Source organism: Chenopodium album, chromosome 10 (genome assembly GCF_948465745.1).
Source record: "Chenopodium album chromosome 10, dcCheAlbu1.1, whole genome shotgun sequence".
Classification (NCBI taxonomy): domain Eukaryota; kingdom Viridiplantae; phylum Streptophyta; class Magnoliopsida; order Caryophyllales; family Amaranthaceae; genus Chenopodium; species Chenopodium album.
This window is the reverse complement of record NC_137843.1, coordinates 63175626-63247714: the sequence shown is the minus strand read 5'-3', so window position 1 is coordinate 63247714 and position 72089 is coordinate 63175626. Positions and strand designations below refer to the sequence as shown.

The following is a 72089-nucleotide window of genomic DNA, read 5'->3' as shown; positions in this document are numbered from 1 at the left end:
CTTGGGGTTCTTTATCTCCCTTTGTTCTTGCTCGATCGCACGTGGAATCACGCTTCAAAGGTACAATTATGTGTTCTTTATGTGTTATGCAATGATCCTTGGATTAGGTACTGTATGAATATGATTCATGTTTATTTCCGCTGCGTAGTACCTATAAACCCCTACTGTGGTATCAGTTAGCCTATTGCATTTACGCATATTGCCAATAATTCTTTGATAATCCACAATTTTAATTCAATTAGGAGGGAGAATAATTTAATTATGGGTCAATTATTATATTAAATGTGATTTAACTCTTGGAATTGATTAAATGTGATTTAATAATGCTCAAAATAGCCATGAAGAGATCCGAATTTTTGCCCTAGTTTATTCGAATTTTTTCGAACCCTAACCCTAATTTTTCGAAAATTTTCGAACCTAATTAGCCCTAAAATCTGATTTTTTTGTGCTTGATTTTGTTCGATTTTGATTGTTTCATACTTCATGATTTTAATCTAGTTGATTTCATGCATAAATTATGAATTTTGCATGATCAATGATTTGATTTAAAAGTTAAATTAAATTAGGGATTATTTTCATGAAGAACCCTAGATTTTAAAATTAGATTGTGAATTTAATTTTAATAGGATGAATTAGCATAAAATTTATGTTTTAATTTATCATGGACCATACTAATTTTATTTAACAAAAGTTGTTAATTAAAATTGAAAATAAATAAATAAATAAATAAAGGATTTTAGCAGCGGCAACCGCGGCTGGGTGGCGCAGCCACAGCGGCTGCCGCTGCAGGTGGTCCGGAGGGAGGGGTAGGGTGGGGCAGGTCATCGGATCAGTAAGGGCAGCGACAGCAGCACCGTGCTAGGGCTGCGCGGCACTGCTGCCGCTGCTGCTGCACCGCTGCTTCAGCAGTGTACACCGCAAGGTGTACGGCCACCGTGGCCGGCTTAGGCTGGCCACACCACGGTGGATGGTGCACGGTTTTTCAAAAAAAAAAAAAATAAATAAATAAAAATCAGTTTTTTAAAATTTATTTCAAGATAATTATGAATTATTTTGGGATAAAATCAGTTTTATTTTGGATAAGTTAAAATATTTTGAAAATATGATCTTTTATTTTAAAAGATAAAATTGGTTTTATTTGGATAAAATCTTTTATTTTAGGATAAAATCAAATATTCAAAATTTGTTATATTTGATATTATCCATATTGAAGTTGTTAAATTGGTAATTATCCTAAATTAAAGTGGTTAATCATGGATAAGATTTGTTAGGATATTCTGAGCATATTCCAAAAGGATAATAATTGATTTAAATAATGTGATTATCCCATAATTATTTTTGGATATAATTGATTTAAAATTTTGTGATTGGGTAGTAATTAGGATAGAATTTCCTAACTTTGTTAGGATAATCTTTGAGGATAAATATGATTTATCTTTTAAGATTAAAAATTAAGATTTAATTCTATCTCATGACTAATTTAGAATATATGATATTTTATTGATGATCATGAATAATATATGATATTATCTAATTGCGGTAATTAAAATATGAGATATTTAGATGCCATGTTTCCTTAATTGTGAACATTCGATGTTGTAGTTTAGGAAAGCATGATGAGTGATTTATTATGTGGCAATTTTATAATATATGATGTTGTTTATTGTTATATAATGACTAGTATGGCCCAGTAGATTGCTAAATACGATCTGCGCATCGTGATTTATTTTTGTAATCTAAGTACGGTCTACGAACCGATAAAGTATTTTGTAATTTTATTTTATTTTATTTAAGTAGTAGATAGAATAGAGTAGAATTACAGGTTGCAGTTAATCCAAGAATCCCATGAAGTGAAGGCCCAAAGGAGCAAGGTGGATGCTATCCATGATGATTCAAGTGGGAGCATTTACTTTATTAGTTTTCTTAGGATTAGGGGCCATGCTATGTCTTATTTATGCATTCAGTATTTTATGCATGTTAGATTTTATTGATGTTTTGTGATGATGCGCTAGAGTTCACTATTTAATCACAACATAATAAATCTAGATCCCAGTAATATTGAGGCAGCTTTTCCAATTAAAAACCCGACGAAACCTTCGATCGTTTATGATGGGTCGGCCTCAGCAGAGCGTCATAATATATCTTGGGGAAGTGGGGGTAGATCACGTTCTACACTTTTAATTGGTTATACTCAACAAGGTTACCTAAAGATCAGTTTAGAACCTTGAAGCTAAGGGTAATAATTAAACATGTGATGGTTAATTATTCAACCAAGAGTTACAAGAGTTGTAATCAGTAAAGAGTTTACTCACCTTGAAAATGTAATGATTGATGGCAGGGCCTCAGTCCGGTCAATTATTGCACGAATAAAGGATCTTGGAATCACTTAATTCAAGTTGGGATCACTTAAATTGAATAGAGTGTTTTAAAGTTACCAATTAAATTCGCTTTTGACACTTTAAATTTAATAAACATAATTGAATTTTGCGTTTACTTATAAGTAACATGTCGTTCTAATTTTATTGTTATCTCCTCGATTGAAAATAAAGTTGAGAAACGTTCTCAAAAGTTTAAAAGATAATCCATAAACCTATATTCCAATTTTGCTATAATGGTTCTAAAAGGCAAGTTTTAGAAATCCATGTCACGTGTCTAAGGTTGGTTTTATTCAAAATGTTTGAGTAAAATGCCAACACCATCTTCATTTTGAAAAATGTTTCAAGGGATATAATGAGATGGGAGGTACAAACCCTCTTAAAGAAATATAAAGAAATCCAATAAAATCTCTTATTATCAATATGATTGAATATAAGAAAGTGATTGGAAATATCTATGATCAAAAGTTGATCAAATGACACTATTTTTCATCCATTTCATATAGAGCTTAATATTTGATTAAACTCAAATATGAAAAATGATTGAATAGACTTAGCAAAATCATGAAAAGTGCTTAAAGAAGTTAAGCAAAGTATCATTTTGAACCTAAGAGAAGTGTTCTAAGTGTTTCAAATGGAAAAGGTTTAGGAATGTATGAGGATTGCAATAAGAAGTTATAGGCCAAGAAATGCAAACAAGTTGCTAGTTCTCAAACCTAGAACTACTTACATGCTAAAAGTTGTTATGAACAACAAATGTTTCAAATTAAATGGACCAATTCCAATTGATTAGAAACCACCTCATACAGTTGGAAGGTAAAAGAATGGAAATGTTCCAATTTAAGCAGTATATTATAGAAATTGATTTAGCATATTGCTACTTCTTGGACATATGATGTCTTGTTTAGATCACTCATTGCACAATCTGGTTGAACTAAAGGAAGAATTTAGCTAAAGGAGGAATAAATCTACAAGTTTAGAAGCAAATGTTGCTACTTCGCAAGTAGAATCTACAAGTCTGGAAGCAAAAGTTGCAACCTTACAAGTAGAACCTATATTTCACCTTACCTTGTTAATGGCTAGAATTAAATAAATGTTGTTCATTCTTGCCATTATCAAAACACCATTCAATGTTAGTAATGACTAAGCATCGAAGATTCAAAAACGTGGAATAAATGTTATTCTATGCTTCATTGAGTCATAATGTGTTTTGAATCGCTAAATAGGTTTAAAATTCTATATGATAGAAATAATTAGACCATTTCTATATATATATATATAAGTTGTCTCTAATATGTCAATTAATACGAATGAAAATGAAAATTGCATGCGGAAGATCCAAAGGGATGGACTTTCAATATCATTAGATTATGAATCTATTGATATATGTAAATATCATTCTAATTTGAAATTTTGACTAAGTCTCCATTCAGAGAAATGATGATGTGAGCTGGAGGTCGAATACATATTGATGTAAGAAAACCAAAGGTTCAAAGACTAGAGATGGACAATGAAACTTCATTTGTGATACGATCACTACTTGTGCTTGGTTGAAGCATAAGAGTGAAGATTTTGAAAAGTTCAAAATTTTCAATATGAAGTTCAGTATCAACTTGACAAGATAATGATTACATTACAATATGATTGTAATTGTGAAAATTTAAGTCGAGAAATGAACTTGGTAACACATTCAAAGTATTGCGATATGATTGTAATAATGAGAATTTAAGCCAAGACCTTGATAAACATCCAAGAGTTGTGAAAATGTTTTACAACAAACTCCGAAAGAAAACCTTGTGAAGTGTTTATGAAGGAAGCCATCAATCTATATGAGATATATTTTGATAATGGATGTAAATTACCTATCTTCCAACCATGGTTCAAGGGATATATACTTTTAAGATAAGCTACAAAACTAAACAGAAACTACATACGTCAAATCAAAAGTAGCAAAGGCTTCATATGTGATATGGATAAGAAAAGTTCTTATAAAGTCTTTCTACAAAGTAAGGAATAAAATTTGTATTAAAACGTTTAATGCACATTCGATTCCTATATAGAGCAAGGGGTACTACTACACAAACCATACTTAGCACAAAATGTTTGTTGCTTAAGTAGGTGCCCTTATGGAAAATTGTTCCAAAAGGTCAAGTGGGAGTAGTGTAAATCTCAAAAGAGTTTGAGAAAAGCAACAAACAAACATGGTTCAAAACCATGGTTGGTTCACCCTATGCTAAATATGCCTCCTCAAAAGGTAAGTGGGAGTATAAGAACCTCGAAAAGTTCGAGAGCCTTGAAAAAGTTCAAGAAAAGTGATTTCGAAAATCTCGAAGAAATTTGAGAAGTTATCGAATAAAAGCAACAATATGAGCATGATTCACCTCATGTTACAAATGACAACGCGTGGTCTCATTATGTGTAATGGGATTAATAACCATGTGTCGAAGGTAGTACATTCCAAGTGCACATCCTCAATTGTCGTTTCTCATTGAAAGCTAAACAAAGTTGTTGTATGAGTTTCAATTGTTGCATCAAACCCATAATGATGACTAGCATATGTAAAACTTAGCCAAAGAAATATGATTTCATATTGACTAAGAGTTCTAAAACATTTATTTTGGAACATTATGATTATGCAAGTAATAAAGATTATTTGACAAGTTATGACTCCAAGTGGTTTAAAACCATGAAATCTGAAATAGATTCTAAGTCTGTAAGCAAGCGTATAACACTTGATTAATTTGCCTAAATTGGGTGAAACCCATTGTAAGCAAAGCAGACAAGAAAGAAAAATGTTTTCTAACTAAAGCAAAGACTTGTTAAGGGATTCAACAAATTCTTAGTATGACTATGACTACGATGAAACCTTTACATTAGTCATGTTGCAAAGATCTATTAAAGATACTTTAGTGATTTCTACCTTATAAGATTCGGTAGATGGATTTCAAAACACTTTCTTGAAATTGTTCATGAAATAAGATTTGTATATGATACAATCAAAAGTTTGAAGATCCAATAATCCTAGGGATGCATAAAAGATCCATATTGGATTGAAGTTGGCATCAGGGAGTTAATGTTCCTAATTTTGTGAGTTAATCAAATCGTTTGATATTCTCGTAAAATGAAGAAAAGGTCTTGTATGTATAAGATGTTTAGTGGGAGCTATGAAGTCTTCTTGGTCTAGTATAAAGAGCAATTATTCATTGCTTGAAGAGTCAAGTGGTGGGTAATGCATTTTGTATGAAAATCTTGAAGAAGAAGATGAGTACATTTGGGATTCAAGATCTATATAGATAGGTCTCGAAGGATGTTTGAGTTTTGGTTAAGAAGCTTATATTGATAAGATTCTTATAAGGTTCAACATTATATTGAAAAGAGTTTCAATCCCATGTGACATGGCACGTTGCTTAATGATTCAATACCTTGAGAAAGGTTGATGAAATTAAGACTTTGAGTGATGATCCTTATGCAATTCGCAAAGGATGCATCATGCATTCCATGGACTATACTCGTCTATTTGATTCACGTGTTTTAAAGAACAAGTGATGATAGATTTCAATCGAAATCCAATGTAACGTTGGAATATAAATTAGAAATTCCTAAATTCATTGCGAAAGGGCGAAGGAAAATTCTTAGTGTATGGAGATAAAAATGATTATAAGATTTAGAAATTGCAAAGTTCATATTTATGAGAATGTCTCATGAACTCTACTTACTGAACCCCTTCCATGACCAAGGTATGAGAGTCATACTAAGGTTTTTGGATTGAAGCAAGTTATGTAATTTTAGTTGTGTATGTTTTGAGAAAGCATATTACAAAAGTAAATACATTAGCTTGCAGAATTATGTTTATCAATTGAAACAAAGTTTCACTCTTATTTAATCGTGGTTTCAAGATTAAATAAAATGTCCAAAATAATTATGAATTGATGGGCTCACTAGGTTGATGACCTTTTGAATGAAACCCCACAGGTGAACTAAATTCATACATTATTTAAGTTCCTAGTTCGGAATCATTAAACTGGACATAAATGATTTCCAATAATGGACTAGCATGTTAAGATTGATTGGATAGCGCAGTTTCATGGGCTATAGGAGCGTAGTGATGCTCGGTCAATCACATGGATATGCATGAATGATGCATGATCGAACTATAGACCTACTTTTGAAGTTCAAGTATAGAGCTTCCGGATATATTAGTGGATTCCTTTGACATGAGTGGAACATTGATCTCATTCAATGGATGTTATAACTGTGGTACATTCAAACGTCTGCCCGTAACTGGAGATTATAAAGGGTGTTTCCCGGTTATTTCAGAAGTTGAGTGGGAGCTTTGGTTGCCACAAGATTGGATAGAGTCTACCTATTTAATTAGGAATGTGTCTTGGCCCCTTGAAGAGGGAGAATTCAGAAAATGCATGGCCGTGCTCAAATGGATTACATTGTAACCATTTGTTTTGTAATTCTAACTCAGATTTCAAGAAAGATTTGTAGATTAATATGATCACGACATGAGATGCAATCATATTATCAAATTGACACACATTAACTTAAGGAATTTGAATATTGTGCACTTGTCTCAGACAAGTGGGAGATTGAAGGAATTATGTCTTCGATAAGTGCAATTACTAGATATATCAAGGATCACTATTATGGAGATAATAAGTTCATTCTATAAGGTCGTCAATATCTGGTGCTAGATATGATAATTGATCTTTGGGTTAGTTAAATAGCCCAAAGCCTTATAGAATGGATCCTATGAGGTCACACAACAAGGGTATTGAGTTAAACAAGTAAGAGGCCCATTAATGGGCCTCATGAGATTATGACATACCATGTAGAGTGTTGGGCTAGAGTAGTGTGTTTAGGATAAGGGTTTTGGGCTTTTGACATGGGCTCTTATTTAGAGATGTGATCTATAAATAAGATCCATGCCTAGGGTTGCTTGTAAGTAGTAACAATCAACATACAGTAGATTTTGAAAGAAGCAACCAAGCCCCAAAAACCCTAAACACTCTCCTCACTCACGGCCCTCTTCTCTCCCCTTCACGTCCGTACGTGCGGCGCCCCTCATGGTGGCTCGTGGTGTTCGTCGTGGTGGTTCATGGTTAGCTCATGTCTCTCTTCTCCGTTGAAGGTTGATTGAAGCGTTCAATCACAACTAACTAGCATTAGTGGAGGTTTAACTTGTGCCCGTGGACCAAGTAGAGGAATCACGCTTGGGGTTCTTTATCTCCCTTTGTTCTTGCTCGATCGCACGTGGAATCACGCTTCAAAGGTACAATTATGTGTTCTTTATGTGTTATGCAATGATCCTTGGATTAGGTACTGCATGAATATGATTCATGTTTATTTCCGCTGCGTAGTACCTATAAACCCCTACAATTTGAGCATAATTAAATCGTATTTAATCGATTCCAAAAGTTTAATCACATTAAATATAATAATCGAACCATAATTAAATTAATTTCTCCCTCTTAATTGATTATAAAATTAACGTGGACATCAAATAATCGTATTATTATGATCTAGCGCGTTCATGCAAGAGGCTAACTGATACCACTGTAGGAGTTTATAGGTACTACGCAGCGGAAATAACATGAATCATATTCAATAAAGTACCTAATCCCAAGAATCACATGCATAACACACAAGACACATAATCATACCTTTGAAGCGTGAATTCCACGTAGCTATTCGACAGGAAAATCAGGGAGAGAATAGAGCCCCAAGTGTTGCTCCTCTACTTAGTCCACGAGATTCGAACGAGCCGTCCACCAATACTAGATTGGTCGAGTGGTTGAGGAAAACCGCGATCACCACCTTTTCGGACAATCAACCACCGCACGAACCACCACCACCACAAGACACCACCGGCGCCTAGGAGGAGGAGAGAGCCGTGAGAGAGGGGAGTATGAGAGGGGTTGGGTTTCGTGTTTGCTAATTCGGGTTTGATCTAAATGATCAGTAAATTTCTTACTTGCAAACCTAGGCACCTAGTCTATTTATAATCTCATTATAATTAGACTAGGGCACGAAGCCCAATAGCCTCTCAAAGCCCCTATATGGCCAGCCACCTAGAGTGATGAGGCCCATAATGGGCCTCGTCCTCTAATGCTCGATCTAGCCCCTTTGTACGACCTTATAGGATCCGTCCAATTGGGCTTTGGCCTATTTTACTAGTCCAAAGATCGTAAGTACCTCTAGCTATGGCAAAACGACGACCCAAATGTCCGGACTTAATTATCTCCATAATTTGATCCAATTATATATCTAGTAATTGCACACGACGAAGACATAACTCCTTCAAGCAACAACCTTTTCCAAAATAGGTTGAAAAGGAACACAGACTCTGTTCGATCGTCTAGCCATAACTTGTAATGGAAAAATCAATGTTCAGGACAAAAACCATGAAGAGCAAAACACTCATTCTTCTTCCAAGGAAGACAACTGGACCCTATCCAAAAGACGAACCAAAAGGCAGATAAAATTCGTTCCGTATTTATACTAACCTAAAAGAAATCCTAAATAAAAACACAAAAATCCTATACATAATACCCTATAATTTCACTATAGAACTCAACAACCGCACAAATAGCAAGCTACAATATGAAGCAGCCACTTTTCTCTGAAGACCCATGTACAACCTAGATTTTCCAGGTCTACATCAATAGAGTAACTTACCTACAAACTACTTCAATATCCCTTCACAAGGAATGAGAAAAGAACAAACAATCAATCACCAAGACCATTTCTTTTACCAATTCCATGAATACTATAATGAGCTGAAAGCATATAAAATTACACACCAAATACCATACACGCTGTACAAAAGCAGCATCACAGGTAAAAAAGATGCATAAAACAATGTAATGATTGCGTCTAACCAAGACCAAGAAAATCAGAACAAAACAACATAGCATAAAAAAGAAACTCCAAAGCCACAGAACAACTTCTAAGGAACGGGAATTACCTTGAAAAGTCTTCCAAACACACCAGAACAGACCAAGGTCCAGCAACAGAAGCACAAACAATTCTATCAATGACAGGCTAAAGTCGTATCACCTAATCAAAAGTAATTACCTAAGTCCTCTAATTAAAGTAGATAGGGAAGTAGGGTCGAATCCACAGGGAAACTAGTCTTTCTATTCCTAATTAATTAATAGCAATCTAAATTATTAGTAACAATTTGTTGTGATTTAAAGATTATACTACGAAGAATATAAGTAGGGAGAATAAAATAAGAGGAATCAATGAATTAAAGACCTAGGGCATAGGTTCACCAATAAATAATATTCCAGGGTAAAACATAATAACCAATCATTAATGCATCAATTAACCAGATAATAAAGGGCTTTCGCTACGTATTACAATCACAGAATTAATCTACCGGTATTAAATCTCATCTCTCGAATCTCGACTTAACCATTTATAGATTAACCTGCCTATTGAAACTAGACCTAAACATCAATTCTCATCTCTCGAATCTCGAATCAATATTGTCAAACTCATGCATAAAAGATCAGGCCTAATCTAGTCACAGAGCATTAAATCAATCAATAGGAAATTAATATAGCATTGATAATTAACAACAATAAATTACCCCTTCATATTATTTATGGATCCCCATAAACCCTAGAAAAAGAACTACTCACACATAATTAAATCTAAACTAATCAAAGCAATAAAATAAAACATGATAGAAGGAATAAAATAAATAACTGAGATTAAGAGAAAAGAAATCGTTACCAAAGTAATCAGAATAAAGAGTTGAGTAAAGAACAAAGTATAAAGTGTAGAGACAAAATAAGCTTAAGTAGAGAGAGAAAGTCTAAGAGAAAGAATTACAAAAGTAAAGAGAGAAATAAGGAAGTGTCAAAAAAAGAATCCTAAACTTGCTTAACGAAAACATATTTATAATAAGCAAGAATCCTAAACTAAAACAAACTAAACGATGCTTAAAAGATCTATCAGAGACACGCGCCCGACCGGGCGCCACACCGCCCGACCGGGCGCGCCTTTTTGATCGGGCGAAGGGCTGCTGCGATATAAGTCTTCTTTGCCCGATCGGGCGCGCCATCGGGCGGACCATCGGGCGGACACCCTTGGGCCGCTTGGACTCCTCGTTTAGGCTCGTAACTTGGCCCAAACCAAATATCCTCTTTGGGGCTTTAATCATTCGGTCCAAATGTCTCGTCTTCACACAAATCGAGCCCTTATTCACCGGTTTGGTTACTCTAACCAATCTTGGGCTACGAAAGATGGTCGTGCTCCTCCAATGCTCGTAGTTGCTCCATAAAATCCCGGGAAAGTACTCCAAAGGTGAAATTCCCTACAAAACTCAACCAAAACTACAAAAACACTAGAAAACACATATTAGTAATAAAAGTGGCTCTAAAGAGCCAAAAACACTACTAATAATGACCAAGGGACGGGGGTAAAATACTACATACACTAGACATATCAAAATCCCCCAAGCCAAACCTTTGCTTGTCCCTAAGCAAAGAGCTCATCAATGAACATATAAAACATGCCTCACCCCAATAATCAAATCAAGCACATACGATTCAAGGCAAATCTAATGAGCATGCTTCAATATCAATCAATCTCATTCATCCAATCACTCTTCCTCCCCAACAATTGTCAAATAGAGCAAACCACACGAGCATATAGAATTCAAGACTAGTGCTCACACACTCAACTCTCATTTATGTGGCGAGTAAAAGATGTACTCGATCGCTCTCCAACCACCCTTTTATGTGAACAATGCCCTTCCAAACTCACACACTCGTGTGTTTAAAAAGATAAGCACTCAACCTAATAGTCGACTCGGAATATGTCAATTCATAATTTGCATTGATAAACAACACTTTCACATCTACACAACTCTATGCACAAGGTCAGAAGGTCTTTAAAGCTTGTAATGTAAGGCTAGGGTAAAGGGTAGGAAATATTTGGGAACATGTGAGAGAAAAGCCATGCTTAAAGGGAGCCAAATCCTAATAAAACCAATGATCAAAATAAATAATGATCAACATCTCCAACATAACTAACTCCAACAAGAATCCACCAAATACTACTCCAAACAACATAAACAATCCCAACACTTACAATTTCACTCATAAAAATATGACAATGTAGAACTTGAGTGAACAAACAAACTTTGAACTCATTCTTTTTTTCAAACTTGATACTTTTTTTCTTTGAATTTTTCTTGGGCAACTTTCATATAGATAATTTGAACATATAACAATTTTTACTTTTGCTTTTTTTTTTTTTCTTTTTATTCGACATTGGAAATTTCAACTTTGAAACACAAATTCTTATTTTTTTCCAATCACAAAAATCAAAGAACAAATTACTCTTCTTATACCTCCACATTATGCAAATAATGTGCACACTACAACTCCCTCACCTCACTAACTATAGCTCCCCCAAGCCAAGCTTGGGACTAGTAACCAATGGGGCTAAAAAGGCTTGTAATGTGGCTAAATAAACAATAAAAGGGCACAAGCAACAACATGGGTAGCAAGAAGGGAACAAATGTATCAAATATCGTCTGAAGGCTACCTAAAAGAATGAACGCCTTCGTCCTCCTCATGTGCATAATAGGTGAGTCATGAAATACTACTCATAGTTGCAAACCAATACTCAAATTCATTGACATACCAGGAACTAAACACACATTCCTAACCAAATCAACTAGTCAAGCACTATATTCACAAGTAGTTGGACAAAATTGACGCATGTTTAGGCATCCAAGCAATTAAACTTCAAATCATGACCAACAAGTCCACAATGCTTATCATCAATAACCAAGAATCAAAACAAATTTTCTCAAGTATGGGGCATAGAGAAGCATGATTTACAATTCATTGGAACGTATTTTTGGATTTTTTAATTTTTCAATTTTTTTGTATTTTTCTTACAGGAAAGCAATAAAACTACACTAGGAAAGCAGTAAAACTACACTAAGCATACCAAGAGAGAGAGTGAAAGATATACCATATGAACACGAGAACCTCCCCCCAAGCTAAATCAGACAATGTCCTCATTGTCTTAAGGGGAAGCAAGTATTCAAGGTGACTACTCTTCATCATCACCACATCAATGTCACCAAAGCCTCAGGATTGAAATGTATCTCTTTGGAACAAAATTGGGCAAGAAAGAAATAAAGTGTTAGTGGAAAAAAGATAAAAATTGAGTCAGGTGCACTAATCTGATCATAACTTTTGATATATAGATGATAATGCAATGATTCTAATTGCATTGGAAATTAGACTTAAAGAGATTTCCAACGATAGGTCACACGCCCAAATCCGATAAGAAACGCAAAAGTTATGGCCTGTCGAAGTTGAGCAGTTTTGCTGATCCGCTCTCGCGCCCGGTCGGCCGCCACACCGCCCGGTAGGGCGGTATAAACCCTTTAAATTCTCTACGTTCTTGCGCCCGGCCGGGCGCCATACCGCCCGGTCGGGCAGTCGAAATGTCCGTACTCGTCAACTCTCGCGCCCGGTCGGGCGGTCCTTCGCCCGGTCGGGCAAAAATTGTCAATTTTTCACCCTTGCTCTCACGCCCGGTCGGGCCCGGGGCAATGTTTGGTACGAGAGACTCCTTCTCTTTTTCCAAATTTGACTAACTCTTTTCCTTCTAACCTGTACAACTCAATAAACTCATTAAACTCTCTCCTCTCTCCTCTCACAAGAAATAGAAAGAAGACTAAAAAAAACAAGAAAAATACGGGTTGCCTCCCGCAAAGCGCTGGTTTATTTAGGTCCCGCACGACCCTCTTACCACATGTCGGGAAGTTAAGCCCCTTGGCCTATCGCCTGGTCGGGTGGTTCTTCACCCGGTTGAGCGATTTTTAAACTACGACTCGGCTTCCTAACACACCCTGTAAGGCGCCAATTCACCCTATTGGGTGGATCCTCATTGGCTTGAACTGGTGGGTCTTTACTTTTGTTCGATTGAGAACCCTTTTTGACCGTTGGTTGCCTCGATTTATCACTTTGTTGAGCTATTACAACACGATCTGGTGGAACTCTCACTATAGGCTTAGTTTCCGCAACTTGTGTACTTATTTCCACCTTCTCATCTTCAAAACCAAGACCTTCACAGTATAAGGCTCTCTCTATTGCGTCCACTTCCTCTATCCATCGGTTAGTTGTACCTGTAGAAGATGCAACACACGATACCGCCTCCAAGGGATCTTTAACAAAAGTCTGGGGCTTATTAGAACAATTACCAACCACATCAATTTTATAACACTTCTCCTCTAGCATGGGGCTTTTAGGGGTATTATTCAAATTAAAAACAATTTTATCATCCCCTACTGATAGTGTCAATTTACCACATTTTACATCAATAATTGCTCCTGCAGTATTAAGGAAGGGTCTACCCAAAATGATTGGGGTTTGCAAATCCTCAGACATATCAAGAACAACAAAATCCACAGGTATATAAAATTTACCTACTCTAACAGGGACGTCTTCTAATATGCCTATGGGGTATTTAGAAGAACGATCGGCCATTTGCAGAGTAATATTAGTAGACTTTAATTTACCCATTTTTAGCTTTAAACACACATATAATGGCATGACACTAACACTAGCGCCCAAATCACACAATGCATTATCAATCATTAAATTGCCAATATGACAAGGGATAGAAAAACTACCGGGATCTTTTAGTTTGGGTGGAGATTTATTTTGTAGTACGGCACTACATTCAGCAGTAAAAGCGACAGTCTCTACCTCACTAATAGACCTTTTCCTAGTCAATATTTCTTTCATGAATTTTGCATATGCAGTTATTTGCGTGATTAATTCTGTAAAGGGAACTGTTACCTGCAAATCCTTCACCATGTCAAGGAACTTACCAAACTGCTTATCCATGGTGGTTTTCAAATGTCGATTTGGGAATGGTAGTTTGATAATTGGTTGTTGCACATCATTATTCCTGTCTTGAGTTACAACCTTCCCTGGAGTTTTACCCTGTAATGTAACATCAGAAATATTAGTACTACCCTTTAGCCCTGCAAGACTAGGATTAATATCCCTTGGTATAAAGGAATCAGGATTAGCAATTTCTGTTGAAACAGGTTCATCTTCTTTGGGCATAGGAGGCCCATCATAGTGTGAACCACTCCTGAGGGTAATTGCAAACGCCTGATCTGTGGGTTGTACTGGTTGCGATGGTAGGGCTCCTGACAGGCTAAAGTCGTATCACCTAATCAAAAGTATTACCTAAATCCTCTAACTAAAGTAGATAGGGAAGTAGGGTCGAATCCACAGGGAAACTGGTCTTTCTACTCCTAAATAATTAATATAGTCTAAATTATTAAAGTAACCAATTTGTTGTTTTTAATGTGAAACTATTCTACGGAGATTAAGTTTAGGGAGAAAGTCAATAATAAGAAGGCCTAGGGTCATAGGTTCACCAATAATTAATATTCCGGGATAAAACATAACAATCAAAAAATCAACATTGCACAAGTAACATGATTAACAGGCTCTCGCAATTTATTAACCAACATAGATCTAACAGGCTCTCGCAATTTACTAGATCTAAGTTCCTATTGAAAATAGCCTCTAATATCAAATTAACATCTGCTCGATTCATCAATTCAATATTGCTAAACATTCACAATCAAATTACATCTGCTCGATTCATAATCTAATTGCAAAGAATTAAAACAATTCAATAAGAAATTATCATGCAAAGTCATTAATCAATAATAATAAATTATCCGTTCATATTAATTATGGATCCCCATAAACCCTAGAATTAAACTACTCAGACATAATTAAAATTAAACTAAACAAAGCAATTAAAGGAGACATGATTAAAGGAAGAAAATAAATAACTGAGATGAAACCAAAAGTTGTAGAGAGAGAAAATAATACTAAGAGTTTAAGAGAAGAGAGAAAGAGAAAAGTTAGAGAGAGAAAGGAAAACTAAACTAAAATTAAAACTAAAGAAAAACTTAAACTAAAAACTAATTAAAAAAAAAACAAAACTAAAACTAAAGCTACTCCACCTCCTCCGTAAAACTACTACTCCTTAAATAGGAAAAACCCAAAATCACCAATCCCACTCAAACTAAAAGTACTATTAAATAATCCAAAGCTAAAGACAAAAAAATACATCCTAAAACAAAACTCAATCCTTCACTAAATTAGTATTAGGGACCGACATTGGCGAAGTAACTGGAGTGAGGCCCAAGGATTGAGCCCACTCGTTGAATCATGCGACATACTCATCCAAGGCCTACGTACTACTCCCTTAAAACAAGTTGGGCTTTGCGTGCATCAAACCCAACCGACCAAAAGCAGCAGTGAGAAATATCCACGCTCGATCGAGCCCGGTCAACTGGAGCTGCAAGCTGGGCTTTGTGGCTTCTTTTGTTGCCCATTTCTTCTCTTATTGGTCCGTAATTTATGTGGGAAATATTGGACCTCTTTATATATCGAGCCCTTAATCACCGGATTAAATTCCTTTAACTCGGTTTTGGGCTTCGTATGAACGGCCATAAATACGATCAAACTCCAATGTCTTTGTAGTGGCTCAATAAGCTCGGGAATTGTCATATTCTTCAAATTCCTACAAAATAATACCAACTCTACAAAAACACTAGAAAACATATATTAGTAATAAAAATAGCTCCATAGAGCCCAAATAAGCACAAAAATGAACGTGGAACGGGGAATAAATATATATATATAATAGACTTATCAAACTCCCCCAAGCCAAACCTTTGCTTGTCCCTAAGCAAAGCAATGAATAAATAAATCAATACTTCACCCCAAATACAATTAAAATCAATAAATATAATTCAAGGTAAATCCGATAAATATGTACCAAAGTCAACCAATCAAATCCATCCAACTACCAATCTTCCCTAACAATTGTCAAATAGAGCAAACCACAAGAGCATATAGAATTCAAGACTAGTGGTCACACACTCAACTCTCATTTATGTGGCGAGTAAAAGATGTACTCGATCGCTCTCCAACCAACCCCTTTAATGTGAACAATGCCCTCCCAAACTCACAACACTCGTGTGTTTAAAAAGACATACACTCAACCTAATAGTCGACTCGGAATATGTCAAGTCATAACTTGCATTGATAAACAACACTTTCACATTTACACAACTCTACGCACAAGGTCAAAAGGTCTTTTAAAGCTTGTAATGTAAGGCTAGGGTGAAAGGGTAGGATAAATTTGGGAATATGTGAGAGAAAAGCTATGCATAAAGGGAGCCATATCCTAATAAACCCATGACCAAAAATAATGGTCATAATCATCTCCAACAAAACTAACTCCAACACAAATCCACCAAAAATACTCCAATCATAAAAAACAATCCCAAAACTTACAATTTCACTCATAAAAATATAATAATAATGAACTAGAGTGAATAACAAACTTTGAACTCAAAACTCAAATATTTACAATGAAACTCAACTTTTTTCCTTCTTTTCATAAACAACCTTCACTTAGACAATTTGAACATCAAACTTTTTTCCTCTTTTTGCTCTTTTTTTTTCATTTTTTTTTCCTTTTTTATTTCTTTGGAAGTTCACTTTCTTTTTTTTATTTTCTCACTTTTATTTTTCTTGAACTTCTCTTTTTTTTTTTTTCTTTTTCATCACACTTTTATTTTTCAAATATATACACAATAAAACTCATCAAAATAAAAATATGATCAAGAACAAATAACTTCTCAAACCCACCCAAATTGTGCAAATAATGTGCACACTACAAACTCCCTCACATCACTCACTAATAGCTCCCCCAAGCCAAGCTTGGGACTAGTAACCAATGGGGCAAACATGGCTTGTAATGTGGCTAAAAACAATAAAAGGGCACAAGCATCAACATGGGTAGCAAGAAGGGAACAAATGTATCTAAATAAATCTGAAGGCTACCTAAAAGAACAAATGCCTTTGTCCTCCACATGTGCATAATAGTGAGTCATGAAACACTACTCATAGTTGCAAACCAATACTCAAATTCATTGATATACCAGGAACTAATCACACATTCCTAACCAAATCAACTAGTCAAGCACTATATTCACAAGTAGTTGGGCAAAATTGACTTATGTTTAGGTTCCAAGGCAATCAAATATCAAATCATGATCGACTAATCCTCAATATTTATCACCAATAACCAAGAATCAAAATAATTTCGAAAAATTTTAATCAAGGGGCACAGGGAAGCATGATTCATAATTCATTGGAATAAAACTAACCTAAGAAAGCAATAAAATCTATACTAAAAAAAAAATAAAAATAAAAGGAGAAAAGAGAGAGTGAAAGATATACCATACAAACACGAGAACCTCCCCCCAAGCTAAATTAGACAATGTCCTCATTGTCTTAAAGGGAAGCTAGTAGTCAAGGTGACTACTCTTCATCATCACCATATCATTGTCACCAAAGCCTCGAGGATTGCAATGCATCTCTTTGGAACAAATTTGGGCAAAAATGAAACAAAGTGTTAGTGGGAAAAAGTCTAAATTTGAGTCAGGTGCACTATTCTGATAATAACTTTTGATCTATAAATCATAATGCAGTGATTCTAATTGCATTGGAAAGTAGACTTGAAGAGCTTTCCAACGATAGGTCACACGCCAAAATCGGATAAGAAACGCAAAAGTTATGGCCTGTCGAAGTTGACGAAGTTTTGCTGATCCGCTCTCGCGCCCGATCGGGCCGAGCTCTGCCCGGTCGGGCCCGATTGCAGTCCAAGGTTAAATGCAGCCTTCTCTAGCTCAAATTCTGCACAAAAACCAACTCCCACAAGCATGAGTTACACTCTCCTTACCTCTCTAAAACAAAAAACAAAAACACACAACAAAAAGAAAAGACTAAAATAAAAAAATAAAAAAAACAATAGAATACGGGTTGCCTCCCGCAAAGCGCTAGTTTATCAAGGTCCCGCTCGACCATACTCTTTCTCTCAATCGGAAGAATTCAATGCCTTGAGTAACTTATCAAACGCTCCTGCAAACATTTCATTAGGCACTAGATAGGGCTTAATAGCAAGCACATTAATCCCTACAAAGAAAAGGTTAGGAGCACATAAAGAGAACTCAAGGTAATAGGAAAAATCAAAAGAAAGAGATGAAAATACACCACAACCTTCTACTTCCTCCGAAAAAAATTTAGAATTTATAAAACGAATATGGAGGTAGTCATTGTCTTTATCATCCAATAATGATTTGAATATTTTACCCTCATGAATAACCTCATCATCAACAAAGGAATTTTCAACCACCGTTTCTACAACTAATGATTTTTCAATCACTAATTCGTCAACCAGTGAATTTTCAACCACAAATTCTATAACGGGTTCTTCATCCTCAATAACATTCGTATTATTATAGTGTGCATAGACTTTTTCATCAAGAGCCTTCCAATAACTTTCATTAGCAACTAATCTTTTTCGAATATGATCATATGTTAATGGAAAGACTCTAAAATCATCAGAAGCACGCACAAAAAACTCACTATAAGGGCATTCAGGATTTTCATGACAAAGACGTTGACAACAACAGTAGTCAGGTGCTGCATAAAAATCATATAATTCTTGTAGTGTAAGCATGGGTATTTTCAACTCATAAGGAATATAAGGGAAAAAAAATATATAATAATTTAGACTCTAATAACAACTAGAAATAAAAATAAAACCGTTTCCCCGGCAACGGCGCCAAATTTTGACAGGCTAAAGTCGTATCACCTAATCAAAAGTATTACCTAAATCCTCTAACTAAAGTAGATAGGGAAGTAGGGTCGAATCCACAGGGAAACTGGTCTTTCTACTCCTAAATAATTAATATAGTCTAAATTATTAAAGTAACCAATTTGTTGTTTTTAATGTGAAACTATTCTACGGAGATTAAGTTTAGGGAGAAAGTCAATAATAAGAAGGCCTAGGGTCATAGGTTCACCAATAATTAATATTCCGGGATAAAACATAACAATCAAAAAATCAACATTGCACAAGTAACATGATTAACAGGCTCTCGCAATTTATTAACCAACATAGATCTAACAGGCTCTCGCAATTTACTAGATCTAAGTTCCTATTGAAAATAGCCTCTAATATCAAATTAACATCTGCTCGATTCATCAATTCAATATTGCTAAACATTCACAATCAAATTACATCTGCTCGATTCATAATCTAATTGCAAAGAATTAAAACAATTCAATAAGAAATTATCATGCAAAGTCATTAATCAATAATAATAAATTATCCGTTCATATTAATTATGGATCCCCATAAACCCTAGAATTAAACTACTCAGACATAATTAAAATTAAACTAAACAAAGCAATTAAAGGAGACATGATTAAAGGAAGAAAATAAATAACTGAGATGAAACCAAAAGTTGTAGAGAGAGAAAATAATACTAAGAGTTTAAGAGAAGAGAGAAAGAGAAAAGTTAGAGAGAGAAAGGAAAACTAAACTAAAATTAAAACTAAAGAAAAACTTAAACTAAAAACTAATTAAAAAAAAAACAAAACTAAAACTAAAGCTACTCCACCTCCTCCGTAAAACTACTACTCCTTAAATAGGAAAAACCCAAAATCACCAATCCCACTCAAACTAAAAGTACTATTAAATAATCCAAAGCTAAAGACAAAAAAATACATCCTAAAACAAAACTCAATCCTTCACTAAATTAGTATTAGGGACCGACATTGGCGAAGTAACTGGAGTGAGGCCCAAGGATTGAGCCCACTCGTTGAATCATGCGACATACTCATCCAAGGCCTACGTACTACTCCCTTAAAACAAGTTGGGCTTTGCGTGCATCAAACCCAACCGACCAAAAGCAGCAGTGAGAAATATCCACGCTCGATCGAGCCCGGTCAACTGGAGCTGCAAGCTGGGCTTTGTGGCTTCTTTTGTTGCCCATTTCTTCTCTTATTGGTCCGTAATTTATGTGGGAAATATTGGACCTCTTTATATATCGAGCCCTTAATCACCGGATTAAATTCCTTTAACTCGGTTTTGGGCTTCGTATGAACGGCCATAAATACGATCAAACTCCAATGTCTTTGTAGTGGCTCAATAAGCTCGGGAATTGTCATATTCTTCAAATTCCTACAAAATAATACCAACTCTACAAAAACACTAGAAAACATATATTAGTAATAAAAATAGCTCCATAGAGCCCAAATAAGCACAAAAATGAACGTGGAACGGGGAATAAATATATATATATAATAGACTTATCAGCTCCTTGTGGGCGAACTTGAAGAGCAGCGGCTAACTGTGCAATTTGAGTATCTATGACTTTATTGTGGCCTACAATCGAGTCAATTTGTGAGTCTCTACTCTCCATATGCTTTTGCGTACTAGTTAACATCGCTCTAATTTCTGATAAAGCTGGGTCAGAAGGTGGTGGAGGAGTTTGTGGTTGGTTTTTCTGGCCAGCATTGGGATGGTAATATTTCTGCTGAGGTGGTGGTGCTGGTTGTTGTGGAGGTGGAGGTGTGGGATTTTGCACATTACTGCTCCTGTAGGAAAGATAAGGATGGTTCCGATACCCGGGAGTATAGGTGTTGGAGTATGGGTTATTTTGCTTGATGGACTGAAAAGCGTTAACCTGCTCCATGGAACTCCTACACTCATGTTCCCAATGACCTACAATTCCACAATTTTCACAGAAAGCATCATTAGCATTATTATCAATTGCAGAAACATTAGTTATTTTAGAATTAGCAGTAGTAAGGTTATCCAATTTCTGACAAATAGAGGTTAATTGAGATTGCAAAAAGGATACAGAATCGACGTGGTGTTTTCCCTTGTTTGCAAAACCTCTAGGATTCCCATATTGGGAATTATGGATCGCCATATCTTCAATAACCTGACATGCATCATCAACATTGAGGTTCATAAACCTCCCATTAGCTGCAGAATCCAAAATTACTCTAGAAGAATTTCCGATCCCATTGTAGAAAGCTTGTATCAACTGCCACTGTGCTAAGTTATGATGAGGGCACTCTCTCTGCAGGTCTTTGAATCTCTCCCAAGCTTCATATAGTGACTCATCTGGCTCTTGGGCGAAATTTTGAATTGCGCTTCTCAATAGAGTTGTTTTCTCTGCAGGGTAATACTTGTTATAAAAATTCAAAACAAGAGTCTCCCAATTAGTAATGCCAAGTGCAGTTCTATTTAAACCATTAAACCGCAGTTTAGCTTTTCCACATAAAGAGAAAGGAAAGAGAATCTCCCTTATTTGGTCTTGCATGACCCCAGCCTGCCTTATAGTGTTACAATATTGACAGTAGTCAGCAATGTGTAGATTTGGGTCTTTACCCTTAGCTCCACTAAATTGCTTCCTTTCTATCATCGTGATGAACTGGGGCTTGATCTCGAATTGAACTCCCTCGAGATCTGGCGTAGGAGAAAGGTGGGGAAAATGCGCCAAAGATGGCTGAGAATAGTCGCTGAGCTTTTTAGATGGATTTTCTCCCATCTCTAATTCTGATTCTGAAGAAGTGTCTGGATCACTAGAATCAGATGAAGGGTCTCTAGGAATTTCACCACCAGAACTCGCCAGTATTTGCTTGTATAAATTCTTTTGCCTATGGAAAGAGCGCTCGATCTCATGATCGAATGGAATGTAGCCTGATCTGGAACACCTGGGCATAAACAAAGAACTAAACAACAAATATGAGAACTGTCCCAAAGAACTTATGTTCTCCGGGACGAAGGAAAATAATCTAGACTACAAAAACAATTAGAAATAAAAAATATAACCGTTTCCCCGGCAACGGCGCCAAATTTTGACAGGCTAAAGTCGTATCACCTAATCAAAAGTAATTACCTAAGTCCTCTAACTAAAGTAGATAGGGAAGTAGGGTCGAATCCACAGGGAAACTAGTCTTTCTATTCCTAATTAATTAATAGCAATCTAAATTATTAGTAACAATTTGTTGTGATTTAAAGATTATACTACGAAGAATATAAGTAGGGAGAATAAAATAAGAGGAATCAATGAATTAAAGACCTAGGGCATAGGTTCACCAATAAATAATATTCCAGGGTAAAACATAATAACCAATCATTAATGCATCAATTAACCAGATAATAAAGGGCTTTCGCTACGTATTACAATCACAGAATTAATCTACCGGTATTAAATCTCATCTCCCGAATCTCGACTTAACCATTTATAGATTAACCTGCCTATTGAAACTAGACCTAAACATCAATTCTCATCTCTCGAATCTCGAATCAATATTGTCAAACTCATGCATAAAAGATCAGGCCTAATCTAGTCACAGAGCATTAAATCAATCAATAGGAAATTAATATAGCATTGATAATTAACAACAATAAATTACCCCTTCATATTATTTATGGATCCCCATAAACCCTAGAAAAAGAACTACTCACACATAATTAAATCTAAACTAATCAAAGCAATAAAATAAAACATGATAGAAGGAATAAAATAAATAACTGAGATTAAGAGAAAAGAAATCGTTACCAAAGTAATCAGAATAAAGAGTTAAGTAAAGAACAAAGTATAAAGTGTAGAGAGAGAAAATAAGCTTAAGTAGAGAGAGAAAGTCTAAGAGAAAGAATTACAAAAGTAAAGAGAGAAATAAGGAAGTGTCAAAAAAAGAATCCTAAACTTGCTTAACGAAAACATATTTATAATAAGCAAGAATCCTAAACTAAAACAAACTAAACGATGCTTAAAAGATCTATCAGAGACACCCGCCCGACCAGGCGCGCCTTTTTGATCGGGCGAAGGGCTGCTGCGATATAAGTCTTCTTTGCCCGATCGGGCGCGCCATCGGGCGGACCATCGGGCGAACCATCGGGCGGACCATCGGGCGGACACCCTTGGGCCGCTTGGACTCCTCGTTTAGGCTCGTAACTTGGCCCAAACCAAATATCCTCTTTGGGGCTTTAATCATTCGGTCCAAATGCCTCGTCTTCACACAAGTCGAGCCCTTATTCACCGGTTTGATTACTCTAACCAATCTTAGGCTACGAAAGATGGCCGTGCTCCTCCAATGCTCGTAGTTGCTCCATAAAATCCCGGGAAAGTACTCCAAAGGTGCAATTCCCTACAAAACTCAACCAAAACTACGAAAACACTAGAAAACACATATTAGTAATAAAAGTGGCTCTAAAGAGCCAAAAACACTACTAATAATGACCAAGGGATGGGGGTAAAATACTACATAAACTAGACATATCAATCAACAATCCTGTAACCCCACAAAAAGCAAAAATAAGAACATTTAAAGTCAACCAATAACCAGTTGATATGCCACCTGTTTTAAAAACCCAAATCCACACTTCATTTGTTACCACTCCAAATAACACAACAGTTTTTAAATCAATACCACATGCCAATCCAGTGCCATAAGGATGAAAGCACCAATGACACTGGAAAACGCATTGCAACTCTATGTAATTAGCTATTCTGAATTTAAGGTTCAATTTGGCAGCAAATCCGAAATACAATCCATATACACATATTGAGATTCTATAAAGTTCAATTTGTCAGTAGATCCGAAATACAATCCGCATACACATATATAAAATGCACAGCAGGTAATATAATGTCAAGCCAACAAAGAACAACCTCCGAAAGAAAGACTTCAGCACAGGAAACTAAGGTCACCCACATCCAAAAAAAGGTAATCCAGCTAAACTATATATAGACCATGGCGAAACAGTCCACCGCAATTGATAAACCCCAGAAACCAAGTACAACAAAGTCATCCCCAAGTCTTTTTTTAATTCCTGTAACAGGACACTGAAGTAGTGCCCAAGTAAGGCAGTCCATTCCTAGAAAAGCCAAACACTAATTCTAGTCCTAAGCTAACATACAACCGAAACAAAGCTTCCTAAGCTAACATGCAACCGAAACAAAGCCTCCTAAGCTAACATGCAACCGAAACAAAGCTGAGAGCCAACAATTTCCACAAAAAAAGAGAAAAAAAACCATACCAGTCACTCTTGAACAGCATGCCAAACCAAACATTTCCCCTCCAAACCTCATCATTCAGACCAACAACACGAAAACCCAACCAGCAAAAGAGAAGACCCAAAGCTAACACCACAGCGTACAACCAAACGAACCTCAGAAAGCAATTCCTACAAGAAACAAGGACACCTTAGCTGGCAACCAAAGAAGTATATGAAGACTAGCTGTCTCCTCTGCTACAAATGGCAAGCAAATGCACATAGCTAAGGAAGGGAAAATCCGGCAATTCATTAAATGCAAGGGTGTCTTTGTAATAGCACCACATGGAACTGTTCATTAGAACAGTATTTTCTTTTGCATGTTTTATAAGGTCTATAGATTATTTCCTCTACTATCTATCTTTCACAATTTTTTAATACTCGAACTACCCCCCACTAACCTCTTGTCTGTAAGTCAATTGAATTGCCTAAAACTACCCCCCCCCCCAACTAACCTCTTGTTTGTAAGTGAATTGAATTGCCTAAAACTATGTGGCGATTAAAGTGTAACACTTATTAAAATACGGAGGGAGTATAAACATTGATATCTTTATCAATAATGCTATTGAATTCCTACCCAAAATCATCTGGGAATAAATGGTGTGATCCTCGTAAATAATTTTCAGTAGATTTTTTTGGTAAATAATTAGATGAACAAACAATTAAAACGAAGTGGTTAATATTTACTCCGTAACAGGCTAAGTACACCACTAATTGTTTATTTATTGTTACAACCCTGCTGATGTGAGATAAGTTTCTTTTAGTCAAGTATACCACTAATTAAACAAAGACGCTTTGTCAAAAAAATTTAAACAAAAACACTAGCTGATAAGATGCCCAAGACTGAAAGCATATTAGCTTTAAACTCCTGTAATAGAGTCACCTTAGTCTGATCATAGATTCATAGTTACTAGTTTTTATACTGAGCAAATAGTTGTATGAATCTTTCTTGACCAATTTCCTAGGCTTTAGTACACATGGATTGGTATCGTATCGGCCTAATTCCATTCGGTAACATGAGTGAACGCTTCACTTGAGTTGAAGGTGTTGCAGCTCCATTCATTGTTAAGGGTATACTGACATCCATTGGTTGGCCGAGAACAAACCGTTCTTTTAGGACGCATAGAAATGTCGAGAAAAAAGCTCTTATGCAGCAGCCGTACATTGCTGAAGTTTAGGAGGTCGAAGTGAGCTTTGGAGAATAGATTGTTGGAAAAGGGAGAAAATGTAAGCTACTTAATAATTTTCAAACCAAAAAATTAATACTAGGGCCAATATTGATTATGGGTTAGAGGTCTTTTGTAAGCCATTAAGCCTTCTCAACAAAAAAACGAATACTGGCATTTATGGATAACTTATTAAAAGTTTAGTTTTACTCATAACATTTATGGATAACAGTGCAACTGGGCCTTCAGAATCCAGCCTAGTAGCCTACAACCATACCACTTATAATTGTATCTCAATAAGCTCGACAGCAGTACTTTTTTAGTTATTACTCCCTATTACATATTTACATATGCAGGACCTCTACTACCACAATCCAGAGCGCTACAGATACCAATGTTCGAGGATGCTGGAAGAGCAGATTTGAGGAAGCATGCTGATGGCGTTACTCATGGAAAGGACAAGAGCAGAGGTAACAATAGTATAAGTGCTATGCTAACTGCACTGTCCAAAGCGCTAGATGTAACAGTAACAAATTATCTCCACATTGATATTGCAACTTGGAATCAGAGATTGAGGAACCTGCTCCAGCAAGAAACCGGCTTCAGAGGAACCTGATTTAGAGGAGGAGCTAACTTCTATATTTCCACTGAACTAAATGTTTCTCTTGTCCCCAACCTCTAAGAGAAGTTACAGGTATTCATGAGAGAAAAGAGGCACAGTGTTTTAAGATACTTGTTATTCTATATATCAGTAAAATGCTTCAAGCCCCCAGAAGCTACGGAGCACACAATTTATGCTTATGCAACGCTATGTACATCTCAAAATCAAACAGCTACAGATTTTGTTATTAGTATGAGTGTTTTTACACAACCATCAGCAGCAGAAGAATAACTAACACCAAATTTGGTGAATCCTGAAACCACAAAAGCACTCCAGGTTGCAAGCTATACTCAGCCCACTGCTCTGCTCGCCTGTTCTCCTCTATTATTCCCAGAAGACTGCTCCACTAATCTGCAATATATTGACTACATGAGAGGAGATTCTAATTGATGACTTACTACATAAGACAAAACATTGAAGCGAGGTATGTTACTCATAATCAGGTACAATGGACATGATTACTAGTCCAAGTGGCAGAACTTGACCATATTATGAAATATTTTCAAGATTTGGGTCCAAAATGAAATGTCAAGTACTAGTATTTACACTCAAATTAGAGTATTAATCTAGCACAACCAAAAAATTATCTGCAGAACTTAATAATACCTATGAGATTCAAAACTGGGTCCGTTATAATAGCTTGCTGATGATATCGGGTTATGCTGAACAGAAATAATGCTACGCTCTGTGACTCCAGATGAGATAGGCGATCCCTGGAAGCTTGCAGCTGAACTAGTCCTAGATGAAATTCCTGCAACATACAAGATATCAAACGATCTTTCAGCTGATTGTTAAGTATACACTTCTAGTCATGGGATCTGGCTAGCTCTAAATTTCATTTGCCCAAAGATCATTGAATTCATAGTAAAACAAATGAACATACAAAACTAACATTTCAACCAAATTTGGAACAGCTTATAACATAATCTCAAAGAATTGAATTCAGATTATCCAACGAAAGAAAAAGGATGATTTTGAAGAAAAAAGATGATTTAGAAACTCCAACTCTAACAAACAGAAATACCTTCTGCAACTATACCAATAGAAGCCGACAGTTTGATGTATACAAATCCGAAAATGTATTAAATAAACAAGGAATGGAATTAAATCAACATCTTGAAGCCCATTCTCTTCCAAATAGCAGAGGGATCTCAAGCAGAACAGATACTTTTTTAACCTTCAACTAAAAATCTAAAATATAAGGAAAAGAACCTTAATTCTCAAGCTTCTTCAATATTATAAGTCAAAAAAGAGCCTAAAGCATGAAACTGTGATCTTAATGTATGGTGTATACGAAGTGAGAATTATTAGAACAGAAAACCTTTTTTTTACAAATATTACAAGTGCATTGAGTATTTATATGATCGCTAAAGAAGCAACATGAAGAATTTAATCAGACCAAAAAATATCTAATGATATAGGAGACAAAATCCACTCATTCTGCTTTGCACGAAAACCAACCGATAGATCTTTCATTAGATTTTCAAGGAACAAACTTTGGGGAGCAAAAATTTACAGAAACAGAACACGGGTAGAAATTTACCTTGCAAAAGCACAACTAGGCAGAACAAAACAGTAAGAAGAGTAGCAAATAGCTGGTTTTTTGGGGAAGAAACCCTTGCTTCTCTCGTCTTCTTCAATGCTTTCATTCGCTCAACCCTTGCACGCTTAAGCCTAGCAAGTTCATGAAGTTCCCTAATCAGCTTCTGATCAGCTGAATCCAATGACAAACCTCTAGGCGGTCGTGGGGGTTTCGGGGGTTTCTTAGCACTTATCGCCTTTGGTCTCTCCTTAACCACCTTCCTCTCCGGTACTTCCACATTCCTTTCATCTATTACCATTAATTTCACACTCTCCGTGTCTTCCCCGCCACAACTCGTAGCAATCGAAGGCGATAACCTCTCTTCAAACTTAATCCCTCCATTACCACTACCCTCAAAATACAATGGTTTCATGTTATTGTTCTCAATTTCTTCACCCCCACTATAATCTAGGCTATCACAAGCTCCCCCCATTTCAAGATCAGCATCAAAATACCCGTCTTTTGAAGTAACATCCTCCATCATAATAATATAAACTTCCAATAACTTATCTCAACCGCAATACAACAGAACTCATTTCCTTACAATTTCCTAATATTTACACACTACCCACAAAATTTCTTCAATTAATTATATATTTTACACAAGATCCAACCCTAATTTCCGTTCCCTCAAATTAAATTTTTGACTCAAATGTTGGAAGCAACCCTGCAATTTGAAGCAAACGTTTAAAATTTAAGACACCCAGAAAATTGAACAACTATATATTATCCTAAAAAATTCAATGTGAACAATTAATAAGCAAAGTATAAAGAATTAATCACATTCTCAATGCTATAAAGAGCAGCAAAGTATCAAATTAATCTAAAAAATTGAATTAGCGTATAGATTCTAAGAATACCTTTTGTGGGGAGCGAAGAAACTGCAGATCCGAAGCTGGCAGTAGCAGCAGAAAACGAGGATAATTAAAGAATTTAAACAAAAGAAAAATGAAAAAGAAATAACTTGGATCCTTCGTGAATTAGTGAGAAAATTAGAGAGAGAAAAAAGGGGAAAAATGTAAGAGGATAAGTTTGAATTTGAGAATGGAAACCCAGAATTTAAAAAAGTATATACTGTAAAAGAAACTGAGTCTATGTTGTGAGTCACAGCTTTAATAAAAAAAAAACTATTTATAATAAAAAAAAAATGATAAAAATGAGGGTCAATTTATTGAAAGTAACCTAATTAAAGAGGGAAACCCGGGATTGTCACCGACACCTTATTACAAAGTACAAACCCATTTTATCATCAACTACCAAATGCTTAATTAAGACATTAGAATTGTCTTTCTATCCATTGAAATTAAGGAATACTAATTTGGATTTAAGTGTTTGTTCAACTGGGTGGGCAAATTTGATTAGGTATTCTATGAAGGGTTCGGGTCAAGTCTAGGTCAATGAACCAAATTTGTTTGTTCGTGGTTGTCTTGTTATGACTCGAATGTTTGGCATAAACATTACGGAGTATTTGAGATTGAATAAGGACATAATTTTTTAGTAGAATACGTAGTTTTGATTCTTTTGAATATGTCTAGTTAGGTTTTTTTAGTTAAGTTGGTTGAAAAAACAACTAATAAGCTAATTAAATAATGTTTGGTTTTCTATTAAAAAAAAAATGTTTGTTTTTTACAAATGCTTTTTAGCCAAATATTTTCACCATTTTAGCTTTTTTCAGCTTGCAGTAAACTCAACCAAAGTAATTAAGTAACAAATTTGTTAACGTTCTTTTTTTATTATTATTAATTGTGTATGTGTTAGAAAGCTAATTTATAAGAGTAGCTTTAGGCTAGAGGTATAAAAGTAGGCATGAAAGTAGTAGGTTAGTGACGAGTCTTTTTAAGACGTTTGGCTGTTTATATAATTAGAAAAACATGAAATTTGGCTGTTTTAAATAGATCGGATTAGTATCAATAATTTATAACTCATTAATTAATTGGCACAAACATAAATTTGACAAGATAAAACCCAACCCAAATAAAAGCTCTACTATAAGCTTTGGTAGTTGCTTTTTCATAATTTAAATCATGGTTTTGCCGGTAGTTCATTTTGTGTATTAATAGTCAACATCTACAATGACAAATAACAAATTCAAAGGATCAGTTCATGCTTGTGTCCTTTACAGCTAAATTAAAATTAGTCACATAATAAATTATAGAAAAAACCAATGTGCCTTTTAATTTTATTTTTAGGAAGACTTTTAAAGTAGTGCTTTGTACTCCTATTAAATTATCTCGCCAAGAATTCACATAATTTATATACTGCGTATATTATAATCAGTAGACTTGATTTTATACCAAGTGAGCAATTAGTTTATACTTATAAGCTACCTAGCCAACTGCCAATTTCGATTTATAACTAGAATAGGTTGGCCCATAACCGTCATCATTCATCACCACTTAGCTCAAAGTACTCCGTATAATATTGAAATTAATAGGAGTAATAGTATTTTCAGTCTATTTAATTAAAGTCAATAAACAATTAAACAATGGGACTTTTTTTTTTTTTTGACGTTGTCACACCGTGATATCAAGTATTCCACACAATATCAACCTCTTATTTCAAGCTATTTTGAAATCGCCTAAATATACATTCGGAATATAATACTACGTAGATTCATTTGAATTTACATTTATATACTACTCAATTAATATTTAATAATAAGTAGGTATGTAAAACCATTTTTGAGTTCAAGAGCATTGCATCAAGTGAGCATATAGTAATACTAATAGACTATTACAAGAAGACATTCTAAGTTACCTTTGAAATTTTATAAGATAACCCTAAAAATAATACTTTGTAATTGTATGAAGTAAAACATTTGAAGTCTGTCTCACATATATGGCTTCAAATGTTTAAGGCTTCACATACTTTACTTCCTAAGAGTACGTGGATAAGTATTTTTAAGGATAAGTTGGTCACTTCACGTATATAATATACAATTATTGTTAAGTTCTTATTAATGTTGTCCTACGTATATTATACACTTATACCAAAATAAATCAAAAGTTTTAAAAAGTTAATAATTCTTTTGAGAATGATTGACAATATAACTCTAACAAATAGCACATAAAGTAAGCTGCAAAGACTCAAAAAGAAAGTCGACAATTGAGTTTTGAATGACCCACAAGCAAATACTCGTAATAAAGATTCATCCTGTTTGTTTGCTTTACCTTCTAATAACTTCTTTTTTTTTTTTGGCACTAGCTTCTTTGAAATTTTATTAGTTTAGTGTTTTGGTGATGTTAGCCCAACTACCCAATATTATCATTATACTTGTACTATCTTTGATGCAAATGTTAAGATAGATAATGTAATAAAATACAAGTGAATGGCATATTTAAGAGTTTGTACATTAATCCCTAATCTGTAATCACTTATTACAATTATACGAAAACATTTTGTTTAAATAGGTGTAAGTTATGCCAATAGTGGCATCAATCATCGTTATTGAGAAATATTAATGAAAAAAAAAAAAAAAATTAGTCATCATATAACTTTACGTGCTAAAGTCTCTAATATAATCTCTACTGTACTGTATTTTACAAGTAAACTCTTAATCAGTTTGGTGTCTAGCTAATATACAAAGTATACATTATTATTGAGGCCGGATTCCCTTATTTTCATATTTTCTTTAAAGTGATTGCTTGTCTCGTATATGGTTTTTAAAACTTGAAACACGCATCACGTGCATTAAATCTAGTGGAATGTAACGGAACAAGAAAGCGGTTGATAACCAACTTTGAAAGCAAGAGGTTCAGAAAAACAGGCGTAGATGTGGTCATGTGGATCAACAAGAAATTAGCTCCAAAATTTACTCAACAATGTTTTCTTATTATTGTAGTGCAACTTCTATAAATGTGGGCACTTTTTATGTGGATTTGTTTTGTGGAAACTGGAAAGTAGAGTATAAAATTAGCATCATATGAACAAAAAAACTCAGGTGTTTGAGATTTAACCCCTGTATATTCTCCCGGTATTGATGGATCACATTAATGTAATGCACTTCATTGTCTACAGCAATTTTGATTTTTTTAAAAATAAATACTACTTGGTATATATGGTTAATTTAAAAAACTAATACAATTTGTTAGTACTGTACTATATAAAGTCGGTTGTATCTAGAAATATTGTATCCTATGGGCTTGATGCACTTAATTAATACTGTCATCTAGTTTAGTTAGTTTACAACTGATATTTCATAGTAAATGCGAACTAAATGAGAAAACGGGAAGTTCGGAAATACATGTCACAAGATATGTATCTCCCAATTTAGTAGTCCCTAGTCCCTACACCACCTTCGGATGTCTCAAAATCACTAAACCCTACTAGGCTACAACCTTTATTTATTACTGAGATTCGAGCACGAGCACATTAAGCCTCGTGCCACCACCACTCATCGTATACATCTTAATCCCTCAACAAACAGCAACTAGAATTAATAGAGTAGCTGAGTGGGGTGATGCTGAGAAACAAATTGACCCAAGATTGACGTTTATTTCACTAAATCATAAACTGAATTTGTATTTCAACTCGGACATTGCATTTAATTCATAACTCGTATGACATGCATTATTAGGAAAAAAAATCTTGCTTGTTTGATCCTTTGCCCATTTGTCCTATAAAGTTGATTGATGAGTTTCGGGTCATATACTCAGAGAGAGCGAGAGAGACAAAGTTGTTGTGGGTTCAGATATTTTCGAATTACTACGGAGTACTCCGTATGTATTATTGGTTGGAACTTGGAATGCATCAAGTCAAACTATGTATCGAGTTAATTGAGCTTTAGCTTCTTTATACTGTACTATATTTGAATAAGATTATCATCGGTAGCGGTTCTATATTTAATTAAAAAAAAAAAAAAATACGAAACTCTAACCAATCCTACGTGGACAATATTGTGGGAATAACTTTTAAAACCGATGCATATAGGGAATAAATTTATGTTTGAGCAATTTTTACGGAAATCATCTCAAGTTATATGTATGCCATAAATCTCACAATGAAAAAAAAAATGATCAGATTCTGAATTATTCACACACCGTATTAGACCTATCACTTCTTAATTCGATTAATGGAGTTTGTAACTACACGCTTTTATTATTATCATTACTCGAATTACTTCGTATGAAACATAAGTATACCGTCTCATACAATAAAAAGGATGTTGTGCATAATCCGAATATATTACATCATATCTCCAACTAATGTGCTAAGTACATTCATGAAATCGCAATTAATAATAGTATAGAGAATCATAATGATCTTGTGTCCATTATATGTACTACGTACATGATCGTTATATAAGTGATGCTCATAATTCATAATCATAACCCTCTTAAAATTTTCACCCAACTCTCCAAAAACACCTTTTTTTCATCCGTTCTCAAAAAGTTCAAATTATATTTTGTAATCGTATCTATTCAAATAAAACAATTATAACCGTGACAAACTCAACAGTACTTCTAATATAACAGCGTGGTCCAACGCTCTAAACCCATGCTATATGTGGAGTCACGCTCCTCAGCTAAAGGAGAAAAAAAAAAAAAAAAAAAAAATCAAAATTTGGTGGTTATTGGAAGTATCAAGAACAGGAGCAGGTGCAGCAGGGGTGAGGAGCCAATATCAAACAAAAAACAGAGGAATGAATCCCCAAATAATTTGCTATCATTTATGCATGCCCATAACGCCAGACTTTTGCCAGCCAAAGCCAAAGGTCACAACGCTCTTCTTAATTTCTATATGCTCTTCATTTATGAGCTTTAATATTCACAGAATCACAGGATACATTATACTGTACATATTTAGCAACACTTCAAGCACAGACTAGCATTTATCTTCTCAGATGTTTTTTCATGAAATCTTACTAGTACATTTTAAAGCTTCGTATCTATTTTTAGTAATTTAGTTTGAGGGACATTTTCTTTTTCTTTTTCTTTTTCTTTTTAGAAGAAGGATTACACTGAACCGAAACCTCTCACAAACCTTCATCCCCAAAGAGCACCTAATGAGGTTTAATACCACAATCTTTAAGTCACGTAGCCAAACCTTTACCATTAAACCAAGTGTTACTTGATGGGGGTCATTATAGATAGACATGCCTACCAATTCTTTGTCTATTTCAAGCTAGTTCTTGTACAAAAAACTAGTTTAGAGGGGGGTATGTCCAATAATAAAGACCCAATCCATCTTCACTTTAATTTTGTTAAGAATTAAAAGTATCATTTAGTCAAAGGTGAAATTTGTTTGATTGCATCGAGATCACTTTCTGAAGATTATACTCCGTATATCTGATGAAGATACGAAAATCAGTTCACACGACATAAAATTGCTCACGCCTTATTTTTCTTTATAGTCATTAAATTATACATTTCCTGTAACAGAACAGGTGTGGAGGTTTACTCCACAGATGTAACTGGTGTTTATTTGCTAACATAAAAAAATCAGGGACTGCGGTAGACAAAACTAAACTTGGCTGTCCAAAGATGAACAGGCAGCAAGGGACAATCTAAAACTTAAAGATGGCAGCACCACTAGATGGCTTTGAGGCAAAAACATAGAGACCAAGGTCATTGTTACCGATCACCCCCTTGTCAATCCTCGATTGGTAGAAGTGCTCCTGATAGAGACACACACAAAATGGGTCAGATAATTCTTCTTATATTCGGGTTGCACACTTCAAAACTCTATTAAAACCTGGGGTGTTTAGTTGAACTTACTTTCAAATCAAGGATAAAATGTGGCACTGTACTTTCCTTTACCAAAGAAACTGTGCAGCCACCCCATCCGGCACCTGTTAGCCTTGAACCAAGAGCACCTTTGTCGCGAGCAACTTTCACAAGTTCTTCTAACTCAGGACAGCTATATTACAAGTCACCCATTCACCACCAAGAAACAAAATCTCAGTTAATCAAGAAGCATCAAAGAAAAAGTGATATAATAAAGTATGTTCCAATTTCTAACTTCTGCATTACATACATTCCACCCTGTCTGCAACTAGTAAGCAAAGGATCCTACATACTGCCACGCTACATAAAGAAACTGGAGGGTGAAGGGCATTACATTCCACTCCTCCAGCAGTAGAAATAAAAGGACCTATATATTGCTACAGGAAAAACTGAAGGCAAAATAAGCACCCAAGCGCAAATCAAGTGGCAAGTAACAGCATACAAATCCAACCGATTAACCACCAGAGCTCCACTTTGAAGCACAATTGCTGTCAAAACATCGAAATGGCCAAGGGAATTACTCATTCCAATTGCCTTAAGCAGTCAAAGTTGCAATTCAGGCATGTGTATCTTGTTTGTAAAGCACAGAACGGTGGATAGCCCCCCATCGGCCCCATGTAAGATGGACCTATATGATCAGTATTCCTTATGCCCTGCCACTCCCTTACTCTAACCCTTAGACCATTTAAAATTAACAGTACAATTAATGTGTTCTATTGATCAACTCAAGTGAAGCAGGACTGCAGGAGACCAGGAGCAAGTGATATAACATTATGCTATAGTTAGTGACAATACAAGTTTTGCTACAATTCTCCTTCATTCCTCACAAATCTCATCATATTCAGGACACTCACAAGTCCCCAAAAATATTGCTTAAATTCATAAATAAAAGTTAAAGCACTCAAACACTCTCAGGTCGACCTAAAACAGCCAGACACGTGTAGTTTAGTACACAGGAAGACTTCATCAAATAATTAAATTGAACTCAAATTAGCATCACTAGTGGTTAATGCCTCTATACCTGCATTCATAGAGAACACTGCAGCTATAATGACTCTCATTCATAAGGTCACCAAGCTTCTTAAGCATATCCTCCTCACTGCAAAGACAAGTTGTAGAATATAAGCATACAAAAGACTATTTATACACGGTACGTAAAATTCTAATCTCAGCTACTACAGATAATTGTCAAATATTTGTTTCAAACTACTGGGTACAACAGCTATGGGACTCTTCATGTGTTTAGTCAATAACTCACTGCATATGACAGTCTCCAGCAGAATGAAAGGATAATAGGGTCCAGCATGATATTTAAAAGATACACGACAGGGGAAGAGGATCCAAATGCTCAGCCAAAAGCTAAATTTCAACTTACCTCAAATCTGAGGACACTGTATCCTTGAAAGCATGTACCCTCTTGGCTTCAGAATACACATGAGCAGCCCTCTGGAGAAAGATGATTTGGCATTAGGCATAATTTAGGGAAAAAAACTAATTTTCTACCACAGTGGTGACTGGTGTGCAAGCATACAACACAGCAGATGGATCAAAGAATCATAAAATAATCCATCAGTGAAACACTCTAGCCTTAACATCAATGAAAAGTTCATCTAAAACCATCTGAAAAAAAGAAAAAAAATTAAAAAAAAATAAAAAAAATAAAAAATAAAAATGTTCAGAGCTCAAATAGCAAAAGAGAAATTTACAATTTAGAAATATTACCATGATGACTTGAAAAAGATCCAAGGAGGAGAAAAAAAGAGGGGGTGGGGGGAGGGAAAGAAAAGGAAAGAGAAGAGAGTGTTCCAAGAACAACTAATGAAAAAAAAAAAAAGCAGCAGGGACATAAAGACAAAAATTCCACTCTTTCATTATAAATTGGCAGCTAGAGCAGATTGCACAATACAATACAATTGCAGTGTATATAGTGGATGAGATAAAATGTATCAAATTTCCAAAATGAGAAGACACCCTTGATGAAAATTGAAACATTTTGAAAAAGGAAAAGAAGTGTACTAAATAGTGACATTGTCAAACACCTATTCCCAGCATCTGATAACATGCAGCAACTACAGAGTTACATCTTTATATGTTTGTGAGTGCATAACAACCAGCTATATACAAATTAGGATCTACAATAGCCAAAGATAAAATCAACAGATGTCTGGTAACTATGACACAATCAGGATTCATGAATGCAAACATAGTTGCAAGGGTCTAAATAAATTAACAATCACCAGACATAGTATTGGGCCGTAGTATTATACCTGATGCAGCTTATAGTGTTGGGCTGCCTTCAAAACATCCAAAGAAGTTGGGGAGTCGCTAAAGATTGATTGCAGACTCTCATTAGTGATCTTCTCAATATCTTCAGCAGTATATGGTTCCTCTTTAAGATTCTCCTGGAAAAACAGGGAAGGTTTGCATCGTCAAACTAGTGGTAAAAAAGGATTGATTACGCCTAGTCAAATTTCAGAATTAACTAAACAGTTGGTGATTGATAGTGCAGCACAATATGAGCACTTTGTTAAATAATACCATCGTATAACGTGACACCAACTTTGCCCTAAATAAAATTCTCTCCACACCCAACACATTCTAATTAAAGGTTATATAGCATAATCCATTACTCGGTTCCTAAAATAACAGAAAATAGCTAAACCGTGGGTAATGCTATAGGTACAAAGAGACAACTACTATTAATAAGGTATGCAGGGGTACCTGGACAGCTAGTACAGGATCAGTGGAGCCACGAGTGCCAGCGAAGGACATACAGAGGCCCTCAACATCAGAAAGTGTTTTGACATTGGATGCTGCCTCTTTTGGGTTCATTCCAAGCTTAATACCCAACACAATCTGCAGAAGTCAAACAAGCAAACTTTTACGCAAAACTCAAACATCAACAGTATTGCATCAAACACTCATATAGTCATATCAACCCTAAATTTTTAATCAATAAGCTACTTAACACATTCTTTAATAATCTTCAGCTTAGTCGGCAGCAAAATAATCAGAAGAAAAACAATGTAACAAATTTTGATTTTCTCCTGTCTCATCATAACTGCCTAATAGAACTTAGAACTCATGTAGAATGAATGATTTGTAACCATCAAAATTTTTATTCAAAGTGTTAAGACAAGTTGAAAATAAACTCACTGCACCAAGTCTGCATTCAACCACACGATTGTTGTAATTTGTGGCAGCAGTAACAGCTTTCTGAGACTCTGCCAATGAATGCGCTATAACAAATGATCCCCCAGCTGGAAGTTTTACGTCAGTTGCACGAATAGGATTGAAATCTATCAACTCCGCGAATCCAGTCTGGGCCATGACAGAAATTGCCTAGCAAAAACACACTTAAATCAATTGATAAATAGAATACTCTCAACATTGATTGATCTAAAGCCTTGAATGAGCAATCAGATGCCAAACCAGGTCAAAGAAGTTAGGTGGGGTCTTTTCATATTATGCAGTAATATTTTTTATAGAGAGCTCTTTATAGATCCAAAAATGAGCAATCAGATGCCAAACCAGGTCAAGAGCATATTGATCTAAAGCCTTGAATCAGTATGGAACCCTAATTGTTGAGTATCAAGAGAAGTTCAGGTAAACGCCTGGAACGATACTAGAGTTGAGAAGAAAACAGAGAATGTGAACTGTAGTACAGTTTAGACAGAGACATAAAAATCTATGAAAGCAATGAGCGGGTAAGATTATAATACATAATTTCCAACATGAAGGAAAAACGGAAGTATATTTGTAAGTCTTGAGCCTACAAAGTTCAACATTTGAATATTAGGAGTAGCTATTTAGCAAGAAGTGGTCTCAAAAACTTCTAAAGACAAGATAACTCCACAGAAAAATAATTCAACAACATTGACAAACTGCATGTAGTTTGTGAATATTTCAGTAAATATTCGTTATACTTATACTTCAGAACTTAATGTTCCCAGTACAGTCTTTCATTTTACTCAAAATCCTTTAAATATATAACAATATGCTGTCTAACCTGATCCATTCCACCAGACTGCGTCCCTATGTGCCGCTCACATTCACAAGTGAGTTGTGCAATTTCTTTCTGCAAAAAAGGGAATGAAATTTGAAAAAAGAAATTATATTAGAAAATTAAAATATAGATTGCAACCAAGACAAATATAGACAGTAAACTACACATGACTATAGGATATAAGCTGTTACTGTACAGTCTGTTACAGCCTTTTGTTCCATCCGATATAAATTGTGCAAGACCAGTCCAATACATAATGCTTTCCTCATGCAGAAGCAAGTTCAAGTAGCATAACAGAATTTTATATTCGGAAGTAAAGTTTTTTTTATTTTTTTTATTTTTTTTTTATTATAGGTCATGTTGTTGTTAGACCATCTCCAATGGTAAGACTTGAGAGAGTTTCTTTAAGAGAGAGAATTTTTTGCGAAGGATACCAATAAATTGGTATCTAAACTTAGCAACTCTAAATGAAAGTTGCTAAATTTAGATACTCAACTTTGAGTCTTATTTGACAAAAAGTTTGGGCCCCTTATCAATATATAATATATTTTGTAATTTATTCAGGTTTTATTTTTTTTATTTTTTTTTTTTTATTTTTTTTTTTGAAAAACTTACAATATAGATTTGGTGGGCCATAACTTGAAAGTGATATTAGCATATTTTAGAAATTCTCACCATTGGGAAATTAGCATTCACATGAGTTGCTAAATAGAGAAGTAGGTTGGGTATCACCATTGGAGGTAAAAAAAACAACTCATTTTGTATTTTAATACTCAAAATTGAGTCTCACCATTGGAGATGCTCTTAAAAGCTTTTCCCAAATCAGTAACAATTATTAAATAATAGCAACGTTATAAGATAGGCCTTAAAGTGATCTCAGAGAGCTCTAAGACATAGATACAGTCTGACTTGAGAAGAAGATAGCCCTTAAAATTTCCACTCAATAGATCATCCATATGGAAAGAAAAGCAATCAGTCCTCTTGGGAGTCTTGGATCATTTCAAGCAAGTTTGTGATAAATTAATTTCCGAAGCTTAGAACACTAATAGAAAATGCAATTATTTTCTTCCAATTAATGAAATGGATTGTGAAAAGCAACTGAGGTGAAAATCAGCGAGCAGTAGAATAAACTACTACAAAGAGCTATAAATACCTTAGGGAAGTTAACCCCAAAAGCAGCCATTATAGCGATTGTAGAAGAGCAAACAAAAGCTGCCGAACTTGACAATCCAGAACCTAAGTGAAAAAGGAATCGCAAATACAACTCAGAATGAGCACTGCCCTAATCAGATCATTATAAAAATAGTTTTTATTTCCCATGCTAATCAGAACAATTGTGACAATATTAGTGAAAAAGAAAGAAAGAAAGAAAGAAAATATACCAGTTGGCACTGTTCCATCTACAAGGATATCCAGGCCTACAGGTTCACCAACATTTACACCTTTTGATTTGGCATATTCATGGTAGCCTTTATATCTGCATATTTTACATAAAATATTACAAAAAAAACTCTAATAATAAAAAAATAATAGCAGCGTAAACTTTGGAAGACTAAAAATCCGTTCTGAGCTGATTGAATGCATCAGCAGTTAGCAATATAATCTAAAAAAACTACGACTCTTACCCACAGATGAAATAATGACCCCATTTGAGATTCTTCAAGTCAAGTTCCTGCTTAACATAATAGATTAAAATTAATTATAACATCTGCGACTTATACCAAGAACAAGTCTTAATATATTCTGCTCATAGCAGTATACTATAGGAAAACAAGTTATAACAGAAACAGAGTTAATCAAACATCTCAGCTTAATATTGTGTCCTGAAATAACTTAATATGAGTATGCACAATTGCTAACTCGTGTAGTCATGTGTCCATAATAGTCCTTCTGTTCGAGAATAAAAGACACATTGTCCCAACCCTTTGTTATTGCACAATCACCATGAAATTATGCTAAAATCTCATAATTTATCCCTTTTTCCAATACCAGACGAAGGGAGTACTGTATTCCCTCATAAATTATCCAATTAAGGGAGCGAGTACACATTGAATATTTATTATCATCAAAAAACAAAAACGAGAGATGATTAAAATAAACCTGATTGGGATCAGCAGGATAAGTACACATTGAATATTTATTATCATCAAGATTCGCAATTCGAAGCAGTTTCTCCTCATCTTCGCCCCTCCTTCGAATCGCAACAATTGTATCTTGTCTAATCGCCATCGGCAACACCGAATACCCCTCATAATCTATGTGCTCTCCGATCAAATTAACTCTCCCTAATCCCCAAAAAACAATCAAATTAGCATAAGTGAGGGTAAAATTGAGGAGAGAGAAAATTGAAAAAATATAACATTATTAAACCTGGAGATCGCGCGAAGATTTCAGGAGGATGAGAGAAGAATTGTTCGAATTTTGATTTGATTTTGTCAAAACGAAGCCTTGCTTCTTCGAGAAGCGAGCCATCGCCATAAACGGGTTCTAGAGAGGTGTAGATTGGTACTGGTTGTCTGGTTGATCTTCGTGCTTCGCCATTGTTTTTGAATTGATTGACCGGAAATGTGTAGAAAAAAATAGGAGGATGATTAATCTGGTAAATAAGTCAGAGAAAATTAAGTGTAATTTATAAGACCCTCACTGTCGTGTGACTCACCGTATAATTTTATCGGTCTATCCACTTTAGTGTTACTCCCTATCAAATTTATCCAATATTTATAGCTTATACTCGTACGGAGTAACAAATACGGAGTAAGTATTTAACTCTATGTAAACTTTTCAAATTCTATACAAAATCAAATCATCATAAATTTATCTTAGGTCTACTAATTACATTTGAAAAATGATAAACATAATCCTTAGAGTTATATATAATAAGCTTAAAAAGAAAAATATTGAGGAAACATTAACATTAATTACAGCGATTTGCGCGTGATTTATCATGAATTTCCAACTTAATTCCATTTTGGGAAATATATTTAATGCTTATACATATCCCTAAAGGCGATATATATCATTACCCATTAAATTTAACTCTATCTCACCACAATTTTTTCATTATTAGGAGAAAAACAAAATTAATTTTTTCTCTTTTTATCTTACTCCTTGCGTGTTTTAATAAGTGTTACACTTATCAAATTCGGTCGTATTTTAATAAGTGTTACACTTCCTTTTTCTTGAAAAAAAAAACTACATTTAAATATTATATCTTTCTCCAATCATGGTTCCAAACTAAACCCAGTACTACCTTTTTTATTATATTTTTCCTCTCACATTCATTTTTTTTAATAAACTATAAACCCCACTATCTTTCTTTTAAAATTTTTTAATTGAATATCAACTTATCTGATATTAAAATTGAATTGAGTAAAGGAATACATCTTCCAATAAGAACCACTTGCTAGAACTAGTCTCTCGGTACAGACTTAATTTCAGTTCAGTTCAGCTCCAATCAGTTCAGTTTCTAATTTTCTTCTCTCATAAAATATTCATTTCAGCTCAATTCAGCTCCAATCAGTTCAGTAAATGTGAACAGGTCATAAAAAGACTTTAATACCATTTGTGCTTAAAAAACATCAAAGTTTGCATTAAAATCTAATCATATCATATAAACAACAGGCAGCCAGAAAGCTTAATACGAAGTATAAAAGACCATAAGCTTCAAACATATAATTTTCTGCCTCCATTACTTTAAAATTTTAACAAACCAAAAGAGCCAAATCTAGTTACACTTTAGAGTTAAACTCCATAATGACATCAAAATTAACCAATGCTAGAAGAAAACATTCGGATCAGCCACATTAGAGCATCAAGTTCCTAAATTGATTTATTTTCAGACGAGGGACCTACGACTCTACAAGCCTGGAGAGCGCCATCAGTAAAGATACTTGTTGCCACCACCACCATAGTTGTAGTTGCCCTTGCTACCTCCAGAGTTGTTGCCACTATCATAGTTCACCCTAGTCACCTTGCTAAATTAGAGAGAAAATATAATTGTGTGGCTTCCTTCTCATTAATCGTTCATGAAAATATATAGAGTTACAATCTCTAACCCTAGAATAAAAGATAATTCTAGAGAAATATAAAGTTAGCTAAAATATACATGAGATAATATTCTAGTAAATCAAATAATATCCCATAATATCTCAATACCCTCCCTCAAGTGGGAGCATGCGGGTCATGAATGCCCAACTTGAAACGAAGATAATCAAATGTGATTTGCCAAGTGCCTTTGTGAAGATATCCGCAAGCTGAGACGAAGTCGAAACATGAGAAGGAGAAATCAACCCTTCGGTAATTGCATCACGAACAAAGTGACAATCAACCTCAATATGCTTTGTACGTTCATAAAACACGGGATGTTTAGCAAGATGACGAGCCGACTCATTGTCACAAAATAATTTGATTGCTTTCGGATGTTGCACACCAAGACTTAACAACAAAGCTTTGAGCCACTTTAGCTCACATGTAACTACCGACATGGAACGGTATTCGGCTTCTGTAGAAGACGTTGACACTGTGGGTTGCTTCTTAGTTTTCCATGAGGTGTGAGACTTGCCAAGGAATACTAACCATCCAGACAAAGAACGTCTAGTGAGAGGATAAGCTGCCCAATCTGAGTCACACCAACCCTGTAAATTTAAGTCACAATCGAAGCTTAATAAAATACCCTATCCCGGAGTGCCTTTCAAATATCGAACAACTCTCAACGCAGCATCCCAATGCTCACGGCGATGTTCTTGCATAAACTGAGACAACACGTGTATTGTGTATGCTAAATCAGCACGAGTAACAGGACAAATAAATCAAACGGCCAACAAGTCGTCGGTATGCCTCCGGATTAAAGAGAAAATCACCAGTAGCAAGACTCAACTTGTGGTTCTGCTCCATAGGAAAGCCACTAGGCTTTGCTCTTAAAAGACCTGCTTCAGAAATTATATCCAATGTATACTTCCGTTGGCACAAAAACAAACCTGTAGAGCTACGGGCTACCTCAATACCCAAAAAATATTTCAAAGGACCAAGATCCTTCATCTCGAAGCAATCACTAAGATAAGCCTTGAAAACAGTTAATGCAGCGGAAGAGAAATAATTAAATCATCAACATAAACTAAGACGGTAATCTGAACTTTGCCTGTAGTATATGTGAATAAGGAGTAATCAGAATAAGACTATATGAAACCATACTGTTTTAAAGCCGTGGTAAGCTTTGCAAACCAACATCGAGGAGCCTATTTTAAGTCATAGAGTGACTTTCGAAGTCTGCAAACCAAGGAAGGATCCGAGCTTTCAAAACCCGGAGGCAATTTCATGTAGACCTCCTCACCGAGATCACCATGTAAGAATGCATTGTGCACATTCATTTGATGTAGCTCCCAATTTTTGGCAGCCGCAATAGCTAGGACAGTGCGCACCGTCGTCATTTTTACAACCGGAGCAAAGGTTTCTTCATAATCTACCCCTGCTTTCTGATGATTGCCAAACACTACCAAATGTGATTTGAGACACTCTACGTCTCCATTTGACAAAAACTTGGTCTTGTAGACCCATTGACTGCCTAGAGCTCTTTTCCCTGGAGGAAGATGTTCCAATGTCCAAGTACCATTGTCTTCTAAAGCCCGAATTTCTTCCTGCATTGACTTGCGCCACCCATCAAATTTCATAGCTTCTCTAAAACTTTTCGGATCTTTGCTTTGCGCAACAGCTGAAATAAATTTCCGATAATTCATAGAAAAATTTTCACAATGAATATAATGTACTAAAGGATACAGAGTACCTGAAGACTGATTGGATGGCGAATACGGACTTTTAGCAAACACTGTGTGAGTCACATAATCATGGAGCAAAACTGAAGGAAACTTATCTCGAAAACCACGCCCCATATCGGGCTACTGCTGTGCCTCGATATCTGTGGTGTTAGGAGTGATGCTCGTAGCTTGCTGCTGCTGTGAGTCTGCTGTGCTACTGCTGCTGGAAGACGTAGGAGAGCTACCAGCCGCCTCAGCACTTCCAGCGTGCTGGTCAGTGGCTGGGACTGCTGACTAGTGTGTTGTCCCAGCGCCCGCAACATTCCCAGCGTGCTCATCAGTGCTACGAAGCTGGGCATTGCTCGTGGAACCTGCGGCAGTTGGCTGGGCAATGCCATTTACCCCCCCTACCGTGGGATCCCTCTCAAACAAACCCTTCAATTCACAATATTCATCACCTATATCGTACTCCGCAAAATCAACATGAACTTTATCCGTTGTAGCAAAATCATTCGAATCTATGTTCACATCATCCATACAACCAAAAGGGAACACATCTTCCACAAATTTCACATCACGAGAGACAAAGAATTCCTTAGACTCAAGATCATACAACCTCCACCCCTTCTTTCCAAACGAATACCCTAAGAAAACACATTTGCGACTCCTACTAGCAAACTTATCCCCCCTAGTCTTTTGATTTTGAGCAAAGAACAAGCACCTAAAAGTACGAATAGCATCGAAAAAAGGAAGGTTTATTAAAGAGAATTTCAAACGGGTTTTTATTTTGTAGGAGAGGAGTGGGTGTTCTGTTTATCAAATGAGCTGCTGCTAAGACACATTCCCCCCAAAAATAAATGGGCAATTTGGCTTGAAATCTCAAAGCTCTCGCAACATTAAGAATATGTTTATGTTTTCGCTCTACTCTCCCATTTTGTTGAGGGGTTCCCACAAATGAGGTTTGAAAAAGAATGTCGGTTGCAACAAAATAATCAATTAAGCAATTAAATTCAGTCCCATTATCACTTTGAACAATTTTTATGGTTTGATTAAATTGTCGTTCAACCATAGCAACAAAAGCCATAAACATCCGAAAAACCTCTGTTTTATCAGTCAACAAATAAATCCAAACAGCTCGGGAATAATCATCTACTATAGTAAAAAAATAACAAGCCCCACATGACGAAACATGACGATATGGCCCCACGAATCACAATGTATTTTTTCAAAAATTCTAGTAGAATTATTGTCACTCAAAGAAAATTTGTCTTTAGGTTGTTGAGCACGAAAACAGATTTCACAACCCTTAGTTAAACTACTTTTTATTATTGCTAATATGAGGAAGTAACTTAACTACTTTCTCCGATGGATGCCCCATTCTTCTGTGCCAGAGCTCCAAATTTGATGTAGCTTCAACCACAGACACACGTTGCACCTCCTCCAGTTTGCTAAAATAATAGAGTCCGTCTCGCCGAAGTCCTGTTCTAATCAGCTGCTTCAGTCGGTCCTGTATAGCACACATATATGAGTTAAATTGAACAACATTTAATTGATCACTGAGTTGAGTAACAGATATTAAATTGCAATGAAGATGAAGAACAAAAAGAACTCTAGTAATCGTGATTTTATCTGACAAACGAACGGAACCTTCCAAAGTAGCAAAAACACGTTCACTATTAGGTAATCCAACCGGACACTCAATGTTATGTGTCAAACAACCAAGAACCAATACCGATAACATGATGAGTCGCTCCGGTATCAATAATCCAACAAGAATCATCAAACTAATTATTACCTACAAAACCCGAAAACACCTTCCACTGTTCGGTGAAAACCGAACCTATCAGAGGAGTTACGCCACTAGGGACTGATTCCCCCCTGCCGTGGCTCGCTCCCCTCCTCGGCTTTGACCGGCCATAGGAGAAACGTGCCCAGGTGGTGTTTGATCATCACCGGCCATAACTAAAAAAATTAACCTGCTCTTGATACCATGCTAAATTAGAGAGAAAATATATTGTGTGGCTTCCTTCTCATTAATCGTTCATTAAAATATATAGAGTTACAATCTCTAACCCTAGAATAAAAGATAATTCTAGGAAAATATAAAGTTAACTAAAATATACATGAGATAATATTCTATTAAATCAAATAATATCCCATAATATCTCAATACACCTTCTCCTGCTTGTAGTACTCAGTGTAACCTCCTTTGTCGCCCACCTTCACAGTTGAGCTAGTCTTGTACTCAGCCTTGTATCCGGTTTTCCCCCTGTTAGAGTAATCCCCACTTGAGTACGACTCCTTCGCAGTCTGGCGCAAGTAGCTGCCACTCTGCTTGTCGTAGTTGTTGCTCCTGGTGGTCATCTCATAGTTTCCAGTACTAGCTCCGCTCTGTTTTGTGCTGACAGTGGTATTGTCATTCGGTGAATACATATACCCAATCGTCCCCATGTAGTCAGTCTTCTGGTTCGACATTTCCTGCAAGAGCCCAACAGGATTATTAGAATAAGTGAAATTTAGAAATCAAAGAAAGCATCACACAAGGAAATCATTGAAGCATTAAGCATTAGCACAAGTAGAGGTGGTTTCAAACTCATACTCAATTATTCAAATTAGCTTCCCTAATTACTTTTTATTGACAATCATCTGCAATCATGTAATTCAAGCTATACTCGTAAACAATCATGTAATTCAAGCTATACTCATATGTAAGTATATACGATATCAATTTTTTTATTGACAAGCTCTCCAATTCTGTGAAAACCAAACAGGGTACGGAAGAATAAGATAAAAAAAAAATCCTTGTGCCAAACATTCAACAAGAAGTCGAGTGAACGATTAAGCCATGTAGCAAACAGGAAGATGTGTTAACAACGATCAAATTTGACAATTGGAGTGTATCACTCTATGACTCTATGATCTGAGACTCAGAGTACGTACTATTAGTCTATGGAACATGTTGTAGGGCAACCAAACATAATATACAAATACAATGAGTGACAATTGGAGTATAACACACTCTAAAACACGCAATGTGACAATTTACGTACATGAAACTCAATGTTTGTGTAAATTATAACTAACAAAAATAAGATCAATTCTACACAGTGTACTTATATCATCAAACATTTACCAACATTGCTTCAAATACTCAATGTGACAACTTATTCCGGGAGAGTAACACGCAACATCAAAATGGACTCATTAACTAAGAAAGCACAAAATATGAAATATTCAGATCCTTAATTTCATAGACTTATTTATACATTTCAAAAACAAACTATTACTGAGTAACAGATAAAGCAACACTAGTCACTCACATTTACGTCAATACAACCAAATGTAAAATGAGTAATGTGACACATCTATATAACAACAAAGATCATAAAAATTAACATCCAAAAATACACTAAATAAATGGAGCATAAATAGACAAGTTAATCGCAACAGTAAATCGGATAACTATAGTTATATTTTTCGGTTCAATAACATGCATTACAGCAAAAGAATTTGAGGCAAAATCTCATAATAGCGTCATTTTACAAATCCTTAACCATATGATTATGAAACAACGATTTTTAAACAGCATCCACATAATTTAATCTCAACAAATGGTGATTACACATTGACACATACTTCAAAGACGAAAATGAAAAGAACAAAAAATAGCGATGACATCATATAAACATGCATCTAAAAATAAGAAAATGATGAAAAAAAATTCGGAAAAAAAGGTAAATGTACAATAACATTTACTTAATCATCGAAAAAAGACGCAAATTATTGATAAAACAGTAGTTTACATGAATTCATAAGCAAAATTCCTAAAAGAGAGAGAGAGAAGGTGAAGGAAACCTGAATCGGCGAAGGTTGGAGAGAGAGAGTAACTACGCACAGCTAGGGTTTGGAAATGAAATGGTGGAGCGAGGTTGAAGAAGAGAAGACTGAAAAGTTGCTTTTTATGACGGTTATTGAGCTCTAGAGTGAGTAATTCAATGTGAACGGTTTCACTTGCTTATGATAGACCGTAGTAAATTGTTAAGTGTATGGGCGTTGATTTTGATGTGATGAAAGGTTAACAACGGTTTGTGATGTGGGGAGAAACAATTGGAGCGAAATATTGTGTTAGTTGAAATTGGTAAAGATAAAGGAGACCGAGGCTTTTTGGTCTTATCTACTCCGTACAGTCTACGTACTGGTGAATTGCTGATGGTCTGCTTTAGACTTTACTACTTTTATTTATCATTATCATGTCCTCAACTATATTCAACAATCATGTTTAATAGAATATAGGCAAATTTGTAAAAAAAAAACCTTTTAAAAACACTATATTGCGGAAAAAAAAAAATTTAAAATCTTTTTTGTTAAAAAAAAACCATCACATTCGTTTTTTTTACGAGTATAAACCTATTTTCTTAAATATCTCTAATAAACTTTTTTTTTTTTAGACCTCTAATAAACTTAATTAGACTCTAATTTCTTCTAATTAACCACTAACCCACCCAATTACTTAATAATTATATTTAATTTAAACAAAAATTTATACATGAAAAAACCACCACCCCTTCCCCTTCTTCCTCCCTTTCCCCCTCCCTTTAAAGCAACCCCCTCCCCACTGGACTCGCCGCCAGACCCCCCCATGCACCTCCCGCGACCTACCTCCACCGCCGGTGGACTATCCCTTTCACCCTTATCCCCTTTAACAACCACCACCTCCCTTCGATTTTTTGGATCTTATATACTCAACACATGCTCAAATCAAGTCCAAATCAATTCCAATTTGTTTCTAAATCACCATAGCTTCACATACATATATACATAATCAAAGTCAAAACAAACATCAATTGCAAGCAACATGCACAAAATTAAAAATCCCCAAATCAATATTACAGGGTTTTTCAAATCAAGGAGATGATTGTTGGGCTGTGATTAGGGGGAAAAGGAGGGTCGTCTGGCGGTGGAGGAGGTCGCCGGAGGTGGGGGGATCCGGACAACGAGTTTGGTGGGGGAGGGGTTGATTCCGTATGAGGAGGAAGGAGGAGTAAGGGGAGGGAGGAAGGGAGAAGGAAGGAGGGGGTGGTGGTTTTATATATATATATATATATATATATATATATATATATATATATATATATATATATATATATATATATATATATATATATATATATATATTAATTAAATCTAATTATATAGTAATTTGGTGGGTTAGAAGTTAATTAGAAGAAATTAGAGTTTAATTAAGTTAATTAGAGGGTAATTAAGGGAATATGTTTCCTCTCGCAAAAAAAAAAAAAATGAACGTGGTGGTTTTTTTTAACCAAAAAAGCTTTTAAAAAGTTTTTTTCGCAAAATGGTGCTTTTAAAAGTTTTTTTAGACATATTTTACTAGCAATAGCATACGAAATAATGGCATAACTTGACCCAAGTAGAAACTAATGCTTACTTGTATAAGGGTTGTAGTATCGTTGATGTGTGTTGCTTGAATTACCAATTTTAGTGGGGTCTTCTCGGTCGTTAAGACCTTTAGGGCTTAAGGCGTACGTCCCTGATCCACTTCGGCACTTCCTACAATGCTTAAGCCATTAACAAAGCATAGTTCAATGGAGTAAGTTACTAGCTTAAAGATTAAATCATTCAAACAATATTATGGAAATGTCACTAAATGTGAAATAAAACTATATAAAAGTATCAGAACATCTCCAATGGTATACAAAATGAACTTGCTTGCAAATTAATTTAACTTGTAAGCATGTAGCTTACAATTGGAGTGACAATATTAGAGCCTGTTCTCTTACGTTGAAATTCAGTTCAGTTCAGTTCAGTTCAGTTCAGTTCAGCTGAGTTCAATTCAGTTCAGTTCAGCTCAGTTCAGTCAATGAGAACAGGCCCTTAATGTAGGTAGATCAAGCAACATTGCTTGATTTTCTATAGAAAACTCCATCCTCTTATATTATGACATGTGTATGATAGAAACTATTTTTATTTATTATTTTATTTTTCCAAGGTACAATATTCTATTGCTCACCATTGGAGCACTTTGTAGCTTAAAAAAATTAGCTTGAAATTCTGATGTATCAAGGTAAGCTACAAGGCTTGTAGCTTACCATTGGAAATGTTCTGAAAAACTAATCCATAATTTTTATTTTTAGCCAAATAAATTTCTAATCAAAAATCGATTTAGTCTTTTTTTTTAAGGCACAAGAATCAAGAGAGAAATTACATTGGCATTCCATTGATCAATAGTATAAAGAAAGTTTGTACTTCCTTTATCCATTTTTAGTTTGACAATGGGTCATTTCAATCCAGATTAGTGGGTAAATGGGGAGAAAAGGTGCAAGACACACAAATTCGGCATGAACTTTTAGCCCACTAGCACGGCCCGCCAACACGACCCATAATAATAATTAAAAAAAACACTATGAATAATAAAAATAAAAACAATAAAAATAAACATTATAAAAATAATAATAATAAAAAAAGAGTCATAATAATACAAAAAAAACTATAAATAATAAATATAAAAATATTAAAATTATTTAATTAATAATAAAATAATGGGCTGGCCCGGACCCTGCACGACCCGGCCCGGCAGGCACATGGGCCGTGTCATGGGCTGGGGTATGCCATTTAGTGGCCCGACACGGCACGATCCGCCATTACCCTGCTTGACAAGGCACGACACTCCTAGCACAGCGAGACACGACGCAACTCTAACTGCCATAGTGCTATTAAGGAAAGCTTAGGAGATAGAAGAGATACAAAATAAATAAATAAATAAATAGGCCCCATTGGTTTTGGGGAGGTCTTCTTGCATAGGCCAAAACCGGCCCTGACCAAGAGCAACTTATGTACATCATTAGTCAGAATTTGGTATGAGCCTGACAGGTCGACTTGCGAATCATCTCGCTTATTCTTTTGTTATTATTATTATTATTATTATTTTTTTATTTACTAAAAATATCCTATTTCCTATCATAGCTGTGAAGGTAATTGTTAGCTGTGTAAGTAGTTTTTAGCTATCAGCAAGCTGTAGCTGTGAAAATAGATAATTGAAGTATGAGTGTTCGGTAAAGTAGCGGTTGACTAACTGTTACATATAAAAATCAATATTTTACATTTAAAACCATAGATTAAATTTCAACAGCTACCTCTACTTTCAAAAGCTAACACTTCTAACATTTTATAAAGCTACCTCCAACACTAAAAGCTACCATAACCATTATTTTGCCAAACACTCACTTTTTTGTTAAGTAGTAGTTTGACCAAGTCAAACCACTAAAAGCTACCTTAAAGTTACTCGAACGCTAGCGCCGAATACACCCATAAAGTGAAAGGGGATTTTGGGTGATAAATTTCACTTTCCCAAAATACCCCTCTCATTTTTGTTTTTGTTTTGTTTTGATTTTTTTTTTTTTATATAAAAAAACTACAATCCTTAAAATAAAAAAAAAAACTACTACCTAAAAAAAACTACCATTTGAAAAGAAAAAAAAATCATCTGAAAAAAAAAACTGGAGAATCAAGCTTAATAGATACGAGTAACTTATATTCACACGCTCGTGCGTCTCTTAGCTTGTAAAATTAAAATGTACTCCAAATCATGCATGGGCTCCATTTTTTAATGACTGATACGAGCTCAACATGATACTACTTTTATTTTTTATAACCATGTTTCAAGCATAATCCTATAATGCTAATATAATACGTGGGCCTCCAAAATCTACCCCGTATCGAGCTTTACCGCCCATGAAATATTCCCGACATGCTAAGCTTGGTTTGGTAACATAAACCATCACCATCCCAAGCATTCAACGCAAGAATCTTAAACCGCGTAAAAATCACACCCATAACCAGAATTAAAATCGTACACTCCATTCCCACGTTAATTCCAAAATCACAGGGCACCAAAATTCCCAAATGAAGAAATTCAGAAACTTCAAATTCCTAAATACTTTCCATTTCAAGGCCGTAAATCATCCACCATTACCCCACGTGACGTAATCATTCAATCAATAAAAATAAAAAAATGCTGCGCTGGATACACATAATACCTTCCACGTTGACCAACAGTCCAAAACGGTGTGACAACTACCCAATCACGCCGTCCCACGTGGCCAACCCCGTTACTTTTTCATTAATTTGTTTTATTCTTCCCTTTTAATTCACCACATAATTGATTAATTAAAATTAATTTCAGATTTTTTATTTTTTTTGCATTATTCCAAAATAATCTCCGCCATCGCTCCAAAAATCCAAATTTTGATTCGGTTTTTCGTCGTTTTTTTGTCGAAATTATCCCAAATTGTGTTTATAATTGCTTCTAGGTTTCATTGCTTTCTGCCTCCAATTGTTTGTGAAGTATATGCAAAGCATTTCAGTTTTTTTTTTTTTTTTTTTTTTTTTTTTTTTCATAAATTTTGTTGCAATTTGGTTCGAATTCATCAATTTCGTCGGAATTCAGGTATTTTTCATTGCATTTTTGCAGTTTTTTCTTTTGTTACATGTTTCAGACATCTTAATTTCATCGGAATTTAGTGTAATTCTTAAATTTGGTATTGAGTAATGGTTGTTCTTGATTAAGTTATTAATTTAAGATTAGTGAAAAATTGTATAATTGCACTATTATAGCTACAGAGCTATTATTACTTTAAAGCAATTTCTGTGTTTTTTTTATTTATTTTTATTATATTATTAAAGTGATACAGAAAGATTAATTTCTTTGCCATAAAGAATTCTGTCCAGAATTTTGCAGTTTTTAGTATTGTGTAATTTTGTCTTTAGTTTCTCATTTTTGTTGGCATGAGAGATTTCTTGAAATTCTGATAGGTGTAAGGCAATATAGATGTTTACATAGTCAGCGTTGCAAATTTTGAGCAGTTAATTTTGATGAAGTATGTTGTAGGTGGCGGTTTTAGGGTGTAGATGGTTGGCTGATGATTTTGTGTTGATGTTTTGATGAGTGATATTATAGCAAAACACTTTTTTTGTAGTCATCGTAGTAGATGAATCGACTTAACGGAGCGTTGGTCGAAAGTACTTGTACTATAATATCAGGTTCCATTGTTGAATTGATGATTGGGAAGAAAATGACGAGGTTGCTGGTTCTTGTATTCGCATTTGTCTGTCTGACAAGTCAAGAAATAGTTGAGAATATGTTTCATGGAGAATTAAACCCCTATAAACTGTAATGCAGCGTCTACAATGGTCAATCTCATATCTACAGCGAATCTGTCACCATATTTAGTTGAATTAGTGAGAGGATAACTGGATAAGTTTGACAGATTGCAATCTTTGTGCATTGGGGAGCTGTTCAGGAGACCAAGTTGTTCGAGTTCTAATCGATATCTTCTAAATTATTGGCTTGCAGATGGAGGGTTTCCTTTGTGCATTTGGACCAAGACTGACTAAATTAGGTTCCAGCCAAAATGAACTGTATAAAGGAATACTGCCTTTCATTTCATTTAGGGAACATAAGAAGTTTATTTGCAAAGATAAGGTGTGAGTGACTGAGTGTTGAGTTGCTCACTTACAGTGAGAAAAGTAAAGTTTGGATTTAAAATAAACGCTCTATACAATTAGACAGGTACCTCATTCCTATTGCCAATATAAAAAGGAACATTGTATCCCCTTGTCTTCTCCATTCCCGAGCTTGAAATGGTATTGTAGGCTCCATGAGTAAGAATAAGATGCAAGACAGACTTCACACTAGTCGTCTCTAGAAAGACCATTCAGTAAGTGGGAAATGTGCATATCATTTATTATTATACGCAAAGTTTGATTGATATTCCCTCTGCTTATTAGGTCGGAGGGAGTTATGCTCTAGACAGGCCCTTTTGATTAGTAGAAAAATCAATCATAGGAAGAGAAGATGCTTTAGATAGTAAAAGCTTCTTATAAAGTCTGATAATGTATTCTGGAAATCTCTACGATCTTCAAATCTCTGCCCTTAATCAGTATAAAAAGAAGCAATCCTGTTCCTGCTGTATCCTTTTTTAAGTTTTGAAGGAAAATTGTGATGGTTTGAACTCCCCAGCAGCCCAGTTTAAGCCATTGCACTGTGGGTTTTTGCTTGCCTGTACTCTCTTCCCCATAAAGCTTCTAACATTCCAACTGCAGATATTCACTAAGGAAAGGATTAGTCTCTTTATGCAATACATGGACCAGTGTTTTTTTTTCTTTTTCAATCTGTGATCTGGGGTTTGATTCTCTTAGACAGGTAGATTATAATAGGTGTCTAACTTGATATAAATACTATAGGAGATTAGGAGGAAATATTTTATAAATTTTTGTAATACTCAATTTCTATATAGTGCTTATACCTCAGTGTTTTTATTGAAAATTGCTCTAATATGACTTTTGATACATAGAATTTGAATCTGTTCATATACTAGTAACTAGTAATGTACTTTTGGGATAATGTTTCTGCTAATTAGCTCTCCTCTTATTATCTCCTGATGCAATTCTTTTACATTTTTTTGGCAGCATCTGCATACTGTAACATTTGAATTCTGCACAGAACGGTCTTTCACAATGGCTCTATGATATAGAAATTATTACCATGGTAAAATCTTCCTGTTAGTGGTTTAAAATGGAGATATCTGCTCTATTGACCTCGGCCGGGATCAATATAGGCATTTGTTGTGTGCTTTTTTCATTATATTCCATATTGAGAAAACAGCCAAGCAATAGAAATGTATACTTTGGACGTAAATTGGCACAGATGCGATCAAAGCGTAGTGATCCTCATTGGTTTGAGAGATTTGTGCCTTCTCCTAGTTGGATTTTAAAGGCCTGGGAGACATCTGAAGATGTAATATTGGCTGCTGGGGGATTGGATGCTGTTGTATTTATGAGAATGCTTGTATTCAGGTGACTAATCTTGATTTTCATACTCATTTTAAGTTGTATAATATATTAATATGTTCAGTATATGCTTCGTCTTTATTTGATCTGCCTATTAACCATAGTTTTTTGTTTTAGCCATATGTATATCAGTATATGCTTCGTCTTTGTATTTCTATTTTACAATCGGTTGTAATTGTGCATGGTCCAACCAGGCTATTTTTTTGCACAGTATTATAATGATGGTTGAAGCTGTTAACTGGAGGGAGCATGAAAGACGAATTTGGAAAAAGAAGCTCCAATTTCGTGTAAAAAAAAATTGAATTATAGAATGTGGCCATCTTTATCGACTATTAATAACTTCTTGATTGTTTGGTCCAACTTCGAATTGTGAAGTATGAAAAAATAGTGCAAATATGTAAATATGTAATCCACTATTTTCGTGCCATTTTAGATAGATTACTGCTAATTTCTCAAATGCCATTGACTCTTTTTGGTATGGTTCAGTATAACTTTTGAAACTAGACAAGTAGGGCATTCCAAGGGGAGTTAGTGTTTAATAATCATGCAGTTTCTGTACTATATGAAACTTGTCAGCATTTATTGGTCTTGTACTTTTGTTCCCTGTTCATGCTCTCTGTTTTTAGTCTTTTTACCCTTGTGTTTGAATCCTGCCCTTTTCTGATAAATGTTCCTATATATATGACCTATCTCTACAATCTGATGCTGCTTAATTATTTATTGTGCAGTATTAGAATTTTCTCAATTGCAGCTATTGTGTGCTCTGCTATTGTGCTTCCCTTAAATTACTATGGTCAAGAAATGCAGCACAAGCTCATCCCTGCTGAGTCATTGGAAGTGTTTACCACTCAGAATGTTAAAGAAGGTTCTAGATGGTATGGTTGCCTCTTCCTATCTAGTGTAGTTGCATCTCTTTTTTTTGGAATTTTCTGGGTATGAAAACAAGATTTATGATTCCTTCAATCTAATGTTTATAAAAGATTTATAAAAAAATCTGGATAGTGTGTGTGTGTGTTTTTTTCCCCTTTTTTTTTTTTTTTTTTGACAGATTTTCCCCGGTTTTTGATACATGCACTTACACGCATATGCATCAAATGGTGTTAGTTTAAGAATTTATGAAAAAATGACGCATTGATCAATTTTCTTAATGCTTAGTTGGTGCGTTAGTGTGTAATGTTTCTACTTTATACTTCTTATACTTTATCTTTTGGAATACATTAATCATTTTCCATATATTTTTTCTGTTGAGGCCCTTGGGGAGTTGGGATTTTCTTCTTAACTTTACTTTTGGGGTTGAGGTTATTGTTGATTTTGATAATTTGGGATGAGGGCGTGTTGAGATCCTCTCTTACCCACTTTTGTGAGAAGATAATTCATCCTTCACATATTATTTTTGGTTGTGTAATGGCAAAAAAAGTTTTATTTTTAGGCTGATTTTTCCAACAGAAAAAGATTATAGTAATTATCATATATGCTGCTATTTAGTGTAATTGTTACTGTTGTTTTTTGTTTCAGGCTTTGGGCTCATTGTCTTGCACTGTATATCATTTCGTGCTCTGCGTGCATTCTTCTCTACTTTGTAAGTATAAATCATCTTAAGTATTTCAAAATTATAGGCCACTTGCCCTTATTTCTTAATTATATTATATTCTTGTAAAATATTAAAATCACTTATACCTTACAATTCATCTCAGTGTGTTTTTCAACTTTAGTTTATGCAAATTTGAGGAGTTGTTCAAGCTTGCTATTTTAACGCATCATATGAAGACATTGATGCATCACATAAAGATGTTGATCCTTTACACTATGTTTGGATAGAGAGAAATGGAGGGAAGAGAAGAGAAAGGGAAGGATACATCATTCTTTGTTTAAATACCTAATCTCAAGGAGGGAAGGGGAGGGAATGGGAAGGATCCATTTTCCTTGCCCTTTTAATAAACTAAATCCCTCCATTGGTGGAGAGATTTGGAAGGAAAATGGGTGTTCACCTTCTCCCTCTCCTCTCCTCTCCTCCCTTAGTCCCTTTCCCTCTTTTTCCTTCACCTTTACTGTTGTTATCCAAACATAGTGTTAGATTGCAAAAAGATGACTACAAATGGCTTACAACATTAACAAAACCAAAGCCCAAAAAATAATGGGGTTAGCTGCATGAATTATGATCTATCTCCTATGGCCATCCGCATGGATCCATTTTTCCATTCACATGATTTATGAATCTATCTAGTGCTCCATACTTTTACAAACCCTTTATAAGCAAAATTTGGATTTTAACACCAGCAAAAAACCCCAAAATGGTTTTTAACACCCCTATAAAAAAAAAATATTTTAACACCTCACAAATTTTTGAAAAATGGATTTTACCACCACTTAACGGTCTCCGTCCAAAAATTTTGTTAAGTGGGGTCCATAGTGACACGTGTCACCATTTTATTTGTTTTAAAAAAATAAAAAAGAAAAAATTAATACTCCGTAAAAATGAAAAACCTAAAACTACCCGGCCACCACCGCCCCACCATTGGCACCTTCACCCAACGCTACCGGCTGGCAAACCGGCGGCGCATCCCCTCCCTCAATCCACCTGAACCCTCCCCACCACTTTCTGCAGCCCTAATCGGCGCCAAAAACGATTAAACCAAAACCCTCCTTCCCCAAAACGGCCACAAATGGCTGAAATTGGTCGGAGGGGCCTTAATCGGCCGATTTCGTGGCTGTTTTGAGGAAGGAGGGTTTTGGTTTGGTGGTTTTTGGGGCCGATTAGGGTTACGGGAAAGGGAGGGGGAGGGTTCAGGTGGGTTGGGGGAGGGAGGGGAAGGGGATGCGCCGCCGGTGTGCCTGCCGACAGTATTGGGTGAAGGTGGCAGTGGTGGTTGGGTAGATTTAGGTTTTTTTTTTAAATTTTTTAAATTTTTGTTTATTTATTTATTTTTTTGCCAATAATAAAGCGACATGTGGCTTTATGGCCCCACTTAACGGATTCATGAACGGAATTAGTTAAGTGGTGTTAAAATCAAATTTTCGAAAAATGTTATGGTGTTAAAATAATTTTTTTTTATGGGGGTGTTAAAAACCATTTTGAGGTTTTTTTTTGCTAGTGTTAAAATATAAATTATATAAATTTTCCACGGCATTATAAGCTTTTTAATTCCCACAACTCATTTTTTTTTGGTTTTCTTTTGAAATCTTTATTGACGCAATCCTCCATCTTCTATACCAGTGCATCCTGATTGCTGTTTTACATTCTCATACCAATATAGATTTTATCTTATCTACACCCATCCTAACATAAAACACCTCTGCTACACTCATCTTCTTACTATGCTTCTTAGGGCCTCTATGAGGTGAACTGAACCTGAAGTGAACTGAATATTTTATGAGAGAAGAAAATTAGGAACTGAACTGAAGAGAACATGCCCTTAAATGCCTAACATTTTAACTTCTATAATAATCTTATTGCTTTGCAGTCTTACGTAAATTTTATTTTAACATTAAAGGCATGCTACGATAGCTCAATAACCCCATCGTTGTTCTCTATTTGGGCCACCTAGTCTACGAATTACATCTTGATCAATATCTCCTCTTCCGTGTGAAGTTGATTCAAAGCTTTAAAACATTCAATAGTGGGTAACTTTTTGTCATCAAACGTCATAACACACTTTTAATTGGTTATACTTCAACTTAGCGTAAATTTGATTTTTTTTATTTTTTATTTTTAATTTCTAGCTTTTGTCTAAGTACTTAAAGCATATCTTTGTTGTAATTAATTTGTAATAAGGTAATCCTCTGTCACTCCTCCACAAGATATTTGTTTTACTTGTATACACACACCCTTAACCAGGTCAATATAAAGTTAAAAAAACTTAGTAGGGAATTCTTGTAGTAAGATGTATTAATTATTGGGCTATAGTTTGGATTTTACAATTTACCAAATGTGGCCTACTATTATGATTTAGAGGTTGTACCAAAAATTCATTAGCTTCTCTCTAAATCTGAAAGTTTATTTGTGTATGAACAATTTTGAAAGGGTTTTTCTCACTAGTATCTGCTGTAATTTCCTTCAGGAGAATAAAAGTATTATTAAGAGGCGCCTTGCGTACATTAAAGGATCTTCTCAAGATTTAAGTCAATTTGCTGTACTTGTTCGCGGGATACCTTGGTCTGCAGAAGAGTCATATAGTACTTCATTGAAGAATTACTTTACGAAGCATTATCCATCTTCTTATCTTTCACACCAGATGGTATATCATTGTGGAAAAATTGAGAAGCTGATGGTATGTTGACTTATAAGTAATACTGTAAATAGTATCTGGCTGTAAAAATCCTTTATAACTCTTTACAAGTTTTAAATGTGTGATCTTGATAAAAAGCGTGATCATGATGCTTGCATGCCGTTGTGTAGCCTTTTATGTACATATTAAAGGTTTTTCTTGCAAGTGATTTCTATTCAACCCTTCCTCCATTATCTTAGTAGTTATCTCTTTTCCTTTTGTCTTAATTATCATATTTCATCTTTTTTTTGGAATTCTGGGGTACACGGCTACACATTTGGAGGGTGTAAGAGATTGATAAGATGATTTTTAACAGAATTTATGGACTGAACTTAGGCATTTGGTACGTTGATGGAAATGAAATTCCTGATCGTAATTGGTTTCCAGTACAGCCGACCCGAGATTCATCAAAATGTTTTTAATTGTGGCCAATTATATCAATACCATCAACTTCAGTACTTCAGGATAATTTTTATAATTTTTATTATATTCGAGGATGACTGTGCAAGCTATTTTCCTTCTTTAGACTTCAGTGATTGCACAGCACACTTATAAGGACAGAGTAGGAAAATTGGTAATGGTGCGGGGGTTGGACACTTTGACCTTAATTGCAAAACTTATTATGACTGTCAAATTTTAATTTTCCTTTATCTGACCTATTTTTTCCATCCTTGATGTGTTTGATATAGTTATTTTAACAGATCCTGTGGAGAAAAAGCGCAATCATAAAATAGATAAATTACCCACTCTATAGCGTATTCTGAATTTGTTGTCCTTATCAGCTGATTGTTCTGTGATACAATGTGAACTTGGTTTCTTCGCGGCAGAATTATGAAGTCTTTATGGGTTTAGATATGTTATGGTGCAACTTTTGAAGCCTTTCATTTTGTTAAAAGTGTTTATGTTAGTTTGCTTTATTGTATTTTTAGTTTTATCATTTGCTGGCTGTCCATGGCTCCATGCAGTTTCCTACCAAAATGTAACCTATTTATGACTGGTATTTAACGTATTTGATGCAGAAAAATGTCAGGGAGATGTACGATGTTCTCTATCATGATAGCATTCCTTCCTGTCACTCATGCGGTCTTCCAGGTGGAGGGCGTCCAAATGTATTCAACATTCTTGTTAATGAACCAGAAGTCATTGAAAAAGGGAAGCTTGATTTGCAAGACTTGCGTGATAGAGGAAAGGTTAGAAATGATAAAGTTACCTGTTATGCTACTTTAGTACAGCTGTGAATGTGTCTGATTTCTACTTTCATCCTGCTCACTATCTATTTAGCAATAATTATTGCTGAATCAGTTTTTCTTAATTATATTCTTGGTCTTATGCTTATTGATGCCTAACTTTATATTGGTAGAAGATTACTTGTTCTCTCTCTTGAGATTGGTGGTGGGGGTGGGAGGTGTGTTTCTTGACCTGTAGCAGCGTATCCTGATTTGATGAAAAGGAAGGCTTTATGCTCTATATTTTTGATTAAACACTAAGATAGCTGATTAAAATTTGGTATATGTACCGTCAGTTAAATGAACAACTGATTTAGGGCGTGATAAATGCCCTCGGGGGCTGGGTACACCATTTTCACTTCATCACATGTCGACTTGAGATATGGTCAAATTAGTTTGACATTACCTGTATACTAGGTAGGATAGGATCCAAATTTCTATCAGCTGTTGATATGGTGGGTTATAGGGTATAACCTCAATCCTGCCCCATCAGGCTAGGCCAATTGGTCTCTCTTCTAGTATAACAAGTCTCTTCTTCCTCCAATTTCTCCATCACTATGTCGTACGTAAGCTATCAAAAATAGTTGCGAATGTAATCCTTCTGATGGAGCAAAGTAAACATCGTAATATCACAATACTAAGTATTATTCTTGGTAAAAAAAAATTATGGTGATATTAGATGGGTATAAGGTCATTTTTGTCAAAACTAATGAAGTAATGTATATTGTTTGATATTGTATCAGGTAATTGTAACAGCTGTCATTATTTTCAATTTATCACCATAGCTAGAAGGTTGTTTTACCCTCATAGTAAGGACAATTGATTGTAAAGTTATACTCTTATTTAGATGGGAAATTCTAGCTCTTGTTTGTTTCATCATTCCTCAATGAGTATGGACTTAGATTCAGCCATTTTCCTTGCCAAATTAATGACCATATCACTAGAAAATAAACAAAAATCCACTTGGAGTTTGGGATTTTTTTATAAAGATTTTGAGCTTTAGTGATAATGAAAATGCAAAAACGAATGTCACTGTCTGGTTGTAAGAAGCTTTATGTCAAGCCTATTCATTCCAATGCAGGATGAATACATAATCTATGCTTGTCCAACTTTCATAAAACTAATGTTTTTATAGATGAAGGAAGAACTCAGTTTTCTTATAGGTCTTATAAAAGTTTATGCTGTAATAGGATTCTTTTGACCCCCAAACTTTTTGATTTCTGTAGCTATCTTTAAAAGTAATTAATTAGCTTTTGATCCCCCCCCAACCCCCCACCCCCTGAATTTAGCATACTTTGTCTAGTGGCCTGCTAAGCATACCAAGATTATCAAGTAGCAACCTACTTCAGATTGTAATGTTTTTACCATTTAGGATTCCTCTTTTTGTTTATTCGTGACGTCAGCTTAATAGTTGTGTAATTGTGGGTTTGGGGAAAAGAATAGTTTAATTTTGTTGGAGTTTTAGAAAAAACATTCTGGTGATATTATGGACTGGACTAGTGAAAGAAATTCAGCAGCCACTGCTGCTAGTCAATGAAGGGCTGTGTTTATTAGTTGATATCTGATGCTAGTGTTAAATGTTAAAAGGTTTATTAAAATTCCCTTGCTTGAATTCCAGCCGTTGCTGGACTATGAAGAGCTATTTTCACTGGGAATTTTGTCCAAGGTAACCCTGTGGTGTTTTATATGCTTCCTTTTATTTTTTAATAATTATTAGTCGCAGAATTTCCATCTAATGACTATTATCTGCAGTTTGTCAGTCTTACCACCCCCTTGCATCCACCCTAATAAAAAATAGCATTTTATTTATTTATTTTTTTATTAGGAAATTCTGGGTGAAGAACATCATTGATTATTTCAGATGCAGTTCTTGGATTAAGTATATTTGTTGAATTTTTTTCATTTTTAGATAATCATGTGGTACTTGTTGAAGTAGTTATTACTTTTTTTTTTTTTTTTTTTTACAGTTTAGCTGCTTCTTTTGTTCCAGGAGTGTCCATCTGCTTTTGTGTTCTTTAAAACCCGCTATGCAGCTGCTTGCGCTGCACAGGCTCATCAGTCATCAAATCCTATGTTGTGGGTCACGAATCTGGCCCCAGAGCCGCGTGATGTATATTGGCCAAACCTAGCTATTCCATATAGGCAATTCTGGTTGCGAAGGACAGCAACACTTCTGGCTACTGCGGCTTTTCTGGTCTTCTTTATTGCTCCAGTTACTCTTGTACAAAGTTTGGCTAATTTAACACAGCTCCAGCAGGCGTTTCCCTTTTTGAAAGGACTGCTAAAGAAGTAAGTGACATGATGTTATAAAAAGATGTTTAATTTTTAAGTACAGGTTGAATGTTAAATTGAATAATGTAATTCATTGATGATAAAACAAAACAATAGACAAAGAGATTTAGCATTATTATGTTTTGTTAGGCAATGCTAAATTTTAGGGGCTTACGGTAAATGGGCCCTGTGTATGTGCAAGGCTGCTAATAGTTTGAATAATGAAAATTCTTTAGTATGCTCGTTGGACAACAGTGGAAGATTTCTCTTCTCCAGCATCCTGTGTTTGTTTGGAGATGAACTCCGAAAGCTGAATTTTGTCTTCTTATTTTTGAAGGCCAGAAAGGCATAGCATTTTTCTAAGTGTTAATTCCAGTGATCTTCCTGAAAAATGCTACACAGGACATTATAGAATATGGCATCGTTCGAAGTAATATATGTTTTTGGCTTGTAGCTGTTTGCAGTTGTGGATCTGGGACCCATTTGTCACCCTTTTGTCCAGCAAAAGGGCTGCTGAAGGCTGCATTGCTTGATCAAATAGTTTTTGATGGTGCATCATTTAGTACTTATTTTTTCTTTTTGTTTCCTTCCCTCAGGCCGTATGTAAGCCAGCTGGTTACAGGGTACCTACCCAGTGTCATACTGGTATTGTTTTTTTACACCGTCCCACCATTGATGATACTCTTTTCAACAATTGAGGGGTCAATTTCTCGTAGTGGGAGGAAAAGGGGTGCATGCTGCAAAGTCTTGTTTTTCACCATTTGGAATGTTTTCTTTGTTAACATTGCATCTGGAACTGTGCTCAACAAATTGAACGTCTTTTCCCAACCAAAAGACATACCTACACAACTAGCGGCTGGAGCAGTTCCTGCAGCGGTAAGTATGTATTGTTTTCGTTTAATAGTTCTTTTTAGTTGTAGATCCCTCCTTGCTATCACTTTTTTTCTTTGTCATAGTATTCTTCTATCTCCTGCATGGGCTGTATCTCATATTGTAGCATATCTCAGTATAGCTAACAAGCTTTAGACAGCCTTAAAAAGTCTCTTTTTTTTTTTTTTCAATTTATATATATATTTTTTCTGAGACTTTTAAGTACAGATGCTTGGTCTGAGTTTGTGTCATTGGTTGTGCATTTAAAGAGTAATAGCTGAGACATGGACTCAGGTACTCTTGTATGACTCGGCCTTTTTATAAAATTTTCATGTTTTTGGCTGAAGATGAAATGTCAAAATGTTTTACTTCCATGCCAGTGTTTCAAGAATGTAGCACAAGTACTTGAGAGCAAAAGAAGAGTCCAAGTAACATAGATAGAAAGAACCTTTTTGGGTAGGGGTGGGGGTGGGGGATGGACCTTAGTTTCATTATTCCGACCAGAAATGAGTCAATGATCAAAGATTAGTTTCTAAAGTTTATCTAGGATAAAAAAAACTGAATAAGGATTTGAGAGTTTCAAATCTGGTATTAATCATGAGGGTTGTTTATATGAAGGGTTGTCTTCAAAAATAAAAAAATGTGAAGGGTGTGTTCTTGTCATCTAGTTGTTCTTCTTTCCTCTGTTTAATTTTTTATCTTACAAGAAAATAATCTTAATTTGAGGCGTATGACATGAGTTTAAGGGAAATATGCAAGGCGCAGTGTGACGATTTGCTAATACAAGTATATGGTTGCTCATTGAGATTTGGAGGTTGCAGGCTCAACTTGTGGTATTATGCTGCACATTTGTTGCTTGACTTCCTGAACTTGCTTTGGCAAAACCCTCTTGTGCAGGGTTACTTAGAGTTGGCTATCACAGGCATACATTTTACATGTTTTTTTTAAGCCCCTTAGGAACCTGCATGTCTGCTCTGCTTGTGTAACTGATCATTTTTTGATTCGTAGGAAAAAAAGGTTTCATTTAGATGATGCTGTAGAGTTTTAGTTATCTGTCTTAGGGTGCTAAGTTGGAATTCAGGGTGCTCTTTTGGAAGCGGTAGGTTCGACATTTGGAAATAGGCTGCATATACCTTGCATGACTGGCATTGGTTGGACCCTGCTGCATAGGGTTCTATATTTATAACTCTTATTATTTACTCTGTATCAAATGCTATGAATTGCATATGTTTAGCGTACAAGTTTTATAAAATGCCTTTTTTTTTCTTTTTTTTCTTTTTTTTTTTTTTGAAACAAGTTTTATTAAATGCCTTAATAAGTCCTGTCTGCATGCATGCTCTACAAATTTTACTGATTTTTTTCTCTTACATTGTTCTAAAGTTTTTTGAAGATGATGTAGCAAGGGTTTGTCTTACTTATTTTTACTCACTAAAACTATGCAGGTCAAGTTCTTTATGACTTATGTCTTGACATCAGGTTGGACCAGTTTGGCATGCGAAGTTGTGCAACTCTGGCCTCTTCTCTGTAACTTCATCTATAAGTTCATCCTCAGAAAGAATCATGGCCCATTTGATGGAGAGTACACCTTTCCGTATCATTCTGAAGCACCTAGAGTCCTTTTATTTGGACTTCTTGGTTTAAATTTTGCAATCTTGGCACCTTTGATGCTGCCATTATTGCTGATTTATTTCTGTCTTGCTTACCTCGTGTACAAAAATCAGGTATGCTTTCTTTTTTTTTTTTTTTTTTTTCTTTTTTCCCCCTTGTTAAGTCACATTTGTTTTTCCTTTTTTCAGTAATTAGTTCATGGAGTTTTTCCTCATGATGCAAAATGCTTCCTTATTGTTATTAGTGTAAATCCTTTTTCTTTCATCTGCATTCTGAACCAATTTAAAAGTTTATAGGAAGCAAATGATAAAGATTAACCTCTAGGAAAATTGTTCTCTCCCATTAATTATTGTATGCAAGAGATTGGAAGGATGAAAGTATAGAGATAAGGAAGAAGAGAATTCAAGAGAAATGGATAACTGATTGTAACTTGGTGCAATTAAATCATCAAATGATGTTTACAAGCCCAGGTCTTAGAGTTGCTGGACATTCCCAATATCCCAACTACAAGCTAAGCTAAATTAAAAACGCTCCACAATTTTTTTGATTCATTTGTTCCCTCATCGACCTCCTCCTTATATAGATATTCATTCTGCTTTATTCTCTCCCTCTCTACTCTGTTGATTTGAATCAATTAACTCATCTATATATCACATGGGATCTTGATGTATACGTTTTGATTTGTATTATCAAAATATCAATTCTATAAATTTTTATTAATATATAATCAATTATAATAATAGCCAAAGATTTTCATTAAAGACCACGTAAAAGTCCAATGAGTAGGACTTGGGAAAACAGAGGGAGTACCTCTCAGCTTATTTCCCAAGCTACCACATAAACCCTTATTATCCTTCCTCTTTGGACTAGTTCATTACATATTATGTTATTTTTTTGGAAAAATTAACAAAAATAATCCCAAATTTGCCTCATTCGCCCAAAATAATTCCAACTTTGGATTATGTTTTAATAATCCGAACTTTGATATGAATTTGCTTTTAATGGTCCTAAGTGACCGGTAACTTTTTGAAAAGGTATTTTTATTTTTTTTAAAAAATGTAATGTGCACATGTCACCATGTAATTGGTCAAAATAAGTTGTAATTTTAATTTTTTTAAAAAAGATTATTAGTAATAACTTTTTTTTTTAAAAAAAAGATTATTAATAATAATTTTTTTTAAAAAAAAAAAGATTATTAGTAATTTTTTTTAAGGATCAGATTATTAGTAATAATTAACAGTTAACTAATTATTTTAACAATAATTAAAAGCTAACTATTTTAAAAATAAATGCAAGAAAAACCACCAGCACCCACCCTACTCTTCTTGCCCTCCACCCTCGCCGCGCCTGCCCCTACCGCAGTGACGCCTACACTACCCAAATCCCACGCAACCTTTTCGCCGATCGCTCTCTTCCTGCCGCGACCCCCTTACTGCGACTCTAACCCTTCCCATCCCCCGCAACCCCTTTTTGCGGTTAATTACCCCCACTCGCAACCCCCACCTATAACCACAAAACTAGAACAATTCAAAAAGCGGTGGGGTTTGGGTGGGATTCAACTGAATAGGCGTAGGAATTGTGGTGCGCGGGCCGGGTGAGGGGTCGGAATTAGGGCTATCACGGCAAGGGTAAGGGTTGCGGGTGGGTTCTTTGGTTGGGGAAATGGATTCAAGGTAGGGGAGGGGCTGTCGGGATGGAGGGAAGAGAAGGGAGGTGGTCTCGCCGGCACAAGGAGGGACTGCCGGCATGGGATGGAGGCAGCAGCGAGGAGGGTGGTTGGCTGGTGGGGTGGTGTTTGTGTTAATTAAATAATTATTTTTTATTTTTCTTTAAAAAATTCTTTAATTTTTTTTTAATTTTTTTGACCAATCATATCAGACCGGTTGGGACTATTGGAAGCAATTTCATATCAAAGTTCGGATTATTAAAAAATAATCCAAAGTTGGGAGTATTTTGAGCGAAAGTTCAGATTATTTTTGTCAATTTTTCCTACTACCTCCGTTTCATAAAATCTGCAACAAACTAGCTTGCACAATTCCCACAAACACCCACATACTCCACCGGCAACACCAATCGGCTGCACAACCACCACACAAACACCCACGCCACCCTAACCACAGAAACCACCATATACTCAACCTGTCACCACCACAGGCTTCGAAAGATGCCCAAAATCCACCTCACCCACCTTGTAACCAAAACCACCCACCTTGCCATAACCCCACGTCACCAGCCAGTCAGCCACACCAAACAAACCGCAACGCCGTCACTAGCCAGCACCAACGAACCGGAAACCCACGTCACCAGTCACCAACCAACACCAACGAACCAAAACCCCAACTTACCACCACCAACGAATCGAAACCCCATCTCACCACCACTTAGATCTGAAACCCACCTTACCACCACAAAGATCGAAAACTCACAACCACGAAGACCTCACCCTTATTGGTTACAAAAAATTATCGAACCCTACCCAAATTAATTGTGAATTGAAAACTTTGAAAAGGGAAAAGGGAGAAGAGAACGGGCAGTGAATCCTGAGAACCGGCGGCTATGATGAGAACGGGCGGCGTGGTGAGAGAAGAAGGAGAAGAGAGAGAAAAGTATTGCTGGTGGTTGAGAGGGAGGAGAGAGAAAAGTTAGGTGATGCTGACGGTGGAGGTGGTTGTCACGGAGGAGAGAGAATGTGGGTTGGGGTTTTAATTGGGGATAAATTAATTTGGGTTAATAAGAGGCTTATTGAAGTAAAGTAAAATTAATTAAGGGTATGGTGGTAATTTTATCAAATAAAATTTACTAAGAGAGGAAACTTATTTGGCATTTGAACATGATCATATATGCATCATAACAACTTGCTTTAATTTGAACTGATGCATCCTTTTGCACATTAATTTTTTTCTTCAGATTCTCAATGTTTATATCACGGATTATGACAGTGGTGGTAAATATTGGCCAATTGTCCAGACCTCAACAATATTTTCTTTGGTGATGGCACAAATCATAGCTATGGGAGTCTTTGCGTTGAAGAAGTCGCCAGTATGCTTAGGATTCACTATTCCATTGGCTATATGTACACTGTTATTCAATGAATATTGTAGGCGGAGATTTCTCCCCGTCTTCAAAAACATTGCTTCTGAGGTAACATATTTGATGTTTGTGGTGCGTATCTGTAAGCCTTTATTGTAAGCACAAGGAGTAAACAAGAAAATATGAATTTGATGGATTGCATAATAGCAGGTTCTTATTGATTTGGATCAGCAAGATGAGGAAAATGGGAGGATGGAGGCTATATATCAACGGCTTCAATCTGCCTATTGTCAATTGGAATGGCTTGCATATGGTAGCTCCAGTCCAAAAACAAAGTACTTGTGTGACGATGAAGACATTAGGCACACTCAAGAACTTAAGCCAGGTCTGTCCTGTTATTCCTTTTTTTTGGCATTGAGAATTTTATTCATTTATTGTATTTGTATCGATTCTTTATCAACTAATGCGTGAATCTGACATGTTCTGTCATTGCAGAAATTGAATTTAGTCAAGAAATTACATCAGATGAATCTGTAGATAGACCAAGGCCTGCAAATCACAAGACAGACGTCGAATCCAGTCCAATTAGATAGTACATCATAGGCTATATGATTGTTTTTTTATTCTTCTTCCATTTTTGATATTCTGGAAGTGTATAGTGGTATAGACGTATAGTGGTCATATCTGGTTGAATCAACGCTTGTAAGAGCAAGTTGATTCACAATATAATTGTATAGACTTGTATAGGATTTGAGGCAATACTTTTGTTCTCTGCTTCTTTTGTTAAATTATACAAACAAGACTCTGCATTCCTCCAGACCTCCACATTACCAGGTTGCAATTTTCTTTTCTGGTTTATTTATGGAGCTTATACGTTATATACAAAGTAAAAAAAGAAAACAGAAAAAGAGTTTACAGATTATAATGGTATGTAAAATTTACTTTTGAAATTTGGTGGCTCTTCGGCTTTTGTTTTTTATGCTGTGCCAGTGTTGTATTTTTTCAAATTTTTTAGTGTGATTTGCTGCTTATTGTCTTTTATTATATGTCATCAACATCAGCATGGATATTGCTTCATTAGTACTGCGCAACATGTATGCTATTTATACTTCAAAAAAAAAAAAATGGAGTTCTGCCTGAAAAATTAGGAAGTACCAAGGAGGATCCGGAATTTTCAGGCGAATCTACCCATCCGCCTTAAATTTCCGGATGCTCAGTGGTGGATCCAGCTGAAAATTCCGGATCCTCCTTGGTACTTTCGGAATTTTCAGGCAGAACTCTACTTTTGTTTTTTTTTTCTTTCCAGATTTTACTTAATTTGATTTTTTTAAAAGAGATTAAGGCCTTGTTCTCATTAGATTATTTTCAGTTCAGTTTAGTTTAGTTCAATTCAGCTCTAATAAGTTCAGTTCATTTCAGCTCCTAATTTCCTTCTCTCATAAAATATTCATTTCAACTCAGTTCAGTTCGGGTCTAATAAGTTTAGGTTCGGTTCAGTTCAGCTCAGTTCAGTCAATAAAAACAGGCCCTAAATGAGCAAATAATATCAACAAAAAATAACAACATAAGCAAATAATTACAACATTGGTCACAACAACAATAATAATACTAATACTAATTACTCAATTTATCACAAAATTAATAATAATAATCACAATAAAATAATAATAATAATAATCACAATAAAATTATAATAATAGTACAAAGATTACATTAATAAATTTGATTAATTAATCAAATAAAAAAAATCAAAAAAAAAAAGATCCACCTAGAATTTCCGGATCTACCTAATCCGGAAATTCTGGACGGATGTGGAGATCCGCCTTAAATTTCCAGATCTACCTTGGTAAATCCTAAAATTTTAGGCGGAATTTTTTTATTTCAAAAAAAAAAAAGTACGAGGCTTACAGAATCCTCCGACGATACCTCCGGTGTACGATCGTTGTTATCGTCCATCGTCATAAACCCGTAGCTAAAGCTTAATAAAAAAATTTTAAAAAAAAAATTTCTGATTTTTGGTGTCAGATCGAATGTGGTTGGGTCGGAGATTTTTTTTTTACCACGTGGTAGTAAGTGAAGGGGTCGAGAAATTATATCAATATATTACGACTTACACAGAGGGCAATATCGTCCTTCCATATCAAAAAGGGTCTGATACCCTGTAAAATGGGAGCGTTGTTTAGCAGTTCACAAGAAAATTCTTCCTCATCTCCTTAAAAAAAAAAGGGGGTAATTTGCACATTGAGTTTGAAGTTAAAAATTAGTTAAAAACCAAAAATAAATATTCTTTGCGTGGACTCCTTGAGTATGCCTTTTTCTTAATTCCAAGAATACCCAAATGTTCAATATATTATTTCAAAAAAAAAAAAAAAAAGTATACCCAAATGTAATTAAGAGTTTATAAAAATATATCATTACTACCTCCGTTTTATGTTATTTGCAACGATTTAACATAAAATATAGAGGAAAAATGTCTAATCGTTGTAAATAATATGAAATAGGGTTTTTTTTTTTTTTTTTTTTTTTTTTTTTTTTTTTTTTTTTGTAATATGTGACATAAAGCCTATTCATTTTGCAATAAGGCATAAAGCCTATTTTATGCTAACAGGTGACATATAGAAAACATCTTTAGTTCAATATATTTTTTTATTGCCAATTAATTGGGTTAAGTATAGAATTGGACCTCGCCTGCGCTATTTACTAGATGCCCATACATAAACAAATTTTGTTATTATATGGTAAAAAAATGTAAGAGTATGTGCAATGAGTATGTGCAATGAGTATGTGCGGTATGTTCCCGATTTCATTAAAGTATTCGATTCGAATTAAACACAATAAAAGTAGTTTTTAACACAACCCACTGACCAAGTAATACTTGTTTGGTTCTAAATAAAATAGTACTTGATTTAATGGTAAAAAAAAATGTAACATAGGATTAATATCCACTAGGGATAACATGGAGGGTCACATCCAAAGAGCTTATATGATAAATTTGTTTCTATATACGAAATACATTTAACATACGAACTATTACCTTCCTCGAATCTATTAGGGTCTGTTTTGATTTATTGAACTAAACTTAACTGACTGAAGCTGAAAATAAATTATTTATGAGAGAATGAAATTATAAATTGAACTGAACTGATTGGAGCTAAACTGAACTGAAATTAAGCTGAAGAAAACAGGCCCTTAGTTGCCTCATTTTGATTTGCCGCTGTATATACTCTTTCAACCATCTTTACGATTGATAGCATAGAATTGTACTTTGTAAGAATTTCTTAGGTTCATTTCAATTATGAATATAAATTATAAAATTATTAACTTCTTACATATTTTTTTTCTAATAAAACTTCCTTTCTTATTACAATAATACACGTAAGTAATGTGTCAATTAAAAAACACACGACGTACATTATTAAGAAAGCAAGCACAATTTCTTTAATAATGACACATACCTTTTTTTATGGGAAATTAATATTATTACAATGTACAACAAATCAACAATCTAGCATCAAAATACAAGTGACTTCCCTCAATAATGTTGAAACAAAAACAAATTCCCATTATGCACCTATTTAAAATCAAATTCCCAAAATACCGTCCATGTAGGATTGGTATTTGGTTTGGCAAAAAACCGCTAATGTTGTTAACGGTTTTATGTTAAAACCACTAGC

General features: G+C 35.1%; 2 protein-coding genes, 1 non-coding gene and 1 pseudogene across 6 annotated transcripts; 2 read left to right on the top strand and 2 right to left on the bottom strand.

Moving 5' to 3' along the window:
* Positions 1-21382: 21382 nt before the first annotated feature.
* LOC145565839 (small nucleolar RNA R71) lies at positions 21383-21489 on the top strand. Its single transcript, XR_014095208.1, has one exon. It is a non-coding gene; the product is annotated as a small nucleolar RNA R71 (small nucleolar RNA).
* A 4879-nt stretch (positions 21490-26368) lies between these two features.
* LOC145562893 (uncharacterized) lies at positions 26369-28904 on the bottom strand. Its single transcript, XM_081623316.1, has 4 exons — positions 28659-28904; positions 27760-28465; positions 26823-26967; positions 26369-26567 (listed from the first exon to the last, which is right to left on the bottom strand). Exons 2-4 carry the CDS (start codon positions 28280-28282, stop codon positions 26507-26509), a joined length of 729 nt encoding a protein of 242 aa, XP_081479442.1. The 5' UTR covers positions 28283-28465; positions 28659-28904; the 3' UTR covers positions 26369-26506.
* Positions 28905-34113: 5209 nt separating this feature from the next.
* LOC145564601 (galactokinase-like) lies at positions 34114-41070 on the bottom strand (annotated as a pseudogene). The gene is made up of 13 exons (XR_014094864.1): positions 40900-41070; positions 40630-40814; positions 40155-40201; positions 39912-40006; positions 39683-39765; positions 38533-38601; positions 37680-37865; positions 37245-37379; positions 36791-36925; positions 35899-35969; positions 35545-35622; positions 34515-34656; positions 34114-34414 (listed from the first exon to the last, which is right to left on the bottom strand). The product of XR_014094864.1 is annotated as a galactokinase-like (transcript).
* Positions 41071-52459: 11389 nt separating this feature from the next.
* On the top strand, positions 52460-69232 carry LOC145562892 (hyperosmolality-gated Ca2+ permeable channel 2.1-like). Of its 3 annotated transcripts, none has more exons than XM_081623313.1 (13): positions 52460-52743; positions 54765-55151; positions 55874-56020; positions 56661-56724; positions 59204-59413; positions 60430-60600; positions 62255-62302; positions 62627-62925; positions 63504-63783; positions 65220-65498; positions 68293-68526; positions 68626-68800; positions 68911-69232. In XM_081623313.1, exons 2-13 carry the CDS (start codon positions 54871-54873, stop codon positions 69006-69008), a joined length of 2286 nt encoding a protein of 761 aa, XP_081479439.1. In that variant the 5' UTR covers positions 52460-52743; positions 54765-54870; the 3' UTR covers positions 69009-69232. The 3 variants fall into 3 exon arrangements, with proteins under 3 accessions (XP_081479439.1, XP_081479441.1, XP_081479440.1); XM_081623314.1 differs by lacking the exon at positions 52460-52743 and adding an exon at positions 52845-54013; XM_081623315.1 differs by lacking the exon at positions 62255-62302 and having other exon boundaries at positions 52462-52743.
* The last annotated feature ends 2857 nt before the right edge of the window (positions 69233-72089 follow it).

Coding starts and splice junctions, on each gene's coding strand:
- LOC145562892 (XM_081623313.1), top strand. CDS start 54,871: ATGGAGATATCTGCTCTATTGACCTCGGCCGGGATCAATATAGGCATT. Junction 55,152..55,873: donor ATGAGAATGCTTGTATTCAG/GTGACTAATCTT, acceptor TTTATTGTGCAG/TATTAGAATTTTCTCAATTG. Junction 62,926..63,503: donor TTGAAAGGACTGCTAAAGAA/GTAAGTGACATG, acceptor TCCTTCCCTCAG/GCCGTATGTAAGCCAGCTGG.
- LOC145562893 (XM_081623316.1), bottom strand. CDS start 28,282: ATGATGGAGGATGTTACTTCAAAAGACGGGTATTTTGATGCTGATCTT. Junction 26,968..27,759: donor CCTAGTTGTGCTTTTGCAAG/GTAAATTTCTAC, acceptor TGTATGTTGCAG/GAATTTCATCTAGGACTAGT. Junction 26,568..26,822: donor CCCAGTTTTGAATCTCATAG/GTATTATTAAGT, acceptor AATATATTGCAG/ATTAGTGGAGCAGTCTTCTG.